Source organism: Triturus cristatus, chromosome 6 (assembly GCF_964204655.1).
Source record: "Triturus cristatus chromosome 6, aTriCri1.1, whole genome shotgun sequence".
In the NCBI taxonomy this organism is placed as follows: domain Eukaryota; kingdom Metazoa; phylum Chordata; class Amphibia; order Caudata; family Salamandridae; genus Triturus; species Triturus cristatus.
This window is the reverse complement of record NC_140589.1, coordinates 662,312,668-662,384,756: the sequence shown is the minus strand read 5'-3', so window position 1 is coordinate 662,384,756 and position 72,089 is coordinate 662,312,668.

Sequence of the window (72,089 nt, the reverse complement as noted above, 5' to 3'; positions counted from 1 at the left end):
TAGCAGGGTGCAGATAGCAGAAAAGATGATGTTAAGAGAACCTTGAAGTAGAAATGGGTCATCCTGGCAGGAGAGTTCATGAGGTGCACTTGAAGGCCAAATAGTTGTTACTCGATCTGGATAGGTGTGAGCATCACCACTGTGTCCAGCGCAGAAGAAAGAGTTCTATCATAAGAAGTAGCTGTAGTGGTACAGAGGGTATTCAGACAAAATATCGAGATAAAAATGTCAACTTATACAAATATTGAGTTGGAAATATCATGACAGAAATATCAACAGCAAGAATATTGCGGTCAAGAATATCAACTTTAAGGTAGGAAATATCGTTTTCAAAAATATTGAAGTCATTATTATCATTTGCAAAAATATAGTTGTTTAAAATATCGATTTTTTAATTACTGCTATGTATTTTAGTATGTATTTTAAATGTATGTGATTTTTTTGGTATAAGTATTGTTTTTGTTTTTTAATATATGTGTTACATTTTTTGTAGTTATTAATTTTATTTTGATAACATTTTGCGATTTTTAGTTCTGTAGCAGGTTGTGGTTTTATAAGGGAATAGGGTGGTAAGTAATTTAATTATAATAAATTAATGATTGTTTAAATTTATTTATATTTATTTAATTTAGATTTTATAATGTTAATTGTGGTGAGTAATTTATTATTAATTAATTATTAATTGGCTGTTAATTAATATTAATTAATTAATGGCCAATTAATTATGGTAACTGTTATTTTTTAGGAGCGGACTGTGGGTTTATAGAGGTAAAGGATGGGAAGTAATTTAATTATAATACAATAATGTTTTTTTAAATGTATTAATATTTATATAATATAGATTTTATAGTGTTAATTGTGGAAAGTAATTTATTAGTAAATGATTATGACTTGGTTGTTAATTATTAATAATTTATTATTGGTAATTAATTATGTTAATTGTGTAATTGTTTTAGGCGCAGGTGGTGGGGTTTATAGTGGTAAAGGGTGCAAAGTAATTTATGTTTAATTAATTAATAAGTAGTTGTCAATTGATATTAATTTATTATTTAAAATTAATTGTGGAAATTATGTAATGTTTTTTGGTGTGGGTTGTGGGGTTTATAGCAGTGGAAGGTGGAAAATAATTTATGTTTAATTAATTAATAATTAGTGGGGAATAAATACATTTTTATCTGTTTTAATGTGCTTTTTAATTAATAATATTTATTTAATAGATAATTAATTATGTTAATTATGGAGGTACATGTTTTTTTTTTAATTTAGATGTGTGCTTTGAAATGTGTGGTGGTATAGGCTAGGAAATAAAAAAGTTAGCATTTATGTAATAATTGATGTTTTTGTTTATAAATAATTTCTAATTAAAAATTGTTATTTGTTTGTAAATTATTTTGTATTTATTTAGTATAATATTTCTAGGTATTTGCATATCTATTTAACATTATAATATGTTTCTATCTTTTTTAACTTTTTATATTTATATATATGTTTTTGTTTTTTATAATATCTTGTGTTGTTGATATTTTGCTTGTTTGTTTTTAATTTTGAACTGACTCCAGTGGGAATATTAATTGTTAGCCTTCCGCTATCCAGCACTTTCCCTATTGTTGCACTAACTGGAGTGGGACTAGTAGTTTTTTCCCCCTCCCTATCCAACACTTTCCCTTTTGTTACATTAGGTTTTATGTTATTGGTGTGTGTGTGTGTCTGAACTGGGGTGGCAGAGTGGGCTAAAGAACGGTGATGGATTAAACCCAGATCAGTTGACTGGGGGTGAGTGCTTGCAATGTTCAACACTCCGTCCATCATTTCCTTTGGTTTTGCTTTGTTCGCCATAAGTTGGCAGGGTATGCTCAGACGTGAGTCCCTTGCTCACTTTGCCACTGGATTCAAGCAAGCCTGGCTGAAGACGGCTGAAATGCCAGAAACCGGTCCTAGGAAGCTTGTTTCCGGTCCAGGGAAGACATGGCTTGGCAGTTCGGGCAGGACTGTTCCCATGAGGCACAGGGACAGACTGATTTGCATATGGCCATGTCTGAACTGGGGTGGCAGAGTGGGCTAAAGAACGGTGAGGGATTAAACCCAGATCAGTTGACTGGGGGTGAGTGCTTGCAATGTTCAACACTCCGTCCATCATTTCCTTTGGTTTTGCTTTGTTCGCCATAAGTTGGCAGGGTATGCTCAGACGTGAGTCCCTTGCTCACTTTGCCACTGGATTCAAGCAAGCCTGGCTGAAGACGGCTGAAATGCCAGAAACCGGTCCTAGGAAGCTTGTTTCCGGTCCAGGGAAGACATGGCTTGGCAGTTCGGGCTGGACTGTTCCCATGAGGCACAGGGTCAGACTGATTTGCATATGGTCATGTCTGAACTGGGGTGGCAGAGTGGGCTAAAGAACGGTGATGGATTAAACCCAGATCAGTTGACTGGGGGTGAGTGCTTGCAATGTTCAACACTCCGTCCATCATTTCCTTTGGTTTTGCTTTGTTCGCCATAAGTTGGCAGGGTATGCTCAGACGTGAGTCCCTTGCTCACTTTGCCACTGGATTCAAGCAAGCCTGGCTGAAGACGGCTGAAATGCCAGAAACAGGTCCTAGGAAGCTTGTTTCCGGTCCAGGGAAGACATGGCTTGGCAGTTCGGGCTGGACTGTTCCCATGAGGCACAGGGTCAGACTGATTTGCATATGGCCATGTCTGAACTGGGGTGGCAGAGTGGGCTAAAGAACGGTGATGGATTAAACCCAGATCAGTTGACTGGGGGTGAGTGCTTGCAATGTTCAACACTCCGTCCATCATTTGCTTTGGTTTTGCTTTGTTCGCCATAAGTTGCCAGGGTATGCTCAGACATGAGTCCCTTGCTCACTTTGCCACTGGATTCAAGCAAGCCTGGCTGAAGACGGCTGAAATGCCAGAAACCGGTCCTAGGAAGCTTGTTTCCGGTCCAGGGAAGACATGGCTTGGCAGTTCGGGCTGGACTGTTCCCATGAGGCACAGGGTCAGACTGATTTGCATATGGCCATGTCTGAACTGGGGTGGCAGAGTGGGCTAAAGAACGGTGATGGATTAAACCCAGATCAGTTGACTGGGGGTGAGTGCTTGCAATGTTTAACACTCCGTCCATCATTTCCTTTGGTTTTGCTGTGTATATATATATACATGGTGAGGCGGGATAATTTCGATCTCGCCATCCGGCCTGGTGTGTTCCTTACTATGAGGCTGGGACGTTGGGGACCATAGGGAGCCTTCAAACACAGTAATTATGGGGCCACCTGCTGCAACACGGCCCCTCCTTTACATGGCACAAACTCAGCGCTCACATGAGCACTATTTGATCCTGCTGCGGTACTTACCTGAGAAGTGCATGCTGGATGTTGTAGTCGTGCATCAGACTGCAGCTGTTCCAATCACAGCGGGGTCAGCTGGTCTTCCACCAATGGGAGTGCCTTAGAATATTTAAAGGAGGGAAAAGGTGGTGTACGGTTGCGAGCCGCATCTGAAGAAGGCGATTACTGCCAAAATGCATCATGCTGTTCTCAATCAGTGAATAAAGGGTTTCCTTACTGTACCCCGCTGTGTCCTTAGATTGCTTGTGAGAAAGTTTTTGTCTGGAGATATTTTCGCGCTTGCCAGAAGCGCGTTAAAAGGACCCGTCCTTCGAAGTGTCCTGGATCTATGCTGGCATCGTGTTTTTTTACACTCTAGGTATAGAGAGACTCCAGGACCACCTCGGGAATGGACCAGGCAAGCGGCTGCTGCAAATGACAGGCTATGATTTCATGGTGAGGCGGGATAATTTCGATCTCGCCATCCGGCCTGGTGTGTTCCTTACTCTGAGGCTGGGACGTTGGGGACCAAAGGGAGCCTTCTAACACAGTAATTATGGGGTCACCTGCTGCAACACGGCCCCTCCTTTACATGGCACAAACTCGGCGCTCACATGAGCACTATTTGATCCTGCTGCGGTACTTACCTGAGAAGTGCATGCTGGATGTTGTAGTCATGCGTCAGACTGCAGCTGTTCCAATCACAGCGGGGTCAGCTGGTCTTCCACCAATGGGAGTGCCTTAGAATATTTAAAGGAGGGAAAAGGTGGTGTCCGGTTGCGAGCCGCATCTGAAGAAGGCGATTACTGCCGAAATGCATCATGCTGTTCTCAATCAGTGAATAAAGGGTTTCCTTACTGTACCCCGCTGTGTCCTTGGATTGCTTGTGAGAAAGTGGTCATCTGGAGATATTTTCGCGCTTGCCAGAAGCGCGTTACAAGGACCCGTCCTTCGAAGTGTCCTGGATCTATGCTGGCATCGTGATTTTTTACACTCTAGGTATAGAGAGACTCCAGGACCGCTTCGGGAATGGACCAGGCAAGCGGCTGCTGCAAATGGCAGGCTATGACTTCATGGTGAGGCGGGATAATTTCGATCTCGCCATCCGGCCTGGTGTGTTCCTTACTCTGAGGCTGGGACGTTGGGGACCATAGGGAGCCTTCTAACACAGTAATTATGGGGCCACCTGCTGCAACATGGCCCCTCCTTTACATGGCACAAACTCAGCGCTCACATGAGCTCTATTTGATCCTGCTGCGGTACTTACCTGAGAAGTGCATGCTGGATGTTGTAGTCGTGCATCAGACTGCAGCTGTTCCAATGACAGCGGGGTCAGCTGGTCTTCCACCAATGGGAGTGCCTTAGAATATTTAAAGGAGGGAAAAGGTGGTGTCCGGTTGCGAGCCGCATCTGAAGAAGGCGATTACTGCCGAAATGCATCATGCTGTTCTCAATCAGTGAATAAAGGGTTTCCTTACTGTACCCCGCTGTGTCCTTGGATTGCTTGTGAGAAAGTGGTCGTCTGGAGATATATATATACATATATATATATATATATATTTTTTTTTTTATATAATTATTTGTAAATTTTTATACATTTAAAAAATTATAAAATAAATTTAAATAAATGGTTTATTCATTGTTTTAATGTAAATATATATACATATATATATATAAATATACATATATATTGCATTTTATATTCGTATGTTTAAATGTTTTAAATTAAATTTTTTATATTTGTTAAAATGTATATTAAATCTAATGTCTTTTTTTAAAGTTAGTTTTATTATTTATTATTATTTTGATATATATATATATATATATATATATATATATATAAGGGAAACATCCTTTACCACGCAACCATTACAACGCGGTATGGTTACATCGTGGTTTTTACAACGAAAGTCGTTACACCAACTTGCACTGGAGGGCGCTCTAGACTAAGGTTATAGTGTGAATTACTATTCCAACACCTTCCCTACTGTACGTAGACTGGAGTTGGAATAGTAATTCACCCTATTCCTAAATCCAGCGCCCTCCAACGCAAGTCGATGTAACGACTTGCGTTGTCAAAACCGCGATGTAACATACCGCGTTGTGATGGTACGCGTTGTATCATCATACATCCTTATAAATATAGGATGTCGATATTTTTGACATCAATATTTATAATTCGATATGTTTGTATGGGGATATTTTGGGGGTCGAAATTCTACCAGTGATCCGCTACAGAGGATTGTAGAGGTGTCTTTAAAGTAATATTTGTGGTGATGGGATGAACAACATACTGGCTCTAGAGAAGGGGAAGAGGTTAAGGTGTAAAGGAGCCGCTTGTCAGAAAGTATGACTCAACCCCAGTGGAGTGCAGGTTGAAACTCAGTGCTAGTCAAACACTGTGTGACTACTACTGAGAGGAGTTTGTGGGGTAATTTTGAACTGTTTGTTAAAAGTGCTGTTGTTTTTCAAGAAGGTGTTTCTAACAATGCACGGCCATAAGGTTTGGTTGTTGGCAATCCATAATGCTTTCAGCCAACGGAAGCATTTGATGCAACTTTAACCCTCTTTGGGTAACCCATGTAGTACCCACATTAGTAAATCTCAGGTCCCTGTCATTGCCACTGTTTCCAGCACACTTTCTAGCCCAAAACACAAAGCTATGACCCACAATCCAAAATCTGCCCATTTTGAAGGAGAGAGCAATAGCCCACAGGACAAGGCGGCGGCTGAATGAGGCAGTTTTCAAATTGAAGGCAGTTAAGAAAAGACTCTTACAAGGAAAATTGAAAAGATCACATTTGATTGGATGGTGTAAATATGCTAATGGCTACAAGTAGACTGTGATACTCAGTTAAAATAAGTGCATGTGTGATTGGCTGTGCAGATAATGGAAAGAAGTAATGGTGTTTGGGATCTGTTTCTAATTGCATACAATCAACCACATCAGCTGTGTTTGGTTTAGGAGTTAGCAAGCGGTTCTAGAAAATGTTGTGAACTTGTAACCTACTGCTAGCAGAAAATATTACAGAATTGGCCACCATGGTAACAGAGGTACAGGTACATGGGGGGGGGGGGAAAGAAGAGAAAACCTCGAATAAAAATGTGAAGGGAGAGTGCTATTAGAAGAATTGGTGAATATGGAGGGCTCAACTCTTTTCACACCAACGCGTTTGAGAGATTCTTTTGATTTAAGAAGGGAGCACTAGTGTGGAACTACGTGAAGTGATCAAGATGTTAAGATAGAGTATTATTCTGATGCAGAATGTTAGTCTCTAAACTGTTGCAGGTGCCCCATTAAGAACAGGTTGGATTGGCCTTCTGTCCTTTTGGTGGATACTTGGATAGAAGCAAGGATTCACATAACATAAGGGAGTGTTTTGCAGTAAAGAGTAGAGGTTCAATTTGGGGATTTTTTAGAAACATATGTTTTTTCAATTTGGTCTCATTCATATTGTTTCAGGTTGAAGTGTCGTTTGACCATTGGATTTAGGGGAATTTAGCACAATGTTGATGTCTGAACAAGACAAATTGGACAAAAGAGATGGCACAATGTGTGGGTATAAAGTGAAAGTGTGTTTTTTCACGGTATGGTGCACAGAGCATGTTAACACAGGTGTTGTTATTCATTAATTTTCAGTGCTCTGCTATTCGGGCTCCTGGGGAGAACCCCAAAATAAGGATAAGGGTTTGAAACACGTCAACTGTTTTCATCTACCAAACAAGTGCATTTCAAACTTAGGCACTACTGGAGCTCAGAACCAACACAATCTTCAATTGTATTGGAGGTTTTTCTCCCTGAGCTCTGCATGAACATTTTTTGGTGTTGACCCATTTAAAAAAGAGCTTAAAGAGAAGCTCCTGTAGCAGTGTAAAACCTGGGGTGAAGATAGATTTGTAATGAGTTTTTGGATTTATTTTTTGTATGCTTTTTGTAAATGTTTCATATTGGTGTTATATTGATTTGCAGGCCCCCAAAAAACTGTCTTTTATGTGTGTTGATTATCTTTGTACTGAATAAGAAAAGTAGTAAAACTGTCTACATTTTATCTAAAAATGAGAATGTTATACCAAAAAAGGTTTTAATTGACATAAATGAGCAAATAAATGGTGATCATAAGAACTGAGTTGTATGATCATGGATTTGAATGAACGTGTGAAGTGAAATAAGTACTGGCATTTGTGAGTTTTATTAAGTCCAAATTGAGGCATTAATAGCATGTGGTATGTAAGTGATAGTGTTTAGGAACAGTTTTGAATAAAGATTTTGGTTGGCCGCGTGGATCCACGGATCCATCGGGAGGATACAGGGGGAGATGGGGGAGGGGGGGACTGACTGCCGCTGTGGATTTGCAGACCTGTCCAAAACACCCACCAAATTAGGCTTTGTTTAGAGGAGTGTAAGAGAAGGTTAAGAACTCTGGCGATTCAGAAGAGTAATATTATAAGTGAAATATAAATAAATGTTACCATTTGTTAACAGTCTCTGCAACCTTGAAAGAAAAAGTGAAAAGGTTGTCATTCATGGTTCCTTTGTATTAGAGCGGTGCACATTTCTTGTGGTTTGCTTTTGTGTACTTTCTAAAAGAAGATTTCCAAACTGATACAGAGAAACATTATTGGATTGAGAAGGAATGACTATATAAGGTAGGTAAATGTGAGTAGAACATTTAGAAAAAGTAGGAAAAGTAGAGTGATCAGCAAAATAGAATAAAAATGTGTGACAAGGAAAATAATGCAGACATACACCAATGTAGACCCTGGCAAAAGCAGTGTAACAGTAATGGAATTAGCGCAATACCTAGGCATTCTGTCATTAATATACTGATACACACAGGTATTCACTGATCTATAGATTGAGACAACTTGGCACTCACTGTTGTTTACAGTAATGCAGCTAGGTATAGTATGATATGTACTCCAACACACATAAATATCCACCTATGCATACACTTAGAGAGCCAAGCATACACTCATGTATTCATTATCACAGTGAGATAGAACCTGATGTGTAGAGTAACACATCTAGACAGATTCTGATGTACACAGTGAGCGCGCTCGAACCCATAATTCCCGAACCAGACATTTTGTGCCTCAACGTTACACTTGCTGCTAGTTCGAATTGACTTTGACCATTTTTTAGCCACTAATTTTATGATTGCACTTGTGATTTAAATTTGTCCATTTTAAATTGTATTTTGTTTACTGTGCTTTGAATACGGGGGTGTTTGGGAAATTACAGATCCTTTGCTGCTGGAGAGGGCGGGGTAATCGAACCCTGCTCTTTTCTAAACCATTTCGACCGATGCCGCCATCTTTTAGGACGGACGCGGTCTAGTTGTTTTTTATGCTGCCTTCAAAACAGGACGTTGCGCGAGCACGCAGCGGATGCACGCAGCGGGCGCGCCGCTGGCGCGCCGAAGGCGCACCTAAGGCAAGGCCGTCTGCGCCCATCAGCGTCCCGGAGGCGGCCGGCGCTGGACCTATCGTCGGTTCTTCTAATGAGATGCTGTCATCTATCACGTATGAAAGGGGACTCCTATTCAGTATTGGTAAACGTTTGATTTGCAAACCCCACTCGTTCGCGGCTTTGAGTGTGGAGGCTGTCCCTTGTAAAGATTGCAATTGGCTGGCCTCTCATGCTCATGGGCTACGGGGTGAAACACCGCATCCAGTGATGAACAAAATGTATAGGGGCAGGGGCTATCTCTCAGCGTCACTGCTTAATATCCGCTCAGTTAAAAAACATGAGCTCCAACTTCTGGAATTATTAGAGGACTCCCGCCCTGACATGATGTTTCTAACTGAAACATGGCTAACCGAGGCTTCTAACCCTACTATTGCCGGGGCGATCCCCGCAGGCTATCAGATCCTGAGGAAAGATCGGGGTAAAGGGAGGGGCGGGGGGCTGGCCTTTATTTACAAAAGCACCTTTAGCTGCATTTCGCTAGCTCTCCCCGAGATCGAGGGGGCTGAGTCCATGGGTTTTCTTTTAACCATCTCGGCCCATCAGTCCATTGCCGGGGTGGTTATCTATAGTCCATCAGGGCCGGCTGGGAAGTTTCTGGAGGCAATCAGCCACATTATTTCCCATTTAGCCGCCAAATATAGTCAATGTTTGGTCCTTGGTGATTTTAATTTACACATGGACAATTTGCTAGCACAGGAGGTGCTCAAATTGTACGAATCCCTTGATATATTACATCTGAGTCCTTTTGTTCATTTGCCTACTCATGATAAGGGTCATATCTTAGACCCTTACCTGGTCGGACCACTGTTTGGTTCACTTTAGAGTCCCTAAGAGTCTCAATCGATCTCATCCATTGGTAAATGTCTGCGCAAGCAGTTTTAGGCCTTTTAACCAAATGACTTCTGAGGCCATACAGAGCGCCCTGCAATCCCACCCCATTTCATTCTGTGGGACTCTTGAAAATGATGTGCATTCCTTGGATCAATGGTTATCCCTTAGAGCCTTAGAACTTGCCCCCCCCACCCCGAGAACGACACAAAACGTCTCGTGCTTCTGCCCCCTGGTACACTGAAGCGCTGGGGAAAAGTAAAACTGCCTGCAAAAATCTAGAAAGGATATGGCGAGCAAATTATATGGCTCTTGACAAATTGACCTATAAAACTGCTCTAAGAGATCACTACCAGAAAGTCCGAGAGGGAAAGAGACTTTTCTTTTCAACTAAAATTGACCAAGCCGGCAATAAAAGCAGAGAACTTTATAACATTGTTAAAAATTTCACCTCCCCTGCAGTGATCAGACGTCCGTTTGTGCCATCGAGTAAATGGACCAACATGATGGCTTCTTTCTTTTATGACAAAATTAAAAAGATTCAGAATGCTTTTGAAATACAGTCGCCGGACCTAACTTCAGACTTAGATTTTTCCGGCACTGCTGTTAGTTTTGAATTCTCCCTTCTGCAGTTCCCTGCTATCCCCATGGTCCAATCACTATCCATTATGAAGTCCTTGAAATCGGGCTCACCGGCCGACCCCTGTCCTGCCAGGGTGTTGTTGGCAATTGCTGAGGCTATTAACCCTATAGTGAATCGGATTTTAAACAACTCCCTGCGAGAAGGATTTATGCCTCTGTGTTGGAAACATGCCAGAATTCTCCCTCTGTTTAAAAAACCCACGGCGGATCCGGAGGAAGCCGGCAATTACCGTCCCATATCGTTACTTCCTTTGTTTGCAAAGGCTCTGGAGAAATATGTCAACTCCATTCTCACGGAGTATATTGAGACTAACCATCTTTTGCACCCTAGTCAGTCCGGTTTTAGGGCTAATTTCAGTACAGAAACAGCCCTTTTAGAAATATCTGAGACCATTAAAGCCACGCTTGACAGGGGAGGCAACGCGGTGTTGGTCCTTTTGGACCTCTATGCAGCCTTTGACACCGTGCCCCATACCAGACTGGTGCAAAGGTTGGTCGAGGGCGGTGTAGGTGGTACGGCACTGAGTTGGATCAGGTCCTTTCTCAGTAATCGTCTTCAAACCTTATGGTCCCCGCCGTTTGCAGCTGCCATTCCACCTTTAAATGTTGGGGTCCCGCAGGGGTCTATCTTGAGCCCTACTCTGTTCAATCTTTACATGACCCCTATTGCTTGCCTCGCTGAACAACACGGGGCAAAGATTGTATTGTACGCAGACGATACTCAGCTGCTTTTCACCTGTGCGAAGGGTGCAGAGTTTGATGGTTATGCAATAAATACCTGTCTCTCTGAAGTCTTCTTGTGGTTGAAGGACAACCAAATGAAATGTAATCCTGACAAATCCGAGATTATCTTCTTTGGCCACCGCCCTTGTGAGATCAGGCATAATTGGTGGCCGCGGGATCTGTCCCCCCCTGGGTCGTCAGTGACCGTGGTCAAGAATCTCGAAGTCAAGATGGACTCCTCGCTTTCTATGAAACCCCAGATTCAGTCTGTGGCAGGGACTTGTTTCGGGATTTTAAGAATGATGAGCAAAGAATGAATAAATATAAACAGAGAAGTAATGCATTTAAACAAAATACACATTTGAGAGCATCATTGACAAAGCATCTGAAGAGAAAACTATTTATCTTAATATTGAAAAAATAGGATACTGGACAAAACAGAATTGTGCATGAAGGAGAAAAAAAACAAAGAAAAAGGCTTATTAATAGAATTCATTTTTGCAAGATTTGTAACGAAGAATGGAAGGATACCTCTACTACAGAACCTTATTTTAATGAGTAAACCTATTTGCAAGAGAATACTAGTACATGCTGTTTATTTAACTGGTCGTTGTTATGAGGTAAAAGATGGTACTACTGTTACAAAAGAGGTGATAGTTGCTAGTAATGAAGAGGAAATGATAACTGAAGAGGTGCAAGCAAGGTGTTGACAGGCCCCAGTATACAAATGGAACTGTAGGACTATTTTAGTGTTCATCAGGAATCAACTTATTTATTAAGAAGTTTCATTAGTGACTTTCCATTCAGAAGTGTGAAACAGAAAATTTTAATTTTACAAGTCTTAGATCCTTGCAAAGTGAGGAAGGATACTAATTTGCAGAGACATTCACTGGCATGTATTTCAAAGAAAATTTATAGAAGCAGCTTTTATCATTTTGGGATGTTAGCTGTTCACCATTCTAAAATTCAAGATTTGCTTAGGAGACTTTACTATGTAAAAACTCCTGCCTTATGTTTAGGATAGATGAATAGAAGTGTATTGTATGCTACAGTAGCAGAGGTAGAACAAATGTGTGAAGACATTCAGTTTTGTTTCTTTGGTCCTCAAGAGGAGTGTAGGGAAAAGGAATAGTTGATTACTTGAGGTGCAGAAGAACAGGATGAAAGAATACATATGGAAAACGCTGCACAAGAGATTGGAAAGTTAAATACAGTTTGTTCAGAAAAACCAAACTGTGTTTGTATTTGTTGTTGATGCACTCACTACAAAAGTCCAACTCATAGTTGTTTACTCAGAGATAAGTGGTAAGAGTTTGCTGTATTTGTAGAATAATTGTTTGATTTGAGTAGACAGCAAATTATATGTAAATATTGCTTTAATAAGTTAGAGGAAAATAAAATGTCAGCTAGAGCAGTACATTACAAGCTAGAATTAGTTTCAGTTCCACAAGAACTTCAAGATTTCAAATGTTTAGGAATAAATTCTTATAGCGTGCATACATTCTTTCCAAGTTATTGTACTTATGGAAGCAAAAACTGGGAGATTAACTGTCAACACTATTATAATCAGGAGATTAAAGAATTCACCAGTGCATTCCATACATTTTCCATCTTTAAAAAAAAAAAACTTTATTTACCAGTTTCCAAGTATAACATTGCATTTGCAAATATTGGTATATATGCATAGATAATAATGTCAATACATCAGCAATTAAGAAACTTGCCAGTTCCACTCAGGCGTTAACCACAACAATAGTCTGTTCATAATGCACATGTCAAATCAGCAGTTATATAAGCAACACTCTAGCCTGTCAACATTTCGCATCACCTGTAGCTTATAAAATGTATCTAACTGTTTTTATCCCAAATGTATCCACCTGTTTTCATCCTAAATGTATCTACCCCTCCTAAGTCTTTTGTATACTACTTGTCAATCCTGTAAAACGCTCTGATACCCTTACAGGTCTAGTTTGCGCTCTATACAACACAAATAAATAAAAAATATAGAAATTTGGGAAGAACAATCATTTTGATCTATGCAATATGACCAGCAATTATAAGTGGGAGTCTCAGCCACCTGTCCACCTGCATTTTGAGCGTGTGTACCGCCTTGCCATAATTTAGTCTAATAAGTTCGGCGGTGTCCGAGTGTATGTGGATCCCTAAGTATTTAACCGAGTTAGAACCGCAAGCGAGTGAGAATTCACAATCCCATTGTACTGTACCAGCCGTAAGAGGGAATATCACTGATTTATGCCAATTTATTCCGAGGCCGTAGAATCGACCAAATCTAAACATCTCTCTAATTAATGGATCTACGTTAGTCTGTGGGTCCCTGACATATAGAATAATATCATCTGCATACAATGACACCAATAGAGCCCCTGTATTGAATTGGATTCCACTCTGCATGTGCCCCACCTGAAACTTAGGGACTAGTGGATCCATAGCTAATATGAATAGAAGTGGGATTAGGGGGCAACTCTGTCTGGTTCCTCGTGATAACGTGAAGGAGCGGGATAGTGTACCGTTTATACGGATCCTGACAGTGGGGGCAGTGTATAGAAGGGAAACGAGTTCAATAAATCCCCTAGGCTTGCCCAGCCTGTGCATTACTGACATTAAAACCGGCCATTCCAAGGAGTCAAATGCTTTCTTCCTGTCCAATAGGACTGCTGCTGCTGGGGCTGTAGGTTTGATTCTGTGTATCACTACAAACAGCATGCGCAAATTCAAAGAGGTGGACCTATGGAGAATGAAAGCAGATTGAACTGGGGAGATTATTTAGTCCATTAGTAGGGCTAGGCGCAGAGCGATCATTTTTGCCAATATTTTGTAATCTATATTTAACAGTGACAATGGTCTATAAGATCCACATAGCAAGGGATCCTTGCCAGGCTTGGGCAACAAGACAATCACTGCCTCTCTGAGAGTGGGAGGAAGCTGTTTCTGTTCTAGTGCCTTGTTATAAACCTCAAGGAGCAGGGGGGACAGTATGTCTTTGTACATTTGGTAAAAATCACGAGTAAAGCCATAAAGGCCAGGCCCAGTGGAGTCATTTATTGCGTCAGTCGCACTGATGATTTCGTAAGAGGAAAAAGGTTCAGCCAAAAACTCCTGCATATATTTTCCAGGTATACCAATGCTATCTCTGAAAAATAGCTATCTTGTTCAGCCTCATTGAATGCAATTTTAGACATATACAAGGCGTCTTAGTATGCAAGGAATTTGTCGCGAATCTCATTTGTGTATGTTAGGAGGGTTCCAGAGTGTGTACTAAGCTCAGGGATGTACGCTTTGGCATATGGAGGCCTTAATAGTTGTGCTAAGGTATGTCTCGACCTCTCACCTTCTCGGTATCTTCGAGCTGTGGCGTACTTGCTGAGAAAATGTGTTTCCCTATCAGTGGCTTCACGGAATTCTGCAAATAATGCCAATCTGCTTTTGTGACCCTCAGAGTCCTGGGAGTGCAGCAGTGTGGTGTCAGTATCGCTGAGGTTTTTTCAACTCTGTCTTAGGCCTGTCTGAGGTCTTTTAGTACTCCAGCATGTTTTGCAATGGTGACACCCCTAATGTAGGCCTTAAAGGCCTCCCAAAGGACTGCCCATGTGTCAACGGACCCCATATTTAATTCAAAATAATCTTCTATTGCCTCCCTGATCTCAGAGTGGAACGGATTGTCATTTAAGGCCCTGCCAGGAAATCTCCACTGAAGTTCCTGTCCTTCCGGTCTGGGAGTACAAAGTGTGAGTATCACTGGAGAATGATCCGAATAGCTTCTGGGAGAGTTGTGGTAGACTTGTACCATGTGAATAAGTTTGGGGAGATTAGCCAATAATCTATACGGATCCACATGTCCTATTGGGCTGAATAGTGGTATAGCCTGAAGCGTTAGGATTATGTTTCCTCCAGAGGTCAGAAAGTGGTAGTGTATTGCACATTGACAACAGTACCGGCTGAGCTCGCGGTTTAGTGTCTGCTGAAGCGGAGGAGCAATCTAATGCCTGCTTTAAAAGTATATTGAAATCTCCCCCCATAAAAATGCAATCAGTACCCACACAAATGACGGAGGAGTGCAATGCTTGAAAAAAGTCGGGACAGTCTGCGTTTGGGGCACATAGGCAGACTAATGTAACAACCTGTCCCATTAATTTTCCCACTACTATAGTGTATCGGCCTTCGCTATCTGAATGGCTCTTATACAGTAAAAATGGGAGTCTCTTATGAATCAGTATCGCTGTGCCCTGGGCATATGTGCTATAATTCGGAAAAAAAAATATGTGGTCCCCAGCTGGATGCAAAACGAGTAGCATCTGATTTAGGCAGATGTGTCTCCTGCAAGAAGGCTAGGTCTACATGATGTCTTTGCAGGGAGTGCATAACATGTTTTTCTTTCCTGGAGTTGTTGAGCCCCCTGATATTCCAAGTTATCACAGACAGGTTGGAGTGATCTGAGAGATTAAGTAACGCTGCCATCAAGGCTACCGAACAGCATGAGCAGTGTGGAATATACGGCAAGAAACGGCTAAATCTTAGTCAAACTACTGGCAATCCAATTGTAATTAACAGTTTACTTAACATCACCACCCCCTCCCCCCGCCCACCCTCATGCTAATGCATCATGGAAACATCCCAATCTAAATTGCACCTTTGCAAGATGATACATTACTATCTGTGTTTTATCCAAAGTGCAAAAGCCCGTGGGGGGAGGCAACACCCTGTCAGTTCACAGCTATAGAGACTAGCATGAACTATGATAATGGATCTGTCTCAACCTTAAAAGGGCTGCTTAGTAGCCTATCCAACTTATTAAGTGAGCTTGTCCTGTGCGATACTCATGAGAAAAAAGTTCTACGCTTGCAACTGAGCCACTGTGAGGTGGGGAAGAGCGCACGGCAGTGTCCTTTTGTTGGCTGCCGGTGTTTTTGCAGGATATTCAAAATTCATGGGCTTCGGTGGGATTTTCAAAGACTCAGAGTCGCCCATTGATGTCTACTCGTAATCTGGCAGGGTATAGCATGCCGTATCAGAGACCCAGGTTTTGTTGTGTGGATGTAACACCTGAGTACTTGCATCTAGCCTCTTGGACCATAACCGTAAAGTCAGGATAAAATGCAATTGTGGAGCCTTGCCAGGTAAGTTCTCCCCACTCCCTGGTCAGGCTTAAGGCAGTATCACAGTCCCAAAAATTCCTAATGCGAGCGATGATGGGTCTTGGCGGACATCCTGGGTTGGGGCGAGGTCCCAGAGAATGATGAGTGCGTTCAACCACAAATCCAGGACTGAAGACCACTTTACCAAAAATGTCCAGGAGCATTGTTTCCACAAATAGATCTATCGGCCCAGTATTTGTTGACTCCGGGACCCCAAGAATGAAAAGATTGTTTCGGCGATTGCGAGCTTCTAAATCTTCATTCTTTATTGCTACCTCTTTGAGAATTTTCTCCATGCATTCTAGCCATTTAGTGGACTGGGCCACACCATCCTCGAGATCTGAAACCTTGCCTTCCGCTGTATCAAGTCTACAATCATGAGTTTCCAGTTTAGCCCCCATAACATCCAGATGTTTGTCCAGCATGTCAAACCTAGTATCAAGGGACTTAAAACCAGCTGTCAACTCAGCCAGTAAGGAAGCTTGGGTGGCCGAAGCGTCAGTAATGGTAGTCGTTTCCAGGCCCCCCTCTGCCATGGTGCTATTGGAGCCCTGGGCCTTCTCCACAGATTTGTTGAATGTTAAGACTCTCTGCTTGGGGTCTTTTTTTCCCATACCGTCTTGCATGCGTACAGTGAAGTAGAGTCTCGGACAGAAACAGAGGACTGCTCATCCCAAACAGGTAGCACTACTGAATTTGCTAACTTCGTGGTGGCACAAACAGTTTATCAAGTAGTAAGCGGGTGGCAGAGGGATATTCAACGAAGTATGGTGTTGTACAGCTAGCGCAATCATCTGGCACAAATCAATGTATCCGCCGCAACAAAATGCAGGCAAGTACTCAGCACCCCTATCTTTTTGTGGAGCTCAATGGGTGTGTGGCCAGATTACTAAATGTGATATTAGCATTGAAAAGGAACATCACATGGGTATAATTGCTGCAGAGACACACTATTTGCTGATATCCCACGCAGGGTGCCTGGAGTTAGTAGCGTGTCAGAAGCACCAGTAAGTATCGCCTTAACGATTTTAGGCCATGGAATTTATTTCCCCCCAGTCCAGTGGCAATCTCGCCAGTTTACGCAGCACCAGCCTTACGATGTTTTCAGTCTGATCTTGGTTTAATTAGGAGCAGTTAGATCTATGAACAGCTGCCAAGGTGTTTGAGGAAAGAGTTCAGTGTTAGATTACAGGGCACAATGATGGAGGTAGTCACCAAAGATGGAGCAGGCTTGATGCCTGGTTGTGCCTCCCATGAGTGCCACGTCCCACTCCCTGCAAACCTAGCAAGCGCAGCCAGACGGCTGCCTCCCTGGCTCACCCGAGGACCCTGCCTCCTTGGGGACTCCAGGAGTATCGATGTCATCTCGTACTCGCCCCAAAATCACTGGGAAGGGGGGAGCGTACGGCGACGGCCGTTCAAGGTCCGGGAGGGGGGAAGACTCACAAATCAGTGCACTCACTGCGATGGGGTGGCGGCAGCAGGTGCCATGCAATCTGCGGGCTTAATGAATCCAGTTTCCAGCAGGCCCCAGTACGATGCAGAGCTGCGTAGGGCAAAATAAGCAAGCTCCTCCCCCAGCGGTACCAGAGCCAATTTCTTGCAGTTGCTAGTGGCTAAAACGGATCTGAGCTGCTGCACCAATGCTCCATTGTTGGGGGCTTTGGCGCGGTGAACAAAGCAGCCATATCTGTTGATAGTTCAAGAGACAGACAATTCTGGCCAGGACGGCTCGACGGAGCTCCAATGCTGCGCGGCTATCTTGCTCTGCGGCGTGGCCAGGCCCCCAAATATTCCACCTTTTATTATAGAGTGACGTGTAAGGGACTTTCATATGCTATAAACCACATACTAAAGATAGGAGTTAACCTTTCTGAAAATGATTTTGTGGAGAAAACTCATGAAAAGGATGTAAAACTTGATTAACTGTATGGCATGCCAAAGTGGCAGCAACGAATATTGGTATAGTCGACATGGAGACCTCAGATATGTGTTGAGGAACCTAGGTGTACCTACTTGGTTTCTAACACTGCTAAGTACATGGGGGATGACCTGTTTGAATTTGTGAGAGAAGCAAAAACAAACATTAAGGATATCAATGTCAAGACATCAGGAAAACTCTGCTCATTGCATCCTGGCAAGGTTTGTACATATCAAGCTATGCTTTCTTTCATCTGCAACAAAAGAAATCCTTCTCTAGGTAAAGTAACTAATTTATTTTGGAGAAAAGAGTACCAAGCAAGAGGTTCTCCTTATATTCACATGCTGTATGGATAAAAGATGCACCGAAATTTGGAACATACAGTGATGAGTCTGTCTTGTCTTTGATAGAACAGTATGTGACATGCACCATCTTAAATTTGGATTCCCACAACCTGTCATTTCTCAAGAAGGAATGAATAGCTTTTTGTCTGCAGTCTGACATACACTGACACAGGAATCACCAAAAAAACACACATACAAATCTCAGAAGAACAGAGGCTTCCAACAATGTTAAGACTACAACCCTGTGATTCTGAAGATGTGGAATGCAAAATATGGATCTACTTTTTGTTGCAGACAACTCCATTGCTGTTGCTCGGTATGTTACTTTATATATTGAAAAATCAGAGAAGACACAGATGGAGGAGATGTGGGAGGAGATTTCTGCAGAAAAGACTCTAACTAAGAAATTGTACAACTTCAGCTTTAAAATGTTTTCCCAAAGTGAGATGAGTTCCTGTGATTGAGCTCAGCCAGTTTGTTCTCAAAGTCAAGTGGAATTGTTTGACTAAGTCTAGGCCTTGAAAGCACGCGAAATAGAGTCTTGAAGTCTTTCTCTGAAATGTAGTACCTAGCAGAGTTCGACCAGGAAAGTACAGACATTCTGAAATCAAATATGTTAGATACATACTATCCAAGAAGGAGTCCATATCTGGAAAACATGTGCCCTTGTGAAGTACTTCAACACTACACATACAGAAGCAATGGAACAGAAAACATAGAAGAAGGAAAATATGCAGTAGTTGGATGTGATGGTTGTTTGGTGAAGCACGCAAAAGAAAATCTAATTAACCATAGCAAACTGAGTTGTCAAACTCCATACAGAAGAGAGTTTTTCTATTTGGCACTTCTACTACTCTTCACACCATGGCATGCTGAATAAGAACTACTTGGAGACTATGACTGCAATGAAGATTCTTTCAATGCTGTAAAAGACAGCATTCAGTGTTCAGTCTTCCCAATATACTTGTAAATGTTGAAAGATGAGATTTACCAGGAAGAAACTATTGCTTCTGAGATAACTAAGGAGAGTTCACAAAGCAGCCAAAGTTCTGGTCCACTGACTCAAGATCCCCTTAGACAACCAGTTATTCAGAATGAAGCAGCCATAGCCATGAATGAGGTAGAGACTGCATTGCAACAAGCAAGAAAGGAAATTGTTGATTTCAAACATTTCGTTGCACAACTAAACGATGAACAGGAAGAAATTTATATTGAAGTAACAGATAACATAGAACATGGATTTCTGTACAACAAGAAAGTGTTTGAATATTATTTGTGTAAGCTGATACTACTATACATCAGTGGTCAAGCTGACACTGGGAATAGCTTTTTTATTAAGTTTCGTACTGCTTACCTACAGAGGACTACAGAATCAAATGTATTGTGTGTAGTAACAGTACCAACTGGATGAGCTACCCACAATATTAAAGGAATTATCTACAGTTATTACTAATAGTATCTGTTGAACATAACAATAAACTGGCATGCAAGAAATTATCTTGTGAAGCTTGTCATGAGTTGTCTAGAGTATTGAAGAAACTGAAGCTTTTAATTATCGATGAGGGAAGCATGGTCTCAAACTTAATGCGTGTATTCGTTCAGTTGAGAATGGAGCAGATTTTAAAAACAGAGTATGCCATGCTGTTTGAAGGAAAACACTTAATTGTCTTTGGTGACCTACTGCAACTAACCCCTGTGTAAGGACAGCCTTTTTTTGAGACACTTCTGCATGATGAAACTCTGAATTCCTTAGGGAGTATTGGAAATGCAAACATTTGGCTAAACTTAAAATACAAAGAATTAGTGAGGAATATGTGTAAAGCATCTGACATGGAATACAAAGATATTCTAAAGTACATTAAAGTAGGAGTTCTTACAAAGGAGGAGATACATACCTTTGAAAGTCATCCTATCAAAAACCTTTTCTCCTCTAATGACACAGCAGCACAGCTAATGTTCAATTTGATTGAAAAAGGCAAATCTATAGTGTGTTTAATGCCTACCCTTCAAGAGTGGTCCAATTTGTAATGAACAATTACTAAAACTGGAGAAAGAAGATATTTTAGAACATAAAACTACTGTCCAAAATGAAACACCAGAGAGTAACAATACTTCTACGTGGAAAATTGCAAGAAAAATTGGATTCATTGGAGAAATCTGTATCAAGGACTGCAGGATTAGAAACATGTTTATGTGTGTGCAAAAACTGTAGAGTAATTTTGCAGTATAATTTAAATGTTCAAGAAAGATTAGTAAATGGTGCAATGGGGAAAGTGATTGATTTAACTAATTTTCCAAATAAGAATGAGGTTGAATACTTTGCCATAAAATGTGATCAAATTCATGGCGTGAAACAGATTGGCCTATTTAATTGTACATTTTTTGCTTGTAAAAGACTTATATGTCCCATGATGGCAGTTCCCACATTCTCTAGCATATGCTGTAACTATACATAAATAACAAGCTTTAGGAATGGATGCAGCTTTGATTAATATTGAAAGTACTGTACTCAAAAGAGTATGTCATACGTAGCATAGTCCTGAGTTAGAACATTGTCCGGTTTGTTTTTGGTTGATTCTGATGAAAAGAAAGTTAGTGCTGGTGTAAGTTGTGTCAGAGAGTACAATTGTTTTATAAGTGTATGTGCTCCTCACTTAGGGAAGTATCCTATTAGTGAGAAACGATAATTTGTCCTAAGCGGAAGCTTACAAAATAATTAATAGATGTTCCTCAAAAGAAACAAAAGGAAGAGAAGGAAGAAGGTGTTAACAGGAAAAACTGTAAAATGAGGGAGCTATTGTAGGCTGCCAGTTGGAAGATAACAAATAGTAATGGTGTCAACTGCTATGCTAATGTTGTCCTCTTCAATGCATTAAACGGACAACAGATTCTACTCTCAACTATCATTTGCTGGCACATTTGCGTAGTGATAAGACTCTAGTACATTCTGCTTTACGCATTTGAGATCTAGTAGATATATATATATATAGTGGATCTGTAGTATTTACTATCAATATTCAACAAGATGCACAGGAATGTCGCCCTAAGTGGGATGGGTATGCCCAGACGTGGGTCCCGTGCTCACTACGCCACTGGAGTCAAGCTATCCTGGCTGATGACGGCTGATAGCCAGAAACCGGTCCTAGGATGCTTGATTCCGGTCCAGGGAAGACATGGCTTGGCAGTTCGGGCTGGACGGTTCCCACGAGGCACAGGGTCAAGACTGATTTGCATATGGCCATGTCTGAACTGGGGTGGCGTAGTGGGCAAAAGAACGATGGATTTAACCCAGATTTCTTGACTGGGGGAGAATGTTTGCATTGTCAGCATTCCGTCCATCATTTGTTTGTTGTAACGCTTTTCGCCCTAAGTGGGATGGGTATGCCCAGACGTGGGTCCCGTGCTCACTATACCACTGGAGTCAAGCTATCCTGGCTGATGACCGCTGATAGCCAGAAACCGGTCCTAGGATGCTTGATTCCGGTCCAGGGAAGACATGGCTTGGCAGTTCGGGCTGGACTGTTCCCATGAGGCACAGGGTCAAGACTGATTTGCATATGGCCATGTCTGAACTGGGGTGGCGTAGTGGGCAAAAGAACGATGGATTTAACCCAGATTTCTTGACTGGGGGAGAATGTTTGCATTGTCAGCATTCCATCCATCATTTGTTTGTTGTAACGCTTTTCGCCCTAAGTGGGATGGGTATGCCCAGACGTGGGTCCCGTGCTCACTACGCCACTGGAGTCAAGCTATCCTGGCTGATGACGGCTGATAGCCAGAAACCGGTCCTAGGATGCTTGATTCCGGTCCAGGGAAGACATGGCTTGGCAGTTCAGGCTGGACTGTTCCCATGAGGCACAGGGTCAAGACTGATTTGCATATGGCCATGTTTGAACTGGGGTGGCGTAGTGGGCAAAAGAACGATGAATTTAACCCAGATTTCTTGACTGGGGGAGAATGTTTGCATTGTCAGCATTCCGTCCATCATTTGTTTGTTGTAACGCTTTTTGCCCTAAGTGGGATGGGTATGCCCAGACGTGGGTCCCGTGCTCACTACGCCACTGGAGTCAAGCTATCCTGGCTGATGACGGCTGATAGCCAGAAACCGGTCCTAGGATGCTTGATTCCGGTCCAGGGAAGACATGGCTTGGCAGTTCGGGCTGGACTGTTCCCATGAGGCAGAGGGTCAAGACTGATTTGCATATGGCCACGTCTGAACTGGGGTGGCGTAGTGGGCAAAAGAACGATGGATTTAACCCAGATTTCTTGACTGGGGGAGAATGTTTGCATTGTCAGCATTCCGTCCATCATTTGTTTGTTGTAACGCTTTTCGCCCTAAGTGGGATGGGTATGCCCAGACGTGGGTCCCGTGCTCACTACGCCACTGGAGTCAAGCTATCCTGGCTGATGACGGCTGATAGCCAGAAACCGGTCCTAGGATGCTTGATTCCGGTCCAGGGAAGACATGGCTTGGCAGTTCGGGCTGGACTGTTCCCATGAGGCAGAGGGTCAAGACTGATTTGCATATGGCCATGTCTGAACTGGGGTGGCGTAGTGGGCAAAAGAACGATGGATTTAACCCAGATTTCTTGACTGGGGGAGAATGTTTGCATTGTCAGCATTCCGTCCATCATTTGTTTGTTGTAACGCTTTTCGCCCTAAGTGGGATGGGTATGCCCAGACGTGGGTCCCGTGCTCACTACGCCACTGGAGTCAAGCTATCCTGGCTGATGACGGCTGATAGCCAGAAACCGGTCCTAGGATGCTTGATTCCGGTCCAGGGAAGACATGGCTTGGCAGTTCGGGCTGGACTGTTCCCATGAGGCAGAGGGTCAAGACTGATTTGCATATGGCCATGACTGAACTGGGGTGGCGTACTGGGCAAAAGAACGATGGATTTAACCCAGATTTCTTGACTGGGGGAGAATGTTTGCATTGTCAGCATTCCGACCATCCTTTGTTTGTTGTAACGCTTTTCGCCCTAAGTGGGATGGGTATGCCCAGACGTGGGTCCCGTGCTCACTACGCCACTGGAGTCAAGCTATCCTGGCTGATGACGGCTGATAGCCAGAAACCGGTCCTAGGATGCTTGATTCCGGTCCAGGGAAGACATGGCTTGGCAGTTCGGGCTGGACTGTTCCCATGAGGCACAGGGTCAAGACTGATTTGCATATGGCCATGTCTGAACTGGGGTGGCGTAGTGGGCAAAAGAACGATGGATTTAACCCAGATTTCTTGACTGGGGGAGAATGTTTGCATTGTCAGCATTCCGTCCATCATTTGTTTGTTGTAACGCTTTTCGCCCTAAGTGGGATGGGTATGCCCAGACGTGGGTCCCGTGCTCACTACGCCACTGGAGTCAAGCTATCCTGGCTGATGACGGCTGATAGCCAGAAACCGGTCCTAGGATGCTTGATTCCGGTCCAGGGAAGACATGGCTTGGCAGTTCGGGCTGGACTGTTCCCATGAGGCACAGGGTCAAGACTGATTTGCATATAGCCATGTCTGAACTGGGGTGGCGAAGGGGGCAAAAGAACAATGGATTTAACCCAGATTTCTTGACTGGGGGAGAATGTTTGCATTGTCAGCATTCCGTCCATCATTTGTTTGTTGTAACGCTTTTCGCCCTAAGTGGGATGGGTATGCCCAGACGTGGGTCCCGTGCTCACTACGCCACTGGAGTCAAGCTATCCTGGCTGATGACGGCTGATAGCCAGAAACCGGTCCTAGGATGCTTGATTCCGGTCCAGGGAAGACATGGCTTGGCAGTTCGGGCTGGACTGTTCCCATGAGGCAGAGGGTCAAGACTGATTTGCATATGGCCATGTCTGAACTGGGGTGGCGTAGTGGGCAAAAGAACGATGGATTTAACCCAGATTTCTTGACTGGGGGAGAATGTTTGCATTGTCAGCATTCCGTCCATCATTTGTTTGTTGTAACGCTTTTCGCCCTAAGTGGGATGGGTATGCCCAGACGTGGGTCCCGTGCTCACTACGCCACTGGAGTCAAGCTATCCTGGCTGATGACGGCTGATAGCCAGAAACCGGTCCTAGGATGCTTGATTCCGGTCCAGGGAAGACATGGCTTGGCAGTTCGGGCTGGACTGTTCCCATGAGGCAGAGGGTCAAGACTGATTTGCATATGGCCATGACTGAACTGGGGTGGCGTACTGGGCAAAAGAACGATGGATTTAACCCAGATTTCTTGACTGGGGGAGAATGTTTGCATTGTCAGCATTCCGACCATCCTTTGTTTGTTGTAACGCTTTTCGCCCTAAGTGGGATGGGTATGCCCAGACGTGGGTCCCGTGCTCACTACGCCACTGGAGTCAAGCTATCCTGGCTGATGACGGCTGATAGCCAGAAACCGGTCCTAGGATGCTTGATTCCGGTCCAGGGAAGACATGGCTTGGCAGTTCGGGCTGGACTGTTCCCATGAGGCACAGGGTCAAGACTGATTTGCATATGGCCATGTCTGAACTGGGGTGGCGTAGTGGGCAAAAGAACGATGGATTTAACCCAGATTTCTTGACTGGGGGAGAATGTTTGCATTGTCAGCATTCCGTCCATCATTTGTTTGTTGTAACGCTTTTCGCCCTAAGTGGGATGGGTATGCCCAGACGTGGGTCCCGTGCTCACTACGCCACTGGAGTCAAGCTATCCTGGCTGATGACGGCTGATAGCCAGAAACCGGTCCTAGGATGCTTGATTCCGGTCCAGGGAAGACATGGCTTGGCAGTTCGGGCTGGACTGTTCCCATGAGGCACAGGGTCAAGACTGATTTGCATATAGCCATGTCTGAACTGGGGTGGCGAAGTGGGCAAAAGAACAATGGATTTAACCCAGATTTCTTGACTGGGGGAGAATGTTTGCATTGTCAGCATTCCGTCCATCATTTGTTTGTTGTAACGCTTTTCGCCCTAAGTGGGATGGGTGTGCCCAGACGTGGGTCCCGTGCTCACTACGCCACTGGAGTCAAGCTATCCTGGCTGATGACGGCTGATAGCCAGAAACCGGTCCTAGGATGCTTGATTCCGGTCCAGGGAAGACATGGCTTGGCAGTTCAGGCTGTACTGTTCCCATGAGGCACAGGGTCAAGACTGATTTGCATATGGCCATGTCTGAACTGGGGTGGCGTAGTGGGCAAAAGAACAATGGATTTAACCCAGATTTCTTGACTGGGGGAGAATATTTGCATTGTCAGCATTCCGTCCATCATTTGTTTGTTGTAACAGGAATGTATAATGGTCATGCTTCCAGTTATTGAACGAGAAGAAGTAAATATTGATTACTTATTTGGACTGAGTTACACATAGAGCCCTGAAGGTAAAGATTGATTTGTTATATCTACCACTCAAATCAATTCTGAACGAGTTCTCTACTTAACATTACCAGATCCAAAATGGTGCCTGTTGACAGGCTGATCAAAAAGGCTAGCCAAAATATGACCTGCCCAAATTGTAGATTGGATTGTATGTCTACATTGCAGTTACAGAGAAGTGGGAAATACATTATATTGATGCTACAACAATCCAGAGCAGATGGATCTAAAATGGAAATGAAAATTACAAACTTCAAAGCAGGACACATTTCAATTTCTGGAAGAACATACACTGCAGTGGCTATCATATTTTATGAAGGACTTTGTATAAGTTCAGGACACTACACTGTGTACTTAAGAAGTGTAAGTGGATGGACAGAATGTAATGACAGCAAGCTTACTTCGAAACAAAAACTGCCTTTTCAAACTTCCAAATTCATACCTCTTCTTCAACCAAAGTTCTAAGAAGCATTACTGTTAAAAGGTGGCAAAGAGTGTTTTTTGTCATGGATTATTAGTGTTTAGGACATCATTCGGCCTATCAGGGGTCTAAAGGGGTGTGCTTTACATCTATTTTGGGTAATGGACTACTAGCAATATCATAGAATTTTATTTTTTTCAGATATGTTTCTTTAGATTAGTTTACTACATAAGGATGTTTGCTTTTGCACCACATTATATTTTCACACAGAACCTGCAGTTAGTTTCTCATTATGTTCTTTCCTGGGATTTAGTCTGAACAGCATGAATGATCAAACAACAAGTCCCTTGTTATTATGTTCTAGTCAGGCATTTGCACCTAGTCACAACAGAGAAATGCAGCAGTTGTTTATGAACATGTGAACCTTGTCATATAGGTGTGAACATCACTGTAATGCAGAGAGAGAGATCAATTGTTCCTGAGAAAAGATCACAGTTGCATCTCGGATGTAATACATTCATCTGTGTATGCTAAGGTACGGGGTCCGCTGCTAAACCCAGAGATCTTTGCTGTATAATCAGTTTGCATCTGTAGAAGGGGAGGGGCAATAGGCTATATTGTCTTATAATATGACAGGGTTTTTCATAATATATGGTTTATTGACATTGCTGATGGTTTTCTTGCTCGGCAGTTATTTTCTAATTGTGGCATGTATATTGCATTTCAGAGCACAATAGTTTGAATAAAGATTTAAAACTTCCTTATTGCCTCTTTCATATTTCATTGTGGATGAGTACGAGTGTGTGAGCGAAAGGTAATGTTCACTTGTTCCTCTGGGCATGAGTAGGTGGGCAAGTGAGACACTAGCAAGTCAGACTCAGGATTCTGGTACTGAGGTGGTACAGTGACTCGGTCCCTACCTACTCATGTTCTACGGTCCCAAGCATAGTTCTGTTCCTGAGCAGAATACCTGCAACAATACTATATCCAATAAGACATAAAAGCAGACATTGCTTCACAGAGTGACAAACCCCCACATACTGATACAGATACTGACATTTATATGCACACACTGATAGTTACACTGATACACCCAGGTACATGTTCATATATACACTAACAGATTCAGGCACACACTCAACACCGACCACACATTGTGTGCCTACATAGGAATACCCAAGCTCACACATATGCATACACTAACACACATTTATACATACACTTGCACACCAAGGCACACATTCATGCCTACACTGACACACCCAGGTACACACTAATTCAAACACACCTGGCACACACTGATGCATAGAGTGACACACCCAGGCACACACTTATGTCTGCACTTACACATCTAGACACACGCTGTTGCATACACTGAAATACCAAGGCATACACATATACACCCTGGGACACAGTCGCATATACTGACACACCTATACACATACACTGATACACTCACTGAGTCACTCACTGATACATATACTCAGAAACCATAGGACTTAGCCATACATGTACTGATACACCCAAACACACACTCATGCATTCCCGCACTCACTCACTCACTCACTCATACATACACTTAGATAACCCAGCACACACTCATATATATAGTAACACAGTCAGGCATACAAGTATACACCCTGGGACACAGTCATACATATATTGACACACTTTCACACACAATGATACACTCACTGACTTACTCACACACTCACTGATACACACACCCAGACACCCTTCGACGTAGTCATACATATACTGATATACCCAAACACACACTCATGCATTCACTGACTCACTCACACACTCACTGATACATACACTCAAACATCCTCAGACACACTGAAAGACATACTAATACATTTGCTGACATACTAACACAATCATTGTCACAAGCTGGCTCTCTATATAGTGTACTAAAATGTAGTACACTATGCAAAGAGTCGTGGGAATCCCCAATTGGTACACAGAGGTAAAAGCAGATAATTCTCAATTCTCTTTTTGTGGTACTGTGGGAGAGCAGTTAGGCTTATCACAGAGTAGTGCTAAGCATTTGTTGTTACACACATAGGCAATAAATGGGACACACACTCATGATTAAATCCGAGACAAATTTGTAAAAATAAATATGATTATTATGTCGTTTTAGAGACCAAGAACACAGTTCTAAGGTAAGTACTTTTTTGAGTTACAATTTTTAAAGTGTTTGAACCATATCTCATATTTGTGTGTAATTATGCACCATAGGAATTAATGGGAAGAAAATAGAAAAGTGTATATAAAATCAGGCAATGCTTTCACAAAGTTCACCTTCTCATTTTAGGTCGATGCCAGAACCAGGCCCAAAGTTCTTGCAGGAAAAGTTCAGGACCATCTTGGATCAGACGGGAGTGTTATGCTGAAGGTCTTGGAAACTGTCACGCAAAGATGAAGGGGGCCACTTGAAAATCCATTTCACAGGTGGACTTACAGGTAAGTCCGGTGGGTCTCCTTGGAGGGAGGAGGTTGCAAAGACCTGGGGACCTTGAAGGCAAAGCTGGTTGGTCAGTGCTGAGGCTGGTAGGGCTGGATGCAGAGCAAACATTTCAGACGGGCATTGTGCCTCTTCATGGTCCTCCTGGTAAGAAGCAGGGAACTTAGGGGCTGACTACATAGCGGGATCGGGACCACCCGCCTGTCATGCAGCTGTCCCACCCCCCTAATTATGATGCGACAGCCAACGCGGCAGATTAACATTGTTAAATGGCCATGTTGCGTATTTCCCTGCACAAGGTGGCAGTGACCTCGCAGTGCCTGCCACCTTGTGCATGGAAATGTAGGGGGGTACCATAGGTACCCCCAGTGCACAACTGGCCCCATGAGAGGGCCCGTAACGGGCACCCCGAAGCCAGCCTCCGGCAGCCTTTCCTTGGCGGTTCAACCACCATGGAAAGGCTGGCTGACACCAGCATTGTGATCGGGTGGGCGGTGCCTGCTAGGCACCGCCACCATATCCCCGGTCAGATCTGCTCCGCCAGGCAATCGCAACAATTGCCTGTGGCGGATGCGTGCCTGGCACTCTTTGCGCCCACGACGCTTGTGGCACAATTCCCCCACCATCCTAATGTGGCGGGGGAAATAGGAGCCAAATGGCAGAGCGACCGTCACCACCAGCCCGGCAGTGGCGGTCTCTCCGCCATCGTAATGAGACCCTTAGAGAGGTGATCTCGGGACAGCTGGGCCACTCAGGAAATGGATCTTGGGTGTCTTGATGTCCCTCAATGGGTGCTTGCATCGGGTGCTTTTGGAGTTCAGAGTGCACTTTTCTTGGTTTTTACCATTAGGGTAATGTATCCTGAGTATTGATACGCTGCGGCTCTGGTTGATCCTGGTGCCTCTAAACTTGGCAGAGAGGTAGATATTACCTTCCAGGGCTGTTGTACCTCTTCTTGCTTTGGTCCTGCTTCGACGTTGTCAGGGAGCAGCAAGTTGACAAACTAGACTTCACGGGATCAGTCACTACGGTGTGCAGGGGAGTGATGCTTTCACTGTAAGGGAGCTTCTCAGTGATTTCTCAAAAGCTCGAGGTGCTCCACGGTTTTAAAAGTTCTTGCAGGTTTCAGGGTGACACAGCATCAGTGATTGTCTAGTACTTCTTGCAGCTGGCAGAATTTGGCGCCTTTTTCTTCCGCAGCAGGGCTTTAGTTCTCGTTCAGTGGGTCCTCTTTGTCCTGGTCTTCTTTGGTCTGATGAATCTGAGCTTCAGGTCTCAGGAATCCACCTAAATACTGAATTTAGGGGCATTACAAGTGGAGACAGGTAATAGCCAAAGGGTTATCTACCTTTAGGTTGTCTACACCCTTTAGTGACCACTTCCAGTGGGAAGAGGCACTACCCTAGTCCCGATTGGAGGTTTTCTCACCATCTCAAGATGGTGGAATTTCAGGAGAGGGGTACAGCTTGCCTGCCCCCAGGGGTGGTGCAGGCTGAGGGAGAACGCCCTCCTCATCTAACATTTCCCCCCTTTCCTCTCACCAAAAGTTGAACAGGAAAGGGGGCTTGGCCCGGTGTCTGAGGTTTCTTGGGTTGGATTCCAAAGGCAGCATTGCCTTTGAAGCTTCCTTGCCTGGAAGACCATCCTGTCCAGGAGGAGCTGGACACCACACCAGTTTAGGAAAATAAGTTATTTTTATCTAAACCAAACAAGGCCAAAATGACAAAAATTCATAGTACAGTAATACAAATATGATATTTAAAAGGTAGATGCGTGACGATCCGGGATGATGCAATGCGTGAAGATCCGGGATGATTCCAGCTGCGTCCTCTCGATGCGTCAGTTCTTACACAGCAGGGCCTGCTTCAGAGTCGGTGCAGGGATCTCAGACATCAGAGATTGGTGCACAGGACTCGTCGCACGGCAGACACTTCAGCAGCTGCGTTGATTCTTCAGCTGCGGCGATGCGTCAGATATTCTTCTTGCACCACTGCGATGTGTCAAAACCAGGCAATATGTGGATTTTCATAGTTCTTCAGTATTTTGCAGTTTACAGCCCCAGAAATAACCTCCAGAGCCCCAGAAAACTGGAAGGCACTTCTTGACAGGTCGAAACTCCCATCAAAGGAGTTCAGGAGGGACTGGGGGTGAAGCGTTGTGTCCCTGAGACTTCAGAACAGGAGGCAAGCTTTACTTCAAGCCCTTGGAGATATTCCTCAAGCAGGGGACACAGCACAAAGCAAAGTCCTTGTCCTTTCCTTTGCAGAAACAGCCACTGCAGGCCAACCCCTGCAGCACACAGCAATGGGGCAGTACGTCTCCTCAGCTTCTCCAGTCTCTCTGGAGGCATGGGTTTGAATCCCACCGCTGCCACCAATGTTAAAAATGGGGGTCTCTAGTTGGCCATGGTTTGCACCTTTGTCAAAGCAGGGACCCTTCTTCCTAGTCAGGGTAAGGGGGATATTCTTCTAAAATACCCCAGCTCACCCCCTTATTAGTAAGCCTGGGCAAAGCACTACGCTACACTCGCGTAGTTTGCGAAGTTCGCGCTACTTCGCACTACGCGAACTGCACGTAGCACAGTGCGAACACGCGTATCGTAGTGTTGCGTAGTGCTGCGGTCATTTTTTGCTTTCTCGCGGTCCTCAACGTCAAGTTGGCGACCGCGAGCAAGCAAAATGACATCCCGGCGAGACTTTTTCCTTGTTCGCGATCAGCAACATCAAGTTGGCGATCGCGAGCATGGAAAATAAGCCTCCCGGCGAGATTCCCAAAGCGAGGAGGTCAGGTTTCTCATTGCGAGTGGTCGCGTATGCTCGCGACCGCTCGCGATGAGAAACTACCAGTTTGCGTTGAGAAAGCTGCCGCTCGAGTAAAAATCTACTCGAGCAGCAGAAAACTACAGCTCGCACTGTGCAAGATGCCATTTTCAATGATTGCACAGTGCCGGTTGCTTGTCCGCACTGTGCAATCATTGAAAACGACAACTGGCACAGTGCGAACAAGGTACTATGCAGTTCGCGAAGTGCTACGCGTAGCTCGCGTAGTGCGAACTGCACTTTGTGTAGCTTCGCGAAGTGCTACTTCGCGAACTACGCCCAGGGTTACTTATTAGCTTGGCACGAGCAGAGAGGCTTATCTCAGAGGCAGTGTGTAATGCATTTGTGCACACATACAGTAATACAATGAAAACATAACAAATGGTCATCACACAAGTTTAGAAAAATAAGTCATCTTTATCTAAATCAAACAAGACAAAAACAACAAAAATCCACAATACAGTCATAAAAATATGACATTTAAAAGGTAGAAACAGTTCTGTCCATAGAAAATGGTGGCTGTGTCACTTTCAATACAAAGTACCTTGGGTGCGTCGAAACCAGGCGATATGTAGATTTTCACAGTTCTTCAGTATTTTGCAGTTCCCAGCCCCAGAAACATCCTCCAGAGGCCCAGAAAACTGGCAGGCACTTCATGGCAGTTCAAAACTCCCAGCAAAGGAGTTCAGGAGGGACTGGGGGTGAAGTCTTTGTGTTCCTGAGACTTCATAACAGGAGGCTTGCTTTATTTAAAGCACTTGGAGATATTCCTCAAGCAGGGGACACAGAAAACAGCAAAGCCCTTGTTCTTTCCTTGGAAGAAACAGCCACTGCAGGCCAACCCGAGACAGCACACAGCAAAGGGGCAGTACTTCTCCTCAGTTTCTCCAGCTCTTCTCCTTGGCAAATGTTCCTCTTAAACCCCAGAAGTAATCTAAAAATCTGGGGTCTGGGCCACACTTTTTATAATACAATTTCCTTTGTTCTCTGGTGGCAGAGGAGCTCTTTTCCCAGCCAAAACCAGTTCTGTCCTTTCTGGTACAGTTGCCCGGCAGGAGGTGTAGATAGCATTGTCCAAGGCAGAACAGGCCCATTCAGGTGTGAAAGAAATCTCCTCTCCCTGCTCTGAATGCAGCCCAGGTCTATTCAGCCAAGCCCTGACTCACCCTGGAAAGGCAGCACACACACCTCACCCCCCCACCACCCAAGTGGCTGTCTAAACAGAATGCACATCCCAAGCCCTGCCACTCCAAAGCCAGACAGTCAATACACAAACCTAGCAGAGGCCCACAGGATGGTTAAACAAGAAAATACCTACTTTCTGAAAGTGATATTTTCCAACACAGAATGTAAAACTCATCCTTACTAAAAGATGCATCTTCATATTCTGAGTTCAGGCATACTAAACTTTATCTTCTTATCTTGTCCCAATGAAAAGTTACATTTATAAGATGTGATAAATAAACTGAAATTCTATCCTGTGAGAGAGATAGCCTTTCAGTAACAAACAAAACAAACTGTATTTCACTATCAAGACATGTCACACACCTCAGATCATGTCCTACCTTTCACACACACTGCACTGTTCCAAGGGCCCAACTTGGGCCTACCTTAGGGGTGTGTTACATGTAAAAACAGAAGGGTTAGGACCTGGCAAGTGGGTGCACTTGGCAGTACAAAACTGTGCACATACAATGCAGTGGCAGGTCTGGGTTACATTTACAAGCTTCTCATGTGGTTGGCACAATCAGTGCTGCAGGCCCACCAGCAGCATTTGTTTCACAGGGCTTGGGCACAGACAGTGCATTGTACTAAGGACTGATCAGTAAAACAAATAAGCCAATTATGGAAACACCAATCCATGAAAACAATTTACAGCAGAAGCACTTGCACTTTGGCACTTAGGAGCAGTGCAAAGTGCCCAAAGCACCTAGACCAGCAAAAACGAAGTCCAACACACAGTAAAAACACAGCAGGCAAAGGCAAAAATACAGGGGAAACCCACGCCAATGAGTCCATGTCTCACACCCACATATAGGATATGGTGCACCTTGCCTTAGGACTGAAGGCCTGCAGCAAGGGTGACTTATCTATATCTTATGCGGTGCTTGCCGACTCTTCAGATTTTCCTGCATCAAGATACGCAGCCTGTAATGGCAGATTCGGGCAGGGGTTGCTGGTATGCCCATTTGCCCTGAGTTGGGAAAACAGAGTGCGTCTGTGCACTCCAAAATCATGTGTGAATGGCATTACACGGTTCTCAAGTGTGTTCTCTCATTCTAAATCACCCATGAATAGTACTCCAATGTCCACATGGGCACACCCACCTTGTTTTTCTGCTCTCTATGATGGTGCTGGGCATACATTTTAACTGTCCCTAATCTTTGTAATCCTCCTCCTTTATTACTTTTATACCCCTAATTTTAATTTTTTAGAATATTGTGTGTCTTTGTGTTTGTATATATTACTTTTTTGTGTAAATTTGTTTTTGTTTTTGTGACTTTTTGACTTTATTTCCCCTTCTTCCCTTATTTCTTTCTTCTTTACTTTCCCTTCTTTTTCCGTCTTATTATCAGCTCCGGGTGATCTTTAAAGAGGAGGCAGCAGCACTAGTTTTTTTTGTGAAGCACCACCTCCCCTCTACGCTAGCAGCAGGCGGCAGGCCTGGTAGCGGCTAACCCTGAGCATGTGGTGAACCAACCAGGTTCTGCACACCACCTAGCAGCTGATGCCCCCTGGACAGACATTCTAGATAGGAAACAGGACCTGCTAGACCTGCTAGGCGTCGAGATTCCGGGGCTTGGTGAGTATTAATTATTTGTTGTGTTTGTGTCCTACAATGCTAAAAAAAATCAAAATACCATGCTGCTCACACTAAAAGGTAAGTTATGTTTAGATTACGCTGGTATAATATCATGTGATCCAATTTCTAGTTTCTGCTAGGGAGGTGCTCAGCGCTGCCTAGTCACACTCATCAGGTGCTTGCTTTGGCTGATTAAATAGGAAGCCATTGCAGACTGTTCTCTCATCACTATAGTGTATCAGTGAATAGTGCGTTCTATCTGTGACTTTGTTTATGTACCTCGTACAGTTCAATCAATCAATCAATCAATCAAGATATTTATAGAGCGCACTACTCATCCGTTAGAGTCTCAAGGCGTTGGGGGGGTGCCGCTACTGCTCAAAGAGCCAGGTCTTGAGGTGCTTCCTGAAGCTGAGATGGTACTGTGTCAGTCGAAGGTGGGAGGGGAGGGAGTTCCAGGTCTTTGCTGCCAGGTAGGAGAAGGATCTTCCTCCGGAGGTGGCTCTGCGGATCTGTGGGACGATGGCAAGGGTGTGGCTGGTGGAGCGGAGCTGGCGGGTGGTGGTGTAGAACGTGAGACGGCTGTTGAGGTATTTCGGTCCCATGTTGTGGAGGGCTTTGTGTGCGTGGGGGAGCGGTCTGAACGTGATCCTCTTGTTGACGGGGAGCCAGTGGAGATTTCTTAGGTGCGTTGAGATGTGGCTGCGGCAAGGGATGTTGAGGATGAGTTGCGCAGAGGCGTTTTGTATGCGCTGGAGACGGTTTTGGAGTTTGGTTGTTGTTCCAGCGTAGAGGGCATTCCCGTAGTCCAGTCGGCTGGTGACGAGGGCCTGGGTGACTGTTCTTCTGGTTTCGGTGGGGATCCATCGAAAGATCTTCCGGAGCATGCGCAGGGTGTTGAAGCATGCGGAGGAGACGGCGTTGACTTGCTTGGTCACTGTGAGCGAGGAGTCCAGGATGAAGCCCAGGTTGCGTGCATGGTCGGTGGGAGTTGGTGCGGCGCCCAGTGCCGAGGGCCACCAAGAGTTGTCCCATGCGGAGGGGGATTGTCCGAGGACGAGGACCTCCGTCTTATCCGAGTTGATTTTGAGACGGCTGTGCTTCATCCAGTCTGCTACCTCTTTCATTCCTTCCTGGAAGTTTGTTTTTGTGTGGTCGCTGGGTCCTTGGTGAGGGAGAGTATCAGCTGGGTGTCGTCGGCGTAGGAGATGATGTTGGGGTACACCGCAGATGATTTTGTATGCCGAGGAGCGGAAAGGTGGGAGGCGGACTCTCTGGGTTCTGCCAGTGAGGAAAGAGGTGATCCATTCCAGGGCCTTCCCCTGGATACCCGTTTTGTTGAGGCGGTCCAGAATATTTAAAATAATTCACAGTGATGTGATGTATGCTTCTATGCATTGCAAAAAAGGGAGACTGAGTTGGTCCCTCAAGGGTGTTGAGAAATGGGAATAGGATCACATATCATTCACTGCAATACGTTTCAAATTTAGTTTTTTTAAGGAAATTTGGAATATGAATTTAACAACAGTTGAAAGTCTAGAGTCGAAACTAGCAGTACTATAGGTGATCTGTTTTAACAAAATATGTGACTGCTTTTGCATTTCATAAAACATTTTGTGGAGATCATTAACTGAATCACTAATCTATTTTTATGTATCTATTTAATTTCGTTCATCAGCACCATAGGTCACTGTGGGTGCAGGAGCAGCTGGTTAGTCAGCAACCAGCACCACTGCCAAGGGCTCTGCTGAACCTTGTAAGCCCTTTTATGATTGTTGTGGGCTTCTTAGGTTAGGATCTTGGGCTATTGGAATGTTGGTGCTGTCTATCTTGAAGATTCAGATGGCAGGCCCAAGTAAGCTAGTATTTTAAATAAAAATCACCATGTATGTTTGTTTCCTGCTTATACCTATCTCTAACACAGTTCAGTTCATGGGAGAGTGGCCATGATCCCCCATCCCTCCAATGACGTGTGCTACAGACTCGTACATTTATAGTTACAGTTTACCAGCAGTTTCCCATGACAGTCCAGCAAGGCTGGAAAAAAACATATGATGTACCACTCCCATTGCATTTGCCAACCAATGCAAACACATGGATATGATGGAAGGAGCGCTGAAACCTTTCAGGCACTCACCTCCAGTTACAGATCTGGGAAGAATCCATCATTGTTCTTTAGCTCATTTTGACACGCCAGTTCAGATCCACCCAAATGCAAATCAATCTTGACCCTGTTGCTGAGGGGAACAGTCCAGCCTGAACTGCCAAGTCAGGTCTTCCCTGGACCGGAAACATGCATCCTGGGATCAGTTTTGGGGTAATACCCCTTATCAACAAGGCTAGCTTGATCCCAGTGGCAAAGTGAGCAAGGGACCCACATCTGGCAAAGTGAGCTAAAGAATGATGATAGATAAACCCAGATCTGTGACTGGGGTCTGAAAGGTTTCACCGCTTCGTCCATCATCTCCTTGTGTTTGATTTGCCACCCAACACCATATGTCCTTTATTGACCATTATTCCACCGCTGGCTTGTCTAACTGTGTGAACCAACTACTCAAATGCCCAAAGTAACATTTGGAAGATACTAATGTGCTAACTGAGCTGTAGTGCTGCATTGCAGTTGTGATTGAGGTTGCATATCTGGGATCTAAATGATGTGTAATGGTTTATTCTAGCCACACAGAACATTGCTGATGCTGGCTCTGGTGCAGCTGCAGGACTAGATGGGCCAGTTGAAGGGGGAGAAGTGGCAGCAAATGTGGGCACTGGTAAGCCACATCATTTCTTGCAATTACTATGCTCAATAGCTATTGCAATAGAGTTGCTGGTCGTCATCAAAAATGACCATTCATTGAAGGCCCCCCAGCTTTACCAGCCACAGCAGTGGTTGGGATATTATGGCCTCTTGTATCTGCAATGCAGCTAAATCTCACATAAGGAGCTTTGATGGCTTGGGGGTGACATGAAAGAACGGAAGGTAACCTAAAAGAAAGGATATGGTATATGAGTGAAAGGATAGGTGGGTGAAAGGGTGCATGGGTGGGTAAAGGCATATATGGGAGAAAGGATGGTTTGAAGAAAGAGTTGCTATTGAATGGGTGGATAATGCATTGGACATTTTTGCGAAAGACTTGATGGGAGAAAGTAAAGCTGAATCATGGTGGCTATGGGTGAATTACAATGAAAGGATGAATGAATATTTAGATTGTTTGCTTACTTGGTTTATATAGGGTTATCAATATCATGCAAAGCTATGGTTTTAAGTGGGGATTATTTATTTGCTATTCTTTGTTCTACTCCCTTGACTCACTGTATTTGTTAAGTGAGCCAGATCTATCCTACCTATTATTCATCATTCCCCATCCCTGCCCATGGCATTTGTGCCAACTATGATCGAGGCGCAGTATGGGTCAATCAATTTGTGACTGCAGCGTAGTCTGTGTAATGTGTGTATGCTTAAGTTAATGCAGCATTTACAATGTTTTCCGTATATTGCAAACCGCACACACAAGATGCGTTGTCCCTTCGCTCATTCTGTCACCTCTTAGTTCTTCCATTTCAGCCTACGAAATTGGAAAATCTATTCTTGGCATGTGCCACATTTAATGCGATACCCATGTTAAGTGATTCCAAAATATTTTTCACGATTTCCCCTAACAAATTTAATTGACACGTGTGCAGATTTTTCCCTTTCGAATCGTACAATGACTGAATAAGCCAAAGATGATGAATCGAGGTTCAGTGTAGTAGCCCTTCTATTATATATATAAAATAGCTCTACCCTACCTCTCTAATCTCTCTATCCTACCCGCTGTAGTAGAGAAATGCAAGTTTCTGTGCCTTAGTTACTGCTCAGCAAATGAATTTGTTGGAAATACGTGGTGGTGGGCGAGGCCACATAGTAAAGTTGGAGTAAGTGCATGATTTGATTTCAAGTTTGTCATATGGGCTACAGAGTGATGAATTTGCCAAATTAAATCTGTATAGCCTGTTCCTTTAGCTGTAGTGCAGTCCATTAGATTCATTTTCCTCAAAGTTTACTTATGGCAGACAGGATAATATATTAATATCCACAATTCATACATGAAGTGTGTGACTGACGTAGTATCTTATGTATTAATCATCTGCAGACAGAGTAGGAAGATAAATACATTTGTTGAAGGGCAGGGCCATTAAAAAAATATATTTGACAACTACAGCTGCAGACAGTGGCAAACTAGCAGAGGCGATGGCAAGCAATGAGCATGGCTTCATTAATTTGCCACCGCATACAACTTGTACTCCATATAGTGCATAAGGCCATACTCATTAATGAGAAGTCATTTATTTTTCAACTCAAAGTGTCGGACTAGTTACTTGAGAAGTCTTTAGAATGACAAACAATCATCAAATCACTGTTTTTTTAATCCTGTGATGTTATTCTCTGCCTGTTAATACTTTTGTGCCACATAGTCAGAGCTTTTTTTTTTGGCAACATGTGTGGGTAAAACATAAAATTGCCCTTGTGAATCTGATAATCCAAAACACATCAAATACATTCCAATGAACCTAGGGGACCAACAATGTACTATTGTGCCACCCAGTAATTTAAAACAATTGTTTGCACATAGCATTATTTACAATTTGTCTTTTTTGTTTTTCTCAATGTAGCTGATCCTGGTGGCCCAGCCGGACCACCCAACAGGCAGGAGATAGCAGCCCATTTGCAGTGGCAGAGGTTGAAGCATATCCAGCTGGAATACTGGTGGCTGGTGGTCCTGGAAGAGGAGGAGGAGGAGGAGAAATTAATGCCAACAGACAGGCCCCAGTGCATCTAGTCCTCCTCAGTCTCCTGGCCATCCCATTGCCGGTGCCACGGCCAGCCTATTGCTGCCACCCCGCCACACCAGCAACAGGCCATTGCTGTGCCACACCCTGCAGCGGCTGTACACCATCGAGCGCCATCTCACCACAATGGAGCAGAGCCTGGACCAACTCCGGACCGACATCCATTTTAGCCTCTTCTAGCCCTTTAAAAAAAAATGTTTTGGTGGGAGGGATTTGTTGTTTGTTAGGGCTGGCTGGAGTGGGTGAGAAGGGAGTTGGGACTGGAGAGATGTTTTCTTGGACATTTTGAGTTTTGGGGCTTGGGTCAGTTTTGTTTGGTGAGAGGGATAAGCATGTTGTTTGGGTGGAGAGTGTGGGTTTCTTTGTAAATGAATAAAGAAGAAAACTATTGTTTTAATCAAAATGTATGCCTGAATTAGTTTCTTCTACTTTTACTTTGCACTGCTGCCTTCAGGTAGTTTTACACAGCCTGTGCTTGTAACTTAAGAGAGAGTGTAGTACTTAGTTATATAGTCTAGGCGTATACTTCTCTAACTATCTTGACCATTATGGGGAATGCTGCCATGATGACCTATGTTGTGTACAGCTATCTAGATTCAAAACACTAGCAGTTGATTTATTTCTTACTAAGTTAAATTTCATCCATACTAGTTGTCTTCAACAACAAGTAACACTGAGTAAGGAGTCATGGTCATAATGTCAGAGAAGATATGCAGGCCTATGGCAAAACCACACTGGCTGGCTACACAAAATGGCCACCGGCCACATGGTCAGAACAACAACAACCAGTAAGGAGGGATGGCCACAGAAAAGAAGACATGCAGGTCTTTGACCAAAGCACACTGGCTGGCTACACAAAATGGCCACCAGCAACATAGTCAGTACAACATCAACCAGCAAGAAGGCATGGTCACAAAAAAAACATGTAGGCCATTGGGGAAGGCACACTGGCTGACTACATGAATTCACCGCCAGCCACATGGTCACAACAACAGCAACCAGCAAGAAGGCATGGCCACAAACAGAGTAGACATACAGTACCCATGGCAAAAGCACGCTGTCTGGCTATACAAAATGGTAGACAGCCACATGGTCACATTAACAAGCAGGAGACCTGGAAAACACATGCCGCCCTAGGCTGTACACTGACTTTACAAGTGGACCTGGCCACATGGCATGATGAACAACAAAGGCAAATGGTGGTCTATGGCAAGTACACATACACACACATTGGCCAGACAAAAGAGGCATGGGAACATACCATTAATTAAGCAATGCCAAAAATGATAATTAACAGGGCTAAAAAAAACACACATCCTCCAATGCCATTACCCCCAATACACTGTTTGCAGGAAAAAAGTGAAATACCACAAAAAAACACATTTTGTATTTTAATACAATGTCATCCATGGCCCAAATGATGTTTTAATTCAGCACCGCAGAAATAGTTTTTTCATTCACCCATGAATACTACAGGGCCTTTTGACTGGAAGGTCTGTTGGCAGACGAGGCCACAAAGTGAATAGAATCAATATTGCAAATGTATTAAAAAGAACAGGGAGAAAATGTAGTTATCTGTGCAACATTTTTCTTCACAAAAGAAGAAAAATGTAATGCCCCCAAAAATTATTAGGTCCCTACTAAAACTGCAGGCCATTCGCCACTATAAATGATAAAAAAATGAAAAATGTACAAAATAAATCCTAACAACACCCTTATACACCAGTTTTTCAACTTACTTGCCATATCTCAAACACAAAGTCCTTATATCCAATTGTATATATGCAGCAGACAAGGAGAGTGATCCTTCCAGCTCCAAATCCCACCGGGAGGAGCCTGCTGGCCAGGAACAGCAAGTTGAAGTCTCTGGGGCACTTCCTTCTGGTTTGAAGGAAAAGTCTTAAAAAATGACTTCTTGCACAAAAAACGACTCTCAACAACCAAAGAAGAAAATCCACTCTAAATGCTTCTCTGCTGCATTCTCAAGCAGAAAAGCTGCTCGACCACTCAATTTGTGATCACCATCAGCACCAAGGATGCTAGATTGGAGCTCGCTAGCGGTGTGAGAAGGCTTGTGCATGCTTGCAAGTGGCACAAGACTCTTGGTGCTCACAGATGAGAGCCAAAAGAAAACTCGAGTGCACGAATGGAAAATAAATACTCTACTAATGCGGGTTGTAGAGGTATGTTTGAAAGTGGGTTGAAGCTTGATGCCAACTTTTCTCTTTATGTTGTGGTCAGCCAATCGGATAGCTCTGCTCTGTAGGACTGAAATGGGCCAACAGGAAAAAAGCAACCTCAGGCAATCAGAATGCTTTATCTTTTTAATAATCAATATCGCATGGCTCCTGCTGGACCAACTGCACAGATATCACAATAATTTAAACCCTAATTTTTTCCCAAATGGCTGAACAGATTTACATGAAATACCAATTATGATACTGACATATGTTTGATTAGCACGATAAAATCACAACATTATCTGGATGTTATATCAGTATTTTACTCTTTATCAAATTGTTGTGTTGTTGGTCTCTCAAAGTTGAGTATGCTGATTATATAGGAAACTATTGTCTGTAATATCAATAATGTTTAGAAGAATATTGAGCTCACAATGGTTATTGTATTATATTAAACATGCATTCTATATGAATGGTATATGATATAACATTTAAGGTCATGTAAAATTTAAGGGGGCTGTTTATAAAGGTAAACTTACACATGAAAATCTACATGTGTAAGTGTACTCTTACACTTGGCAGCAAATGTATTACTTTGAGCTATTTACCATTTCCAATTTACTACAAAGGCCTTCATTACGAGTGGCTCTTTTTTTCAACAGATTCATGTGCAAACTACTGTTTGCATGTAAATTAGTATTACAGGTTTTGTGGTAGTTCCCACATGCCTTGCAGCTTTTCGCAGGAAAATATCAGCAAATGAAACCTGATGAATGTTACCTGGGAAAGACCCTTATTTGCTGATTTTGACGATCAACTCACCAAAATCCATATGTTATGCCCCATTTTAAAGGGCACATCTTGCAATAGGCAATAATTATCATACCGTATACATTCTGATCCCCATGCTATTACCATTTTAAAAAGTGGGATAATAATCACCTTCCCATTGGGGCACTCATAATGAAGGCCAAAGTGTAGATTTACATGTCTGACTAAATGCTGTTAGCAAATTCCCAACCATGTTGTCCATTCTGCACACTTTACGGGTCCCTGGCACTTGGGTAGGAGACCACTGCACACTTTGCAGGAACTCAGCTCTACGTGGCGATTTCCACCACTGGGGCGGATAAATCTACGTGGAAAGGAATAGGAGAATGATAAACACCTGAAACCCATTCCCTTCCAACATCATAAATAGTGTCCACACCATAAGATCTGCTTTTTTGCTCTTCAGGTTACCCATACCCAACAGCACCAGATTCTGCCTTAAGGATGCTGACTCAATTGAAGTAAAATACTACAAACACCTACATGGACTGCCTACATTCCCCCTCAGTGGAACCCAGAAGGCAGCCTTATGGAAGGGGGTGACACACTGTCAATGCATCAGGGGAGGAGGCACTGTGGTCAGCTCAAGAGGAGGTTAGTGAAGAAGAAGTTCATCAGGATTCAGCTGGCTGAAGTTCTTTTTGGAGTGCCAACTGGATCCAAGCTCCATCTCACCCCCTGGAAGAGGTTGCCCTTACCACAATTTACTACACCCTCTGCATGGACTGCCTCTTTCTGGCAACACTAATATAGTGCTAGGTAAGATTCTAAAGCCCTCTCCTCTCTCTCTCTCTTGTGCCATCACTGAAAGCAAACATACAATCTTTCAACCACATCTGTCCCTCACTCATGGCAGCATTGATAGGCACATTACATATATAATATAACCCCCACACAAGGCCTATCAATTTTTGAATGTTGACAAATTATAATTGTAATACACTCTTTTCATAGGTCAACTCTTTCTGTTCCTATGGAGGACTGTGATCACTAATTTTCTTAAATACTAACACTGTATTTGACAATGTGTTTGGGAATTTAGAAATTATGCACCACAGGAGGACCAAAGTATTCAATAGGGTTGGCTAAATTGTGTGGCAAGAAAAGCAAATTAAGTGGCGCATTGTGGCACTTTTCTGTTCGAATTGCCTTAATATTTTGAAATTTTTACAATTGTTAACACTCTCTGAGCAAAGGGCCAACTTTCACACCCAAATACAGAAATAAGCAAGAGAAACATCATCAGTCAAACTTTGCAAGGCACATAAACCAACAAGACCACCCCCTGGGGAGACCAATGTTTCCGGGATTGGCTAATTATTGGAACCATTTTCTCAGTTTGTGGATTGGTTTCTATGCCCTCTGGTTACAGAAATGCCATTGTACCTGCAAAACACAAAGCACATACTGAGCACACTGACAGAGATGTCTTTTGACTCAGAGATTCATATTTTAGCATCTTTTGATGTAGAATCTCTGCACACAAATATCCCACAGGATGAATCATTGAACACAATAAGGTCTCTATTGAAAGGACGAGAACGGGAAGACTTAACACCGACCTCCTTTGTGCTTCAATGCACTACACAGGCAATGAAGGAGATCCTCTTCCAATATGGTGAACATCTATACCTGCAGGTCACTGGAACTCTATGGGCAGCACATTTGCCCCAAGTATGGCAAATTTGTACATGCATGATTTTGAAACCAAGCACATATATATCCAGCTGAGAACCCATAAACTTCCAACCTCAAAGTTTGGAAGAGATATTTTGATCACATGCTGATAATATGGGAAGGTTCAGTGGCCTCCCTAGACACTTTTGCAACCTGGCTGAATTCAAGGAATTCACATCTGAAGTTCACCCATTAGTCAAGTAAATTCTCTTAACCATTCTTGGATCTGTTGCTATATCCGAGTAAATGGAGGCATTTACTCTGAATTATACACCAAACCTATGGCTCGGAACTCACTTTTGAATTGCCCCAGCTTCCACCCCCATTCACTTAGTAATAACTTTCCCCTGGGTCAATATATGAGGCTGCGCCGCAACTATACTGAAATAAGGAAATTCAAGGAACATGCACAAACATTGAGTTCTCACCTACAACAATGTGTCTATCCCACCAATGTCATACATGGCACGTAAGAGAGCAAGAAATAATATACGTGATGTTCTGCTTGGTTCATAATTTCAACACGTTCTCAATTCTAGTGGATGTTTCCTGTATGTGTCTTTGCCTTAAAACAAACCCTTGGCTGGTGACCGTTGTGGGATTACACACCTCGTGAGCCCACCATGGCTAATCTCATACAATACTCACACCCATTTCCTGCATTTTACATGATTTGACAGTATGTCCTGGTTCATCTGATTCTGCTTTTTTGCACTCATCCCAGGGAACTGAATATTAGCATGGTTCAATGACCTAGGAACATCTTTGAACTTATGTGGACATGTCTTTGTACGTGTCTGTTTACACGTTCCCACAATTTCATTTATTTTGACTCAAGTGGTTATACCTCATGACAATCATGTTGAGCTAATGCGCAGGGAACTACCTTTCCCATGATGCTCCAGATTTCGGACGTACATGACGCATTTCGTCACGTCCGGTTGACTGATCACCACTTTAAAACTAACTCACAATGAGAGACTGTCCTCTCTCCAGGACCCCCAAGCACACAGCAAACTCAGATGAGCACTGTGGTAAGTGTGCCTATTCCTTGTCCATACCTCTATCTCAGTCCCCATTGTTGCAGGGTGGGTCTTTAATGCCGGCCGACACCCCGCGACTGGCAGTGTTTGGGACTTCTGCGTGAGCAGAGTTCGCTTGACCTCGCTCATGCATATCACTCTCACAAGCATTTGAAGAGTGCTGCAAAATATAACCACTGTCCCGATAGCTTCTTTTCATATGTTGTGAACGCCACTCTCTTCCTAGATGGCGTGCTTGAGATCACCTCCATTGCGATCGGTTTGTGCAGATTTATTTTGAGAGTTGGTCTCGAGATGTGTATTATTCCACATCCTGGCATGAGGAGTCATCTATTGCGGCTCCGTTCGTCATCATTCTGATCTGTATTGCATTAGTTGCTAGGAGGACTGACAGGACCTCCACCCAGCCATATGAGAAATTAGGTTGATGCTCCGAATATCATTCTATATTTTTGACTTATCATCTCTCATTTAGAGAGAAATTATAAACAATAGAGGATTGAAACATTCACGCGCATAGTGTTCCTCTGTTTAAGATTGGTGTGGTCCCTCTCACTAGTCCTCGGCCTGTGATAATGATGTCTGGTGATTTTATGCTAACTGACTCTCGACTTATATAGTGCATAGGATGTATATACTGCTGTCCACACTAATCTGCCACTGACAGAATATCTACTTCCTATCTACAAACAGGTGAGTACAAAAATATTGACTCCTAAATATCGTTGTCAATAATATAGATTGCTAAAATATCCACTTTTTTAAACGTCTTAAAAGTAATATAAAATTAATGAAATGATAAATATAATTAAGTAAAACATACTTAAAAATAATGAAATTAAACATTAATAAATAATAAATGTAATGTAAAAATAAAATAAACATGCATTATGTATTGTTTTATTATATATATTAACTTTAAAATATTATAAGATAATTATTATTTTTAATTATAAAATGTTAAAAACATAATTTAAAATATAACTACATATATATATAAATAAACGTATAATATAATTATAAAAATAAATTATATATAATAAGTTAAAACAAAAATAAAATACATTTTATTTTTTTAAATTTTAAACTACATTAAGGTGCCGATTCCGATCCGGTAAAACCCGGGTACGAATCGTCGTATGGAGCGTTTTCTCCATACGACTCGAACCCGGGAAAACCACCTTACAAACCCGCAAGTACGATTTGTACAGAAATACCATTTTCGAACGAATCGTACAAAACACCGACCGGCTAAAATATACCCACAATTCCAATCCGGGACACCGCGTATGTGATGTCCGGATGGAGTCAGGCAGCGTTTTACGAACCAGCAAGTACGATTCGTACCCACAGCAGTCTGTACGGCTACATTTTTACGGGAGCCAAAAAGTGCCGGAAAAGGTAAGTACGTCGCGAATCACGAGGAAAAGGTGGCCCGGTATGCACCGTACCCACCCCCCGTAGGTACGCACCGTACCCCCAGCCCACCCCCCGTAGGTACGCACCATACCCCCAGCCCACCCCCCATAGGTACGCACCGTACCCATCCCATAGGTACGCACCGTACCCACCCCCCGTAGGTACGCATCATACCCCCAGCCCACCCCCGTAGGTACGCACCGTACCCACCCCCGTAGGTACGCACCGTACCCCCAGCCCACCCCCTGTAGATACGCACCGTACCCCCAGCCCACCCCCCCGTAGGTACGCACCGTACCCCCAGCCCACCCACCCGTAGGTATGCACCGTACCCATCCCCCGTAGGTACGCACTGGGGGTACTGCGCGTACCTACGGGGGTGGGTACGGTGCGTACCTACGGGGGTGGGCTGGGGGTACGGTGCGTACCTATGGGGGGTGGGTACGGTGTGTACCTACGGGGGGTGGGCTGGGGGTACGGTGCGTACCTACGGGGGTGGGTATGGTGCATACCTACAGGGGGTGGGTTGGGGGTACGGTGCGTACCTACGGGGGGTGGGTATGGTGGGTACCTATGGGGGTGGGCTGGGGGTACGGTGCGTACCTACAGGGGGTGGTTACGGTGCATACCTACGGGGTGGTGGGCTGGGGGTACGGTGCATACCTACGGGGGGGTCTGGGGGGGCCATACGACTCGTACCCCGGGCACAATTTTAACTGGGGTAGGGGTCATACACAGTTCGCTCCGTATGGGACGTTTTCCATATGATTGTGCATTCGGAACGCAGGTACGGATCGTACTTGTGCGCTCGGACTTCGGTTTTACGAATCGTACGTAAAACTGTCCGGGGACGTCTAGTAGACTTTTCCCGAGGCGATTTGTATGTCTTTTTCCCATACTAATCGTACTTCACCGTTTGTACGGTACTTGTACGATTCGTACGTAAAAAAATACAGATACGAGTCGTACAGAATTTTTTTTAATGGATAGGAATCTGCACCTAAATATAATATTACTGAAAAACGTTGTATAGCGTAAAGGATAAAATTACTATTTCAACTCCAACGAGTGGTACAGTAGTGAAAGTGTTAAATAGCGGGTGGATAAAAATTACTATTCCCACTCCAGCGAGTGCAACCGTAGGGAAAATGTTGGATATCGGGAGGGTAAAAATTACTATTCCCACTCCAGCAAGTGCAACAGTAGGGAAAGTGTTGGATAGCGGCTGGGTAAAAATTACTATTCCCAATCCAGCGAGTGCACCAGTAGGGAAAGTGTTGGATAGCGGGTGGGTAAAAATTGCTATTCCCACTCCAGAGAGTGTAACAGTAGGGAAAGTGTTGGATATCTGGAGGGTAAAAATGTATATTCCCACTACAGTGAGTGCAACAGTAGGGAATGTGTTGGATAGCGGAGGATAACAATTACTATTCCTACTCCAGCGAATGCAACAGTAGGGAAAATGTTGGATAGCGGTTGGGAATAATTTAATATTCCCACTCCACCAAGTGTAACTGTAGGGAAAGTGTTGGATAGCGTAGGTGAATAATTAAGACAACCCAGTCCTGCAATATAATTAACAATTAATTATATTTTCAAAATTAATTTGCCTTCCCCTATAAACGCCACCTACAATATTGTAAAATATTATTAAATTAACATAATTAATTAACAATTAATTGATTAACTAATTACAATTAACAATAAAAATATTAACCATCAAATCTAAATTATTTCATACAATTAACACTATAAAATAACTTTTAATAAATATAATATAACAAATAATAAAAAATACATTCAAACTAAATTAATTCCTACCCTACTCCCTTATCAACCCTCAACCCACTCTTAAAAAAAGTAAAACATTAACATATTTACAAATTAATTATTAATAATTAATATCCGATTAATTACTAATTAATAAAAAAAACGCAATTAACATAATTACCAATTAATAACACAACCCGCTACAGAATTAAATTACACAAAAACTAATTAACATATAATTAACTAATTCTAAGTAATTCTAAAAAGGTATATTACAAAATTATATTACTTCTCACCCTATTCCCCTATAAACCCACAACCCACTACGGAATTAAATTCCACACTAATAAATTAACATACAATTCATTACTTTACAAAAATTCAAACATAAATTACAAAAATAATACATACTTTTAAACACATATACTATCAGAACAATGGTTGTTAATACACTGAATGAAAAGGCAGGCACAAAACTGCAGTTGATGTACTTCAGCTGCTACAATCTTCTTCTTCCAGGTACTGAGGACATTGTACTAGATGATACTGAACCATCTAGAAGTAGAAGATGACAGGCAAGCCAAGGAGAGAATTAACTCCTTCTCCAAGTTATATTTCAGTGACCAGCACTACTTGACAAGAAGATGAGGAGCAGGAGGAGGTGTTCGAGCAGGAGGAGGAAGCCCTAGACGAGAATACCATTGTTGCCCCCTGACAGAATATCCTTGAAAAGGCTGCTTCATTTCTAAGCAGTAGTGTTCCTCCTAAATCACTTCTGATGATTGCCAGTCCCAAGTCATTAGCTAAGCAGCCAATGAGGTTTGTTCTTTCTACTCAACACTCACTGCTGCATAGCCCTCAACTAAGAAATACTTCGGTACAATCTCCTACACAATCCCTCCATGAAGCTCTATTTCAGGACTTCTCTCAATCATCTGAGGGAGAGAACATTCCTGGTGAGGAGCAGGCCTTCTTCCTTCCCACAGCCACCAAGATGACGCCCCTTTCAGTGCTTTACTACCTAGTGGCCATGTCAGGTTGTCATACATGAGGGGGGATTGGCATAGTCTAACAATGGATGATATTCATGCAATGGGGATACTCTTTTTGAGATAGCTGCCTCTATTAAAGGATACCCTTAGAACATTGTAAAAGGTTACTAAGACATGGCAAAGACGCACCAGGAATATCTTTGAAACTTTAAGGAAGAGTGTGTATGGCAACATGCCTTGGCCATAAAGATGACAGTGTCAGTAGTCAAAAAATGCAAAGATCATTTTTCTCAACATGTATGCAGGAAACTCTATTGAGGCACTGCATTGTGGGATAGACATATTAGTTGCCAGCCTCACATCTCTGCTACTACCACCTGTATCATTTCCACCAACACCACCTCAACCCCTAGCACCAACAACCTAACCACCTCCAACTCAACCACCCACAACACAAGCACAGTCTCCATCAATCTCACCAGTACCAATGCCAGTACTCATAAATAGACGTACTTGGAGAAACTCTCCAAAATGTGTTTTGCTGTGTGACAAATAGCCACTCCATCACTATCATAGACAATGTAACCATTTTGATTTTTAAAAAGCTGTATGATTTTCATATAACAAACCTGTTTCTAACTTTCAACTTTGTTGAATGTTTGATGTTGCATTTACAGCATAGAAGAGTGATATGTATGTTCTGTCCTTTGCTTACCTTCAAAGTGTAAAAATATTTTTTTTGCCATTTAATGTGTTCAGAAAAATGTATAAACAGCAATAAAGACATTATTGTTTGAAATTACATTTTTCATAAACATATGTATATTAATTTTTCTTAGCAAAAATTGCTTACTTTTTAGAGAATCAGAGAAATGTACTTGAGAAGGACCAAAATGAACTAAAATGGAATCTTAAAGTCGAGGGAAGATGCTAACATCGAAGGGGATGGACAAATAATAAAAACATGTTAGAGAACATCATGGGAAGCAGTCTATATACATAGGGAAAAAGACAAGTTAATACTCCATAAGTAGTCTGAAAACAAGAGTCCACTGTCTCATATTATTATAAACCCATTCCTCTAAGATAGAAGGGGTGTCTGAATCATGTTCCTGACTCGGGGGCAATAGTCCCTAGCCATCCTCGCTCTTTGTCTTCACCACACTAATCTTGAAGTCCTCTTCAGGTGTAAGCATCAAATGGCTGGTTGTGGCAGGACGAGACACCACATGGGAAGAAACACATGGGTTACAATGAAAACAGGTATCATCAATGAACTGGGCGATGGACCAGCAAGAGGTGGGGCAGGTTGAGAAGGCAGACATGGTGTAATACCTTCTATCAAAAACTCATGAGGCTACATAAAGTTTAGAGCTGATCAGGGGCCCTCTCTCAGAGTATCCGGACTTCCCCAACTAAGTCCCAGATAACCTCAGAGATCTTGTTTTGGACTTCTCCTATTTGCCAGAGACCCTCTTTGAGAGCAACCAAGGATACATATTCAGTGGGAGTGGCGGTGCTGAACAAGAAGCCTGTGGATGTCAGGTGCTGAAGTGTCCTCAACTGTTGGTGTTCTTATGGGCGGGTACTGAGAAGAAGAATAGATGAGATCTTTGCAGGGGGGTGCAGCTGTGGGCCCCAATGGAATGTGGGACTCTGGAGTTGAGAAGCAGATGGTGAAGGGGCCTGCTCTTTGGACCTAACAAGTTGTTCTTGCTCAAGGTCAGGAGGAGCCTCACAAATGCCTCTTCCTGGCTGATGGTGTCCACACACCCTGCTCCAACACCACTTGCCTCTTCAGCCTCCACCCAGAGTGTTTTTATGCAATATCTTGTTTGTCTCTGGGCAGGCAAACTATCCTTGATTTTGGAGGCTTGCTCTTCCTCACTGGTGGTGGAAAGACTTCATGCCCAACTCTCATTCAAGGATATTCTTTTTGTCACAGGTCCTGCTGGGATTAACCTTTGCAGCTTACTCTGCTGGTAAGGAATGTAAGAAAAGCAGGGAGAGTTTAAATTCTAATGTTAAATAATATATCAACAGAATTTTAGATAAAAGCCATAATGTATCCCAAAATGCAAGAGCTAACATTTTGGAGTAGTTAAAGAACCTTGTCACTGTCCTATGCTTTAATACTAATATTTGGGCATTTCCAAATAGTTAGAAATTAGATTTGTTAAAATATATTTTGACTGAGTTGTTCACAGGAGGTAATAAGAGCTTATTTATTTGCCTAATCCTTGTGCTAAAAGTAAAAGAGATGGTTTGCAACATCTTCCACACATTGTTTACACGGCAGCAAAGCACCGGAAATGATTATGTTTATTGATGAATATTTTAAACAAATCACACATTAATAATTATTTGTGTGAGTTAGGAATGGACTGGGTAAAAAATACATGGTGATTAGGTGATTAGGAAGTAAGGTAAAGGCACACAATTTCAACATCAGGAAAACTAACTTTGACAAAATGAAATGCAACAGGTCACTGATGCTAAGTTGGGCTTTAACTGTTATGTTGCCACACAATAGAGAATTTTAAAAGCATTACCATATTAACAAGATTGGGTGATTTGTCATTCCAAACAAACTATCACTATATATGCATATGAGAAATGTAAAGTTTTAAAATGTTTCATAATTCAAAAATAACACATGTTAGATACAGCATGGAAGGCTAGAACAAAGCTTAAAGCGAGCACTACAGGAAACCACCCTCAAAATGCATGTATACTTAAGTGACTATTTCAAAAATACACTCACCGTATCTCTTCCAGTTGAGCATGGGTGCTCTGCCATACATCACTCAGTACCCTCCGGCATGGTGGTGTCATGTAGAGGTGGGAGGACAAGCCCATGATGACTTGGCCCTTTATTTCGTGCCCAGCAACAAAGTTCCTACCAGTGCCTGTGCCACAGCTTTCCCCACCAATGATGGGCATTCACTACACTGCAGGGCATTGCAATGCCCCAGCAGATTCAGGCCAAAGCTGTATCACTCATTTGGGTAACTGGACTCCCAGAAAGCTGAGGGTTTGTTAGGACCACCCTTTCACTAATTAGCTTTAATTCATATTCAGTGAATGGGGGGACCTTCTCATCAACTCCCTCAGGTATGCTGGGGTTAAGATCAATGCAGGATGTAGGAGCAGAGTGTTGCAGAGGAGAGAGGATGTCTCAGATTGACCACAAAATCACAGAATTTCTCTTTCTGTATGTCATTTCCTACTTTCCACATTCGACAGTGCGTTCCAACCCAATTGTGGAGTCTCTACCCCCTCGTATGTGGGAGAAGAATCCCCATGCCAGTGGGATCCCTCAGTATGCAGGAGGGAACCCTCCACATGTAGAGGAGCTATATCCACATCCTAGAAATAGACCCCTGCATGAAGCAGTGACACAAAAAAATAGATAGAAGCAAACAAATAACTGGAATTGCTTGTGTACCTAACAGTAAAATCTCAGATAATTATTTGGGGTGGGTGATTACCCACCTCAAGGAACAATCACAACCCTTTCAAGGTGAACGCTCAGTCACTAAATTAACTTGAGCTCAAACCGCTGGTAGCTATGGCAAAAAGCAGAGAGCTTAACCTAAAGCAATGTCTGAAATATTTATGCAGTACAAAAACATGTTATAAAGGCAAACTGAATTTGAAAAATAGAGTGAAATGTAATAAACAAAATAAAAAATGACAAAAACCTAACAAGGGGAACCAGAAATATGAATTTGGATTTTTTTAAGTTGCAATAGTTGCAAATGACCGTGGTAGACCAGGAACTATGCACAATGTGGGGTTATCAAGCAGTGATGGACAGTAAAACAACTGCTACATGTCTGCCCGTCCTTATTGGTTAAAGGGACATGTAGACAATTCTCTGATGGCCCTCACTTCCTTTTGGGCATCAGAGACATTTGGCTATGAAGGTGATGGAGTAGTTACCTCCATAGCCAAACCTATGGTCTGCCCACATATAAATTGGGTAGGCAGACCACTGTGTTGGCAAGGAGGGTATACCTTTGCCATTGCAATGGAGTTCCCTCTCCACCTACATGAATGAACAAATATAAGTTTTGTAGAGGGCGAGCTTAGCCCAGTGGCATCAAGGCGCTGCGGAAAGAGATCAGAGTAAGAGATGTTTATAGAGGTCAGAGCTTAAAGGTTAGGACAGGTGAAAGATAAGGACAGGTAAAAAGCCAGGTCTTCAAGGCCTTACGAAATGAGGAATGGGTTTCCAGAGTGGAAATTGGGGAAGGAAGGGAAGTCCACAGATTAGCCCCTATCAACGAGAAAGCCCTCCCCCACCTGTCTTTCCTAACCCTGTTAGGAAAGACAGGTGGGGGAGGGGAGGTGGGGGTTACCCGGTTCTTGCTTACATCTGGGGATAGAAGTGATAAACGTAAGCATGTTTGTTGGGAGGATATTCGCAACCTAACTCATGGTGAGAGGATGAAGTATTTTGGGTATCTCAGCCTCTTGAAGCACACAGAGGGTGGCGACTATGTTATCCTCACAAGTGGAGATCAGCACAATAGGAGCAAATACACCTTTGTGACTGGCTTTGCTTATGACATCTTCACTTATATGCACTATTATGCCTCAGCACCACTGTTGATCGATGATAAACTATATTGTAAAATAAAATTTAACCACAACAGCCCTGCTTTCCCCTTTTGGCCCTGAATGCTTCTTCTGCTGTTGGAGAAGGAAATTCAAAGATGACAATTGCACCATCTGTACCACTCCCTGAGCAACATGAGTGTCACCAAGGAGAAAGGAATCCGGATGCAGAGCGGAAAACTACAGCAGCAGGTGCGTCATTACACAGAATTATTAAAATCATGACCTTCATATATCAAAGACGGGCATTTTTGGAGATAATTCGATGAACGTGAATTTTTTTTTATATTGTGATCGAGCTGATTTTCTTGTTTTCCCCAGGAGAAAACAATATCTTGACGCAACCTAGGTGGGACTTGAACTTACAATCCCCATCTCAAGAGACTAATGCCTTATCCATTAGACCACTGGGCCAGTTGCTGGAAACTTCTCTGGTACAGGAAGTCTCATGATGCTCAGCATTCCCTTTCACTGGATGGAAGCTGAGAAGGACCCAGTTGAAACCAGAGCTCTCCATGGGTGACCCCAGCAAAGGGAGGGGGAGCACCCAGGGTCGTTGACCACCCCTATGGGCTCCGGACTCCAAGGATCAGGGATGGACTCTGCAACAAAGAGCCGTGGAGGCCACAGAACACATCACCCACTTACCTCATGTACCTAATGTCTGGATAAGGACCAAAGAACACAGTGACACTCCCATTCCAGTCTCTGGTAAAACAGAGGTACCCTCCTATCTCACACACACTCGATAGGACAACACAGTGGGTGTAGGTCCAATGCCCATAAGGGTTAGAAGCCCCTGTGCTCCTTGCTCTATTTTACCACTTCTGATGTTTCTTTGTTTATTATTGTTAATTCAATGAGTTCTACTCTCTTGCCGTCCTCTTCTTGTCTGCCCAAACCGGGTGGCCATCTTAAAATGACTAGCATGTATGCCCAAGTTTATTATTAATACTAAACGCCAGCAAGATTATGGCAAGTAGGGGTGAGCGACGGGGGCAAACTCCACATTGTGGCAGAATCAACGTTTTTTGCTGAACTCTGCACTCCCAGGAGAGCGCGACAAACTTCACTGGGGAGCAGAGTTCACCACCCACCCCTATCCTGGGTACAAGAGTGTACAGGTCCAGGCTTTCAGGACTCCGCTCAGGTCATAAGCAGCAGGCCCTGTCCTCTTCTGCTCTTCCTCAGGTCCAGCAATGTTCTGAAGTGGATGACTAGAGATGCCACATCTATGCCTGGCACAAGTTAGTGGGTGGGAATGACTCCTGGGCACGCCTTACCAATGGGGAAAGGTTCCCATGACCAACCCTCTCCACATTAGGAATTTTCAAGATGTTAAAAATCTTTGGCCACTGAAGGTTTGGTGTGTGTGAGTGGGAAGCTTGCGATGGTAACCCTAGTGTCCTTCCACATCTAATGCCAAATTCACATTTGAAGCAGCCACTGTACCCCTAGTAAATCCAGAGACAGAAGTCTGGTAGGACAGAAGAAGGATTCTTTAGCATCTATACTGTGGATACAGAAGAATTGTCTTGGCATCCTGTTCCTTTCCTTTCAAGTTTGCCCCAAGTGTTACATGTGAGAAGCAGATATAGAAGTCTGGTAGGAAAAAGAAGGGTCCTTCAGCAACCAGACAGAGAATAAAGAAGAATTGTCTCTTTGTTTAGTTACCTTCCTTTGAAGTGCGCCCCAAATGTTATATGAGAACCCACCAGATCCGAGAAGCAGGATTTGACAGTCAAGCAGGATTAGACACTGTAATGTCAAAAAGGATGCTCACTGCCTCCGTGCTGCTGCTGAGTTCAAAGAAATCGGAGAGAAAAATCAAATTAGCCTCCTGGAACTTCAGGCAGGAAAATACAACTTTCAAATAGTTGCCTTGCCTTAATATTTATTACAAGTCTGACTCCACAATTTAATTGGATTAATAATGCTTATTAAATATAGTTGTTTGACTATTTTGCTTCCTAGTCCCGTTTCTGAAATACAGTACTAACATTTTATTCTGAACTTTGGTCTTCTACATAGGAGAGATAGGCCTGTTACAGAGAAAAATAGCTTTTGGGTACTAGTCACTGCATGGACAGTATAATGTTAAATTCAACATATTACATTTTAAATACCATGAACCCTACTTTGTGGTATAATATGCCAATTAGAAATATGCCAAATCAGCAATGTTTAAAGGTGAAGCACAGGCCAAGCACTTTACTACTGGCTAGCGAGGGTACAGTTATGAACCTAGCAAAAAGCTTCCAGCAAGAGGTTAACAATTTCATAGTGACTACACAGTAAATGTAAATGTCTTACACTAATGTATAAGCGTTCAGTAAGTATGCAAGTATGTTTGCTCTAAAACATGAGTGTCCTATGTGAGATTTTGAGCATTGCATCTTACCAATGATAAGTGTTTGGATGTTTTTGAAAATTAAGAGTCAGCTTATTTTTCACTAGAGCATAGCATGTTATTTGATGACATTATGTGAAAAAAGAGTTTCCTCAGTATGATATATATGGCGGTGTGCCAGTATTCCATGATTCATAATAGAAAAAAAGACTGTCCAACCACATAATTGAAGCAGCCAAAATAGCTGCTCAAGAAGAGTAGTTAATTAGCCCATCCCACTCTTAAGACCCTCACTTTTATTCTGTACCCCACCCTGGATACTTGGATGTGGGTGTAGACCAAGGTCAAGATCTACATGTCATTCTCCTCACATGGCAATATTGTGCAACATACATCTGGATACAAAAACCTTGCACCCAACTTCTGGGGAGTACACCAATACCCCCATGTGTGGTCAAGGCATGCAAATAACAAGTTGATGATCCCAAAAGTGTCTTCAAAAATGGCTCATGCACATATGTGTGCCCTGTCATACCTCTGCTGAGATATCTATTGGGTGTGAGGAGATGGGGAGCGAGAGCATATGCAGCATTGCCTGTAGCAAAGGCAGATTAAATATTTACAGAGGGCCATCTATTCTAAATGTAATGCATCATCTCTACAAACATTCAGCGGATGTGAGTGTGTAATTTAATGTGTGTATTATGTTGTAGTGATTAATGAATATGGTAGAGCTTCCACCCCCAGACCACATGTAGCCCCAGTGTGAGGTATACTTAGTTACCAATGAGCCATATGTCGCCGGAACACCAGCAACCAAGCAACATGCAAGAGGTGATTGTCAGAAGATGACGCTTTCATGTTTGCTCCAGGAAAGACAGTGTGCACATTAGTGAAGCAGCCCCTGGCATCTCAGACAGCTTGCATTTCAATGAAGTGCCAGCAGAGTCTGTTGCTTAAAAGGTATGATGTGTAGTGTGGTGGCCTGAAGAGCGATGTAGGTACAGTCAATGGCACCTAGTAAATGAGGGTAGTGAGAAAAGGCATTTCCTTTTCCTTTCTGCCAGTGACTGTGGTATGGTAATAAACTAGTGCACTCTTCTATTGTAGCAATCTCATTGCTTGATGCAAACATTGAAACTGGCTTGCCTGTGAGATGCCAATGATGTCAGAAGTGATCCTTTGGAAAGATACAGTGGCCATGTAATGGAGTGCTGCCAGTGTTTTGAGTTAGGCAAGGGTAGTCTTGGAGCTGGCTGCTGGTGAATTAGGCTCCTTCTTCCAGTCTGCAACCATGTCAATGATCAAATCAGGTGAAATGTGGTATCTGGCAATGACTGCTTTTCTCAACATTCCAAAGATGATAAACCTTTGCCTGTAAACCTTCTCTCGCCTCCTTCTCAAATAATTATTTCTCTAAAGGAGGGGCAAAGCAACAAACAAGTTCACTGAGGTAATGAAGGCAGAAAAGGTTATTTGTTGCATTATTTTCATTCCTTTGTGGTTAGCCTGGATGTGATTGGTTTGTGTTGAAAAGCGTTTCAGCTATACATTGGTGATGGAATTGAGAGTAATCACCCCTTCATTATCAGGTGTATTGCGAATGTTGTACTCCTTGTTATATAAATCAAGAGCATTTAATTTTAAAAGACAATTAAAATGTTAACTAATAAATTAATTAACCTCGTTTTAACATTAAATACGTTTTGCTTTTAGGAAAAAAAAGAAAAATTTAAAGAAATATTTGTAACTTGATCTAAAATAAACAGAAAATTGGTTTAAAAAGTATGAAAAAATCTTGGATGATTAGAACCAAGTACAATACTAACTAGTTTACACAGGACTTAATAAAATGTTTTACTTATCCTGATATTAGAAAAAATAAATAAACATTTGTTTATTTTCCTATAATTTCTTAGTGATTTCTTGTCTCCATTATTTTCTATGGGAGTGTGTTGCAGTACCAGTGAATGACCATGTGTGGTGCTGAACATACAACAAGGCTAGGCTGGATTATATTTACTACTGTTTGGGGCCCTTTGTGGTTTTAGCAACTTTAAAAATGCAGTTTAGGATGATCAATTAGCATACCCTTTTCTAGGTAGGTCTTTCTCCCTCTCTTAACCCTTCCTTACTCTTTCTTACTTCCCTCCCATTTTGTATTAAGTATTCCATTTCTGCAGCCACTCCCCTCTATGTATCTTACAAATTTTCCAAACATGTATGCATATGTGTGCAGTTATCTGAGCAATCGGGCGGAGATATCCACACCGAAAAGACAGAAGATTCAGAGACCTCTGCAGAGAGGTTTGTGAAAATCATTTTGTAGTATGCGAGTAGTACTAATAAATTTACTCCAAAATGCAGTTTGTGAATAAGCCCCTTTGCGGTTGAGTCTTTGAATTTATAGATAATTATGAAACTAGATGTTTTTCAAGGAACTTGTTTGAGCTTAGGTTTGATGAATCTTCACGATTCCCAGTGGATTGTGGAAAAAAACAAGAAAATGGTGGCCAGATATTTATTTTTTGAATAGTTGGGGAAGGGGGCATGAGTGGGGCCCCCACCATGAACTGTTGTGGGCCCCAGACCCCCAAGTCCCTCTACATTATTTAAGGAGATGGAGCGCACAGCACCCTCCCTGAGCCAATCATGGCCTCAGGGACCCCATGCCCAGTAAAGAAGGCCCCCAGGGAGGCATTTAAGCTCGGGGAAGGAGGCCACATGTCCTTTCCTTAAACCATTGGCCCCAGGGTGGGCGTCACAGGGCCCTTAAGAAGCTCATGGACCATGCATACATCTCCCCTATTTAAAAAAGAACCCAGATGATAGGATCCCTGGGGCTCATAGAGGATGGTGAGGAGGACTACATGCCCCTCTCCCATATATAATAAGATCGGATCCCTGGGGTTCATAGGGGCATGGGAGGGAGGATGCATGCCCCACTCACCTTTACAATAAAGAAGGCTCCTAGTGATGGGGTCCCCGGGGCCCATAATTGGTAGGGGATGGGAGGGCTACTATTGGCTCAGGGGATGAGACCACGTGTCGCTCTTCCCTTAAAGTCCCTGGGGAATGGGGTACACGGGTCCCCTTGTTGCTTGTGCCCTTGAAATACACTGCTAATCACCACACACATTGCATGACTCATGACATGTTCATTAACATCACTGCAACAATTGAAATTGCATCTTAATGACACAACTGTGAATGGTGGAGGCACACAATTTATCATTACCTTAGGGTACAAGTTATAGTCAATAGAAATGACTGTAACTGGTCAATTTCAGTGTTTTTTATTTTAAAATGTTACTGTCACTGAAGTTTTCACCTAGCTGTAACATCACCATCACCTTAACTTTTTTTAGTATATATATATATATATATATATAGTCGAGTGAACAAGGCTCGTTGAGCTGAAACGCGTCTTGACAGCAGGAAGTAAAAACAATTAAGCACAAATTTGGGTCCGTGTCTGCCACGTTTGTTTCTGGAGAGTTGGATTCAGGCTGGAACCACGTAATTTATATATATATATATATATATATATATATATATATATATATTTGTATATATATTATCTACTGGCGGTCGCCAGTAGATAGTTATAGTTATGACCGAGTTCCCATAGGAAATCTGAAAATTCTATTTTGAATAACTTTGGCGCCGGTTGACGAATCCTCGCGAAATATTGAAAACTAATGGGGCGCTCCGCTCAGCTCCTACCCTGAAAGTCTCGGGGTGATTCGTCAAGCGGGGGCTGAGAAAAAAGGGGGGTCCCAAAACACATTTTCCCCATGCATTTTCCCATAGGACCTTTAGTCGAAGGTACAGCCCGAACGGCTGAACAGAATTACTTGAAATTTGGCAAAGAGGTAGTCCTCAGGTCAGGGATGTGCCTTTTGCATATATGGTGTCAATCCGTTCAGTACTTCCTGAGAAAATTGCAGTTAAATTTACATAAATATCTATATGCGTGCACCGTGCGCGCACCGTGCGCACACCGTGCCGTGCGCGAGCATAATTCTGATTGGTGGTTAGATGTCAGTCAACATTCGAATTGGTCGAAATCAGGAAGTGTCGGACGCCATTTTGTGTGTGACAGTGAAAAAGAAAGGTGGAGAACGTGAAAAGGGGGCAGGGTAGAGAGTTTCTGACCCCCTAGCCTTTGTCAGGGGGTCCCTGAAGGATCCCGAAGGGTGAAAAAAACATTTTACTTTTTTTTCAAAAAATTGCGAGGTGCACACACTGTCCGCGCATGGTGCGCGCACGGCAGAAAAAAATTCGTAAAAAAAATAGAATTCAAAATCAAGTTTAAGTGTTTGGATGTTGGTTGGCTCTAAAAAGAGCCGTTGTGTTAATTGAGGAACAGAGGAACAAAAAAAAAAAATGAAAAAAATTATGGGGTGGAGCATGTGTGCTGCTGTATCTTGTTCTCTATTAGGTTAATGCTGCTCTCACCATAACAGAGAACAGCATTGCACACATTGCACCGTATATGCACCTTCTCGAACAGAGGGTGCATATCCAGAGGTCGAGAAGCAGGTGAAGCTGCGGCCGCAAATGATGTGCTAAGCTGTGCTGCTGGAGGGTTGTCTCTTGCAGCTCGAGTAGACTCCCGAGCATAAGCCACAGGATGCACTTTTTGGAAGTGCCTTAACATGGAGTAAATACTGAAGGAGTATTTTTTGTTTTAGGGTCTCCTCTCGATAAGACCACTCCACAATCAGTGCAGGTGACTTTAGAAGCATTCACCTTCTTCTGGCCCTCTGGATAAGTAAAAATTTTCCAAATAAATAAGTCCTTTTGTTTCCTCTGCGTTGGTGGCACAAAGGTCTCCTCCTCACTCCCTGAAGATGACTGCTGCCCTGCCATTTTCAAGTACGGGAGTACTTGAAAAGCTGTTCAGCTCCTTCTCCCAGGAAATAAGAAGAAATAGTGAGGGAATGGGTGTGGTGTTTGAAGATTCTGAAACAGAAACTACTATTAACCAATGAAAAGTGTTGTTTCATAATCACATGACTTGCCGTGTGCGCACCGTGCGCGCACGTAGCACGCACGCATGCGTGCATGGAGCACGTGCGCATGTGCGTACGGAGCACATGCGAACGAAGCGCGCACGACACACGCATGCGCGCATGGAGCATGCACGCATGCACGTACGGAGCACGTACGCATGCGCACACAGAGCATGTACGCATGCGCACACGGAGCACGCACGTATGCGCACACCGTGCGCGCACCGTCAAAAACCCTAAAAAAAAATGTTTAAATGAACACTGTTTATAAGTTTACAGACAGTTTAATTTTTTTATTTTTTTATTTTTATTATATGAGTCAGGCATTGACAGTAAATTGCAGTTGTGAAATATGTAGATTGTGTGCAGTTCCCTTACCACTTGCACTGTAGTGAATGAGTTTTGGTAAACTCATAGGGATAGTGGTGCTTGTCTAGAATCACACTGTGAGGTAGTGTGTATTTGGGATCACTGTGAGAGAAGCATTTGGTAACATCACGTATTTGCTGACATATAACTGTTTTAAAACCTGTCATGTTGTGAAGTTTTAGTAGGATTAGAATCCAGTCTTTGCTTATGCATTGATTAAATGAGTCATGCTTTGACACTGATGTGGTGTACTTAAAGGTGTAGATTGTGTGCAGTACCATTAACACTTCCAGAATAGTGAATGAGTTTTGGTAAACTCCTAGGATAGTGTTGCTTGTCTAAAATCACACTGTGAGTCTTTGTGCATTTGGGTAAGGATTGTGAGAGAAGCATTTGGTATCATCGTGTATTTGCGGACAGATACCTGTTTTAAAACCGGTCATGTTGTGAAGTTTTAGTAGCATTAGAAGACAGTCTTTGCTTATGCTTTGATTATATGAGTCAGGCTTTGACATAAAAGTGCAGTCCTGAAATATGAAGATTGTGTGCAGTTCCCTTCCCGACTCCACAGTAGTGAATGATTTTTGGTAAACTCCTAGGTATAGTGGTTGTTGTCTAGAATCACACTGTGAGTCTGTGTGCATTTGAGAACCACTGTGAGAGAAGCATTTGGTAACATTGTGTATTTGCTGACAGATAACTAATTTAAAACCTCTCATGTTGTCAAGTTTTAGTAGCATTAGAAGCTAGTCTTTGCTTATGCATTGATAAAATGAGTCAGGGTTTGACACTAAGGTGCAGTACCATGTACTATGCTGTTCACTGTGGCAGAACTAAAAATTTAAACGTTTTACCTAAGCACTGTCCTAGAAGTAGTCTGATTATTTAATCAGTTTCTAAGTTCCAAATAGATTGCTTCAAATGTCTATGCAGTATGCATGTAGTGTTCTAACATACTATACACTTGTCTTTTATACCTTCAATTCCCTAGTCAGTATCCATACACTTCCAGGAAACATCCTGTCACTTCCTTTGCAGTTCTCTAGAGACCCATTCAACAGCATGTACTAATCCATTCACTGTGCTAAAAGCCAAACACTTATAAATTCACCAAGACACTATCTTTCCAGTACTCTAATGATTCAGTCACTGCCTAAGTATTCATGCACTGAGCCAGGTCTTAACACATGAACTTCTTCAAACCCCTATCCACTATGCATGCAGTCCTCTTACCATCTACACGCTTGTCTTTCACACCTTCAATTCCCCAGTCAGTATCCGTTCACTTCCAGCAAACACCCTGTCTTTCCCCTTGCACTCCTCTAGTGACCCATTCAGCATCATGTACTAATCCATTCACTGCGCCAAACCCTAATAAATTCACCCAGGCACTCTCCTTGCAGTACTCTAATCATGCAGTCAGTACCCAAGTACTCATCCAGTGACCCAGGCCTTAGTATATGGACTGCTTCAAACCCTTATCCACTATGCATGCAGTCCTCTAACCACCTACACAATTGTCTTTCACACCTTCAATTCCCTAGTCAGTATCCATACACTTCCAGGAAATACCCTGTCACTCCCTTTGCAGTCCTCTAGTGACCCGTTCAGCACCATGTACTAATCCATTCACTGTAATAAAACCCAAACACTTATCAATTCACCAAGATACTATCTTTGCAGTACTCTAATCATTCAGTCAGTGTCTAAGTATTCATACACTGAGCCAGGCCTTAGCACATGGACTGCTTCAAACCCCTATGCACTATGCATGCAGTCTTCTAACCACCTAGACACTTGTCTTTCACACTTTCAATTTCCTAGTCAGTATCTACACAGTCCAGCACTTGTCACTGCCTTTGCACTCCTCTAGTGACCCATTCAGTACCAAGTACTAATCCATTCCCTGTGCGAAAAGCCTAGCACTTATAAATTCACCTAGGCACTCTCCTTGCTGTATTCTAATCATTCTTTCAGTATCCAAGTAGTCATGCAGTGAGCCAGGACTTAGCACATGGTCTGCTTTATGCCTATGCAGTATGGATGCAGTCCTCTAATCACCTACACAGTTGTGTTTCACACCTTCAATTCCCTAGTTAGTATTCATAGTCTTCTAGCAAACACCCTGTCACTCACCCAGTGTGTCTCCTTATAGTACTGTAATCATTTAGTCAGTTAGCATGTAGTCTTTTAGTGAGGTAGGATTTAGGGCATGAACTGCTTCAAAGTAGTATGCACTATGCATGTAGTGTTTTAACGATCGTCACACTTGTGGTTCAGGGCTATAGTTTCTTAGTCAGTTTTTATATAAAATGTGTTTGTACAGTAATGGAATAGTATACATTTGAAAGTTATTAATATACATTTATTTTTGATTCTTTTTTACAGATACAGAACAGGAGTGTTTCTCATCTGTTTGCACTCTTCTCGTGCAAGATTGTTTGGATGAAGGGTCCTTAGGTGTTTCATCATACTTGCTGTATTTTTTGATAGGATCCCCTCGTAACAGAACTCTTTGGCAAATCTTGCGAGTGACGAAGGTGTCATTGGTCTTTGTTTGCCCCTTGGAAAAAGTAAAAAATGTCCTTAACACTGAAGAAAAAGGTTGTGGGCGTGGTGCCTTCTGCAAAAAATTTTCCTCAGATTCGGTAAATATTTTAAAGCGGCAACATTTACAGTTTTTGTAAGTTAAACTTATAAAATTTTGTTAGCTGTATGCATTTTATTTATCTGTGATTTGTTTCTTGTGGTATTTTGTTGAGAATACCGTGTTGTTTTTTTTTTAACAATCTTTCTGATTTTCCAGGTCTGTCGTCAACATCCGTGGTTCCAACAGGAGTGTTCCGCCTTGTTGTTTTGTATTATTGTTGTTACATTTTGTTTATTAGTTTATTGTTTATATTTATATTAATAAAAAAATAAAGTTTGAAAATAGTTTATCGTTTATATATTTATTATTATAAAAAATAAAGTTTGAAAAAAAAAATAATAACGTTTTTGGTTGTTCTCTTAACTGCTGTGTGACTCTTTCTTGTTCTTATTACTGTTATTTGATGGAGTCCTCCATGGTGTTAAATTTTGGGGCACTTATCGCTGGAATACTGGTGATATCTGCAGTTTGCACCAACTTCTGAATAGTGTGTTAGATTTATCTCAACTTTACTTCCGTTAAAGTGCTGATAATGAAATGGAGAGTAGCTGTTCCTGTGCAAAAAGACACAAGGTGCACCTTTCCGATTTATTCTAAATACTAAAATCCTGTATTGAATTGCACTGAGGTATTGGCTGCACTTACAGTGTACACACAAAATCTATTAAAAAATCTCATTGTATTTATATTGATTGGGAATAGTGCGTCTGGTGCTGGATCTTGACGAGATACACTGCTCAGTTTGTATATTGTTGTGCACACGAAAAAAATCACATCACAACTTTCACACCAATTGCAATGCGAAACAAATTCCGGCGATAAGACACGTTAGCACCAGGGATTTTACACCTGCTTTCTGCTGGTGTTAAGCAGGACAACTACCTGCACCATGAAAGGGAACACAGCCAAGAGCCACACCAGAACACCCACAGGTGCCATAGAGTCAATGAGCATGATACAGGGATACCCATGAGGGCCAGAAGACTTATCTCAACAACTCCAGGACCACCAATGCCCCCCAAACCCACATCTTAGTAAGTGTGTCCCTGTGGTCATTGTCTTAGCATGATAGGCACGAGCCCTGCAACATCACAGTGTGCTGTCACTAGGCCTGGGTGAAAATTTCGTTCCGTTCACGGAAATTGCGATAATTTGACATTTTCGCGTTCCGCGGAGAGCGCGAAAATGTCAAAAATTCCGGTTTCCGCAGCTTGGCGATAATTTGTTGCTTGCTCGCGCTGTAAAATAATACATTCTCGCGCGCGCGCGATCGCCTTACCTGAATCCCTGCGTTCGCCGACAAGTTTTCTTGATCCGGTCGCGTTCTCCATGAGATGTTGTATTGTTTTTAGCCATTTGCGCTATCTCGCGACAGTTCGCGCCCGCAGTGACGTCATGCGTCGCGCGATCACGTCTTTCTTCTCGCGATCATGCACCGCGAGACAACTCAAAACAAGATGGCCGCGCCCGCAAGCAACCACATGGGTAAGTTGGCGACCCGCAACCATGCAGAAAATCTCGCGAACATGCCGGAAAAAAACTTCCGCATCTTCGCGATATTTCCGCTTGTTTGCGATAATTTTAAACATTTTCGCGATAATTTGCGAAAGTTAATTTTGCAGATTCCGCCCACCCCTAGCTGTCACCTCAGCGTTGGCAGTGAGCCTGGATGTGTAGCTACGCACGCATCCTCCTGCATGCACAACTGGCGTGTGCTGGTCTGGGGTTCACAGGTCAGTGCAGGGGTGTGACTATTTGGCATGGGGAACGGGGTGTCTCGGACATGTCCGTGTACAGGCAGTGCGGTAAGTGTGTCTCTGTGTTCTGGTGTGACCTGTTACAAGAGCCGAAGCAGTCGATGTTGTATAGTGGCATGCACCACCTCCAAACGGCACTGTAATGTTGTAGTTGGAATGTAGCAGGACATGCGCAAATAGGCATTACAATGGTGTGCCGTACGAGTGCACAAGATACAACAGCGCACCGTACAAAAGTGTGGGGGCTCGTGGGAGGGACTAGCAGCCGTTTGGCAGCATAACACACAGTGAACTCGACCATGTGCCACATGCTGGATATCTCATCCATGATGACCACGGTCGCAGACATCCCACAACACCAACGACTGGCCTTTGTACACATCCTGTATGAATACAGCGTGGTTTTCACTTGTATGCTCGTTCAGTGGTGTGATGTTGGCGGGTTGTGTGACTTGTGCTCCTTGTTAGTGTGTTTCATTTTGGCCATTGTTTGTCTATACTTGTGCTGTACTTAATTGTGCATGTGAGCCATTCTGCCCATCTCCCCCCGTCCCCCCACTCCCTGCTTCTTCCTTTTCCTAGTGCTGTTGTGTCTATAATTTTGTTGCTGCACACATAAATATATGTAAAGAATAAATTAGAATAGTTCCTTGATTCTTTTAGGTTTCAAAACTTCTCTATTGGTTTCTTTTTAATTTTAAATATGAACCGTTTTTTTTAAATATTCAACAACACATAGACGTCAGAAGTGCAACGTATTCTATCAACACACTTTCTAGAACATTCTACAATACGTGCAGGTTAAAAGTTCATCGATTTTTTTAAACTTTACGATATTTTTTTGTAACATTTTCTTGAACATTTAACGACACGTGCAGGTTAAAAGTTGACCATTGTTTTAAGTTCGAACAGTGCCTTACAAATGCAAGTAGCAGGTGTGGTTGAGCTGAGCAAATTTTATTCTATGATATGTACTCCACGTTGAAACTGCTTTTTCTTAACCAATCACAAAGATGCTTTCCCACAAAACTAATTTGCACCCTACTTTTAAAAAAGAATGCTTTTCATGATATCTTTAGGGATAAGTTATAGATAGGAATTAGCATTTAAAAAACCTTTGAAATTCACTGAAAAAACCATAGGTTTCATGCACGTTATAGTTAGGAATTGGCATTTAAAAAACCTTTGAAATTCACTGAAAAAACCAAAGGTTTCAGGGGCGTTATAGTTAGGAATTGGCATTTAAAAAACCTTAGAAATTCACTGAAAAAACCATAGGTTTCAGGGGTGTTATAGTTAGCTGGACATTTCCCTCGTACAAAACCCTAGAAATTCCCCTGTTATAGTTAGTTCAGCTAACTATAACTCGCACCCCCGCAATGCACTGCTGATGACATCACATATTACATCACTCATGACATGGTCAGTGACATCACTGATGACATCACTGATGACATCTCAAATGACATCACTGATGATATCACTGATGACGTCATCCATGTGATAAATTAGTGCATCTTCTCACACCCTAATATAAACTTTGATACACCGACTCAAAATTTCAGACGGCCATTTTGAAAACTATAGATACTCCAATACCAATAACAACACACCCACTCATTGACTCTTAGCTCTACATACATCTCCACTCACTCACCTGTACAGTCACTCATACTTACAGTCACTCCGTACAGGACTATCATATGCATTTATACACCTATATAGACACTCACACACCGCCAATCATCCATTGAGGTACTGACACACCTAGTCAGTCATGCAAATAATTAATCACAGTCCAATTAACCCACCTATACAGTTAAACACGCTCAAGTTCACTTACTCATAAAAATACTAACAAATTCTGACGCTCTTATACAATTACTGATACAAGCACACACTCATCCATACAGCCACTCCCGCAATCACACACTCTCACATATAGAGAGTTATATACTCTTACACACATATACACTGCCTTTCACATATGTATTTACTGACACATATACAACTGAGATATACATTCAATCACTAACACACCCTTACATACAGTCACCCAACCATACAGTCCATCACAGTTGCACTCTTAAATCCATGCACCCATAGCATCACCCACTCACACATCTATGCACAGAGTCACACATACCCTACCAACACAAACACTCAGGCACCCATACACATACTCATACAACCAATCAATAACCCATATAGACACTCATATAGCTATTTACAAAACCATGCAGCCACTTATTCACCAACACACAGACACATACAGACATTCACACAGTTTAGTCACTATTCTGCAGTAAGATACATTTAATGACTCACTTATAGAGTCAGTTACGCACCTAGAAAATCATCCATTCGCACACTTATACACCCACTCATTCTTCCATAGGCCTTTCACTATAAATATATAAAACATATTTAAACTTTACAGAAACACACAGTCACTGGATGACGTCATCAGTGATGTCATCAGTGATGTCATTTGAGATGTCATCAGTGATGTCATCAGTGATGTCACTGACCATGTCATGAGTGATGTAATATGTGACGTCATCAGCAGTGCATTGCGGGGGCACGAGTTATAGTTAGCTGAACTAACTATAACAGGGGAATTTCTAGGGTTTTGTACGAGGGAAATGTCCAGCTAACTATAACACCCCTGAAACCTATGGTTTTTTCAGTGTATATATATTATCTACTGGCGGTCGCCAGTAGATAGTTATAGTTAGGACCGTGTTTCCATAGGAAATCAGAAAATTCTATTTTGAATAACTTTGGCGCCGGTTGACGAATCCTCGCGAAATTCTCAAAACTAATGGGGCTCTCCGCTCAGCTCCTACCCTGAAAGTCTCGGGGTGATTCGTCAAGCGGGGGTCGAGAAAAAGGGGCGTCCCAAAACGTGTTTTCCCCATGCATTTTCCGATAGGACCTTTAGTCGAAGGTACAGCCCGAACGGCTGAACAGAATTACTTGAAATTTGGCAGAGAGGTAGTCCTCAGGTCAGGCAAGTGCCTTTTGCATATATGGAGTCAATCTGTTCAGTAGTTCCTGAGAAAATTGCAGTTAAAAGTACATAAATATCTATAGGCGCGCACCGTGCGCGCACGGTGCGCGCACCCTAACGTGCGCAAGCGTAATTCTGATTGGTGGTTACATGTCAGTCAACGTTCTAATCGGTCGACATCAGGAAGTGTCGGCCGCCATTTGGTTTGTTTTGTGTGCGACAGGGAAAAAGGAGGGTGGCGAACGTGAAAAGGGGGCAGGGTAGAGAGTTTCTGACCCCCTAGCCTTTGTCAGGGGGTTCCTGAAGGACCACGAAGGGTGGAAAAAACATTGTATTTTTTTTTTTAAATCGCGGGGTGCGCGCACGGTGTGCGCACGGTGAAAAACCTTAAAAAAATATATAATAATACATACATAACTTAGCATTTAAAAAAACCATACAAATTCACTTAAAAAACCATAGGTTTCACACACGTTATAGTTAGGAATTAGCATTTAAAAAACCTTGCAAATTCACTTAAAAAATCATAGGTTTCCCACATGTTATAGTTAGGTGGACATTTCACTCGTAAAAAACCAATGAAATTCCCCCGTTATAGTTAGTTCAGATAACTATAACTCGCGCGACCGCCACTCTATCACAAGGATGATGTCATCAGTGATGTCATGAGTGATGCCACTGACCATGTCATGAGTGATGTAATATGTGACGTCATGAGCAGTGGATTGCAGGCGCGCGAGTTATAGTTATCTGAACTAACTATAACGGGGGAATTTCATTGGTTTTTTACGAGTGAAATGTCCACCTAACTATAACATGTGTGAAACCTATGGTTTTTCAAGTGAACATATATATAGATATCTATCTATCTATTTATGTATATATATATGCGAACCGGGAGCCTGCAAGCTGTGTCAGCACAAGTCGTGCGACGACCGCCGAAGAGGTACCACTCCGCTGCTGGCCCCGCTTGGAGCCCGATTTGGGATTTCAAGAAAAAGGTACTATTGACCTATTAACAGGATATTTATCCCTACCACTACAATTGGAAAATACCCAATTGTCACACAGTTCTAAGGTCCTGAAGAAAGCCCATCGACCCTCTTGAGGGCGGGTTCCGGGCTGAAACATGTCGACCATAGTACGGTGGACTCATAACTAGCCCATCGCTGCACTTGAAAAATATTTTTATCTAGTTCTCCCATACACCATACAGAATAAAAAGGTTATTTTTGGCTAGTATGCGGATTACTTTTTAAAGGAGCACCACACCTCACTTTTTCACTCACCTTGATTTCTGATCACTACTGACAAACCAGTGGTTCCCTCCAGGTGGAGGAAGCATACAAAAGAGAGACCCTATGATGATGCTGTCACGCATATAATAAGAGGCGGAAAACCAAGATATACCGCCGCACGAGATACCTGCGTGAATGAGGGTTTTTTAAGTACTCCAGTGAGGAGCACTGACGGAAAAGGACATAACGGACCCTGGTGGCAGGTACAAGTGATCCATTCCCCCCCCCCCCCCTTGATTTTTTGACTTTACAGCAGGAAGCTGAATGGATCACAAGTGCTTCTTACTCCCTCAACTTCTGATTTGAATATATATATATATATATATAGCATATATATATATATATATACATATGTATATATCGCTGAACTTATACATAATAGCTGAATGCAATATGGATGTATGTGGAGAAGCAGTGACCCCATTCAGGCCATCAACCTTTTTGTCAGTAACCTCGAGTTATGCAGTGGATTAAAGAAGTTGGAATGAAATGACCAGGTTGCTCTCAGACTCTGACAAATGAGGAAACAAAGTACTTTGGCCAATGAACATGTACAAGAAAGATGCTCACAATCAATTAAATAATGTTGATTGCTATGCAAGGTGCAATCGGAGTGTTGTATCTATGGCCAAACAGCAATACAAGGTTGATCTAACTGAATGACATAATGATGATTGGTTGAGCAATAAGAATGGATACATGCTTTTGTGAAATGATCACCCTAAGATTCCTGTAATATATGTAGTACCGAAAGTTCAAAGAAATGTAAATGAGCCATGGGGAGACCGATCATATCGCTTTGAGGAAGTCTCCTTGAGAATACATCTAAGTATATTGATTATTTCCTTTAGCAATATGTTCAGAACTTACTGTGTTATGTGAAAGACACAAGTGACTTTTGGAAGTTGATATATGATATCCCTATGCATATTCTATCTCGATGTGGATGGCAAGCTATGCTAATCGTATGCTTAAAGATTTTGATAGAAAAGCAGACATTTGAAGTGAGCAAATTTAGAGTGTTGCTGGTGTTGAGGTTGCTCTATACAGGAGCTGCTCTGAATCAATCAATCAATCATGGGTTTGTTAAGTGCAACTACTCACTCACAATGGTCACAAGGCACTCTCCATCTAAACTTGGGAACTACTCAAAGTTCTCTGCTACTTTTTTTGCATAATGTATGCATCACTGTATGCCTGGAATGGTATTGTTTTGACTTATACTGGGTGCTCCCTTTTGTATTGACAAAGATAAATCTTGCTGAAGAGCTAAAATGATAGCACAACATGAGGCAAGGGTTGCTTTTGATAAATTCAGGTTGGCTTGGTCGGTATTTTACCAATTCAAAGCTGTAACACTGTGCCTGGAGCGGTAAAAGGCTTTTGTCATTTGATTGCTCGACATGGATGACACTGTGCTAATCCTATGCTTAAAATGTTTGCGATCAAAATGGCAAAATACTTTGTCCCTTTCTATCACAGCATTGATGGCACTGTGCTAATCCTATGCTTAAAGATTTTGATAGAAAAACAGACATTTGAGGTGAGCAATTTTAGAGTGTCATTGGTGTTGAAGATGCTCTATACAGGAGCTGCTCTCCACCTAAACTTAGAAACTACCAGAGTTCTCTGCTTTTTCCCCCGTATAATTTATGCGTCACTCTATGCCTGATAGGGTATTGTTTTGACTTATACTGGGTGCTCCCTTGTGTCTTGACAAACCTAAATCTGTCTGAAGAGCTAAAATGATAGCAAACACACAAGGCAGGGGTTGCTTTTATTCATTTCAGGTTGGAATTTTATTACTTCAAAGCTGTACTACAGTGCCTGGAGTGGTAAAATGCTTTTGTTATTTTACAGCTCAGAATAGATGGCACTGTACTAATCCTATACTTAAAAACTTTGCCGTAGAAATGGCAAAAGACTTTGTCTCTTTCTATCTCGGTGTGGATGACATTGTGCTAATCCTATGCTTAAAAATTTGATGCAAAAGAAGACATTTGAGGTGAGCACATTTAGAGTGTCGCTGGTGTTG